Here is a 72089-nt window from a genome sequence, read left to right as displayed (position 1 = left end):
TCATGGCTGGCTCCATAGCTTTCAATGTCACACAATCCTCTTATATGCAGCACATAATTTGGGCTTTTGCCATGTCATGTTGTCCTTATGGTACAGCAGAGACACTTGTTTTCCGAGAAATGAAATAATACTTTTGTTTATACTCCAGGAAATCACTGAAGCAAAATCTTCCAGTCAACACTTGGAACAGATTTTCCAATGGGAGTTGTCCATTTTTACTTAGATAATAACAACTGGGTGTTCCCCTTAGTGTCTAACACAGAGCAGCATGGAATGCGCTTTTATTGGGCAGTATGACTGTTACTGATTTCTTGTAGACTTAACCACATCCCTAGACTAATTATTATATTGCTTGGCAGTCATAACTTACATTATGTTTTGCTGATGAAGGCCTATATCAAATATGGTTGCCCTGATTGCAGGGCCTTGATTGGTGAAGAGAACGCAAAATGTGTTCATTTTGAGTGAAATCTCATTAAGAATAATTTCATCTCAGTTTGGGAATTGTATCTATCAGATAGAATTATGTTACAGAAAATGATCAAGATCCATTTTGTCCTTTTCATGTGTTTAATGTTTTTATTAGTGCTGTCAATTCCATGTGCTGCGATTAAAAGTCCTCACCGGGATTTTGCTCAAGCTTGCTAGATTTTCTAATTAGCAATCCAGGTAAAATTAGTGGAATCAACACAATCCAGGAAGCCTGAGCAAAATCCTGGTGAGGACTTTTAATCGCGGCACCTGGAATTGACAGCACTAGTTTTTATGAATATTAGCGAATCTGTACTGAAAATAATAACTTGAATCTGAGTAAGGAAATATGGCTATGGAAATCACAGTACAGTTAATAACAGTACCATATTCACCCTGGTACCAGGAGCTCAATAAAGTTTTTGCTTATGTCATTGTAAAGTGTGTTTGGGGTTAAGAGAAGGCATTTTTGGGAAGTAGTCATCAGTATTGCATGGCAGTGAGGTATTGCCAGCAGATTCTGATTCATGGTAGCTATGATTTGATGATAAGAGTTATCAAGAGTTGCTTCATTGTGGATGTTGCCAGGTTGGTTGTTGTAAAAATGAATAGTTAGGCAACACGGTGGCTTGGTGATTAGCGTGTTTGCTTCTCAGCACTGGAGTCTTGGGTTTAAGTCCTTATCTGAGTGGAGTTTCCATGTTCTCCCCGTGTCTGCGTGGGTTTCCTCTGGGTTCTCCAGTTTCCTCCCACAGTTCAAAAACATGGAGGTTAGGTAAATTGGCAGTCCCTGACAAATTCTCCCTGAGTGTGTGTGTTGGTCTGTGTCTCCCTTTAAATAAAAAAGCAGTTGTACGATTGTCTGTGCAAGAATGTGTGTGTGCTTGTATGCCCAGTGGTGGATGGTGCTCTGTCACTAGGGTATGTCCTCTCTCCTCTTCCTGCACCCCAATCAGTCTGCTGTGTGCAATTGGCTGCTGCTTCTCACCGGCGTGTGATTGGTTATGTAAGACTTGTACCTGTGTTAAAATTGTAAAGTGACCTTGGTTATCTTGAGAGGCACTATAAATTGAACATTCATCCATTGCATATCACAAATCCAGTCAAAAACAGAATTTATTTCTGCACAAACCATCTAAAAGCTTAGTGTGTTTAAAGCATTTTTAAACTGACTGTCCATTTTGGAAGAGCATTAATTTTCAGAATAATCTGTAGAATACTGGTTCGATCATCAGAAAGCTGTATCTTCTCTAATTGAACATCTTGTTTGTTTGTTTTCAACAAAATATGAACTGAAAAATTGCCAGGCGATGGAAAAGTTATGCATACTACAGGTAACTGAACAACAACAGCAATATAATAACAAAAATTATAAATAATAAAAAATGATACTTTGCCCCCAGGTGTCCTGTCTCTGAACTGCCTTGAATATGATTAAGGTGGTAAAGAATGATGGTGTGTTGCAGTCAGCATGGGCAGTAGTGAGAGGAGAGGGGCTTCCCTGGGCGTCCTCCACCAGACACCCACTCAAATGGATGACGCAGACGAGCACTGCCTCCCCCATAATCTCCCAACAGCACCTTGCAGTGCAATCCCAAGCTGTTCGGCAGCGCTAGCCCTTTCTGCTATTCAGAAAGGGGCTTTGCCTGTGAGATAAGCCGTCACAGTCTGAACATTTGCCAAGTCATTGTGATGCAGGAAGTGGCATGCTAGAGAGAGAGATGGGGAGTGCTCAGAATACATATGAATGAGAGAGGCTCAGAGAGCCAACCTGCCTCACCAGTGGTCTCCAGGCCTGCTTGTTACTCTCTTCTCCAGATTATGTCAGCTAGCACTGACTTCAGCTGCAGCATCAAACTGAAGCTTTTGACTTTTATTTTTCTTACTGCTATTTTCAAATATCCAAGTAACCTTTTAGAATTAATTAATGAGCAGCCTTTATGGCAAAAAGGGATAGGACACATACACTTAGGTACACAGACTTTTACAAAAGTATGTAATGAAAAGAATGTAAGAGTCTTAGAGGTAGGCAAAGTAAATTGGAACACAGTGAGACAATACTATACAAAGTTCACAGCACATTAATTGGCAAAAGTCTAGTTAGTTCAAAAGACTGCTACTTCAAAGACCATGGCAGGAACATAAGCCTAAATGCACTTCTGGTGAGAATGAAAACATCCTGCAGAAAAGTATTAGAAAAGTATAGAAAGTATGGAAACATATCCATATTTCCAAAATGGCGGATTTCCTAAGAAAGTCATAGATGCTTTTAGTCATGTTTGACCTGTTCAGAGAACAGATGCATCTATAAATTATCTATAAACAATTTACTCTTAAGACATCAGAAATTCCTTTCGTAGTCACTTATCATCCTCCAAATGAAACTGTGGATAAATTTCATATGTTTCAAAATATTCCAGGATGATGCAGAGTGTAACGTGACATGCGCATCGTGAATAAGGAAGGGGAAGTTGAGAGAGTGGAGCAGACATTACAGGTGATCCCAGTGACAACGACTGATAACAGAGGGAGACATGGAGGTTTAAATACACTCACATTACTGAGGGGAAAACAAGAGACAGGAGAAACAAGCTAACAGAGGCTAACAATTGGGTGTGACAGCACAGTAACAACAGACGCACACACACAGCAGACCATGCCGAGAGCCTATATATGGGGGGGGGGGGGGGGGGGGGATCTTACTCCATACACAGAGTCTGAATCTCCAACAGATGAGTCTGAAACATCAAAGATTTGCAATCGTTCTTTGTTACATGTAAATTTACTGTCACTAAAATAACATGTGAAAGGATCAATTGTTATCAACCATTTCTCTTCATGCATTGCTGCTGGAGTTCTATATTGTTTCTTCATGAGATGTAATCATCTGTACTTTGGAGAAATTAAGAGAAGTATGGTTGATTCATACATTCACACCAACAGAAATAAGAATTTGTACATGTAAAGCATTTAGGAACTGAAATATCTTGTTTGCATTGTCAGTTGTAGCAATCACAGCAATAAAGTAAGGAAACATAAGAAATTATCTATACTCTTGTACTACATCTGAGATTATTCACTCCTTTACTCATTTCCATGTAGAACACTCTGTAGGTATAAGAGGGACAACAGACAGAATTCAGACAACATTAGCTTGTGCTGAAAAATCCATCCTTGTGACTGAAATGGGACAGAATCAGCAGGCGGTGAGAGTGGTAGTGGCACGTCTTTAATGTCCATAATGCCAGAACCAAAACAAAGGGCACAATAACGCTTCAATCACGTCTCAGAAACACTTGGAGGGGTCAGAAGTCTTAGGCTGGTCGTGGCTCTTTTGGTGATGCACAGCACTGGACAACAGGAAATATAGAGGGAGAGAAGTGAGGAACAGGTGTATGTGCAGATAAGAGGGCGTGTCAGTAGTTGGGGGACTGTGAGCAGGTGTATGTGCAGATAAGAGGGCGTGTCAGTAGTTGGGGGACTGTGAGCAGGTGTATGTGCAGATAAGAGGGCGTGTCAGTAGTTGGGGGACTGTGAGCAGGTGTATGTGCAGATAAGAGGGTGTGTCGGTAGTTGGGGGACTGTGAGCAGGTTTATGTGCAGATAAGAGGGCGTGTCAGTAGTTGGGGGACTGTGAGCAGGTGTATGTGCAGATAAGAGGGCGTGTCAGTAGTTGGGGGACTGTGAGCAGGTGTATGTGCAGATAAGAGGGTGTGTCAGTAGTTGGGGGACTGTGAGCAGGTGTATGTGCAGATAAGAGGGTGTGTCAGTAGTTGGGGGACTGTGAGCAGGTGTATGTGCAGATAAGAGGGCGTGTCAGTAGTTGGGGGACTGTGAGCAGGTGTATGTGCAGATAAGAGGGTGTGTCGGTAGTTGGGGGACTGTGAGCAGGTTTATGTGCAGATAAGAGGGCGTGTCAGTAGTTGGGGGACTGTGAGCAGGTGTATGTGCAGATAAGAGGGTGTGTCGGTAGTTGGGGGACTGTGAGCAGGTGTATGTGCAGATAAGAGGGTGTGTCAGTAGTTGGGGGACTGTGAGCAGGTGTATGTGCAGATAAGAGGGCGTGTCAGTAGTTGGGGGACTGTGAGCAGGTGTATGTGCAGAAAAGAGGGTGTGTCAGTAGTTGGGGGACTGTGAGCAGGTGTATGTGCAGATAAGAGGGCGTGTCAGTAGTTGGGGGACTGTGAGCAGGTGTATGTGCAGATAAGAGGGCGTGTCAGTAGTTGGGGGACTGTGAGCAGGTGTATGTGCAGATAAGAGGGTGTGTCAGTAGTTGGGGTACTGTGAGCAGGTGTATGTGCAGATAAGAGGGCGTGTCGGTAGTTGGGGGACTGTGAGCAGGTGTATGTGCAGATAAGAGGGCGTGTCAGTAGTTGGGGGACTGTGAGCAGGTGTATGTGCAGATAAGAGGGCGTGTCAGTAGTTGGGGGACTGTGAGCAGGTGTATGTGCAGATAAGAGGGTGTGTCGGTAGTTGGGGGACTGTGAGCAGGTGTATGTGCAGATAAGAGGGCGTGTCAGTAGTTGGGGGACTGTGAGCAGGTGTATGTGCAGATAAGAGGGCGTGTCAGTAGTTGGGGGACTGTGAGCAGGTGTATGTGCAGATAAGAGGGTGTGTCAGTAGTTGGGGTACTGTGAGCAGGTGTATGTGCAGATAAGAGGGTGCGTCAGTAGTTGGGGGACTGTGAGCAGGTGTGTCTGAGTGTGCATCTCCCCTGAGGACTGGGACTGGCTCACTGTGGCAGTGACCCTTTGTCATGCTCACTATTCAGTTATACACTAGTGGTACAATCACAACTAAGGCAATTTAGTTTTATAGCATGTGTTATTATCACCTTAAAAATATCTTGCTCTACAGCTCTACAACTCAACATTTTTATCAATAAAAGCTACTGAGTGAAATACTCTAATGCTTATTTCTTGAGCATTTTTAAAAACAGGTTATTATTATGGCTCACAATACATTTTCTGACTCTTACCCTGACTTTACGCTCACCTGAAATAGTGGTGCAAAACCTGTAAACATGTCTGTCATAATAGTAGTTAAATACAGCACTAACGTCTGCTGGAGGAAACCGCTTTGCATTGTAGTACCTTTGCTTATAAGCATTGTACATCAGTTATTCATTTAAATTTTATTTACTACATTGTTTCTTTAATACATTTACAATGATCTTTGGGTAACAATACATTTAGTTGTCACAATTTCATCCTCTAGTGTTGCCAAATCCATTGCATCAGCTTACACGTGTTTATGTCTTGGTTTCAGTTTTGTTCCCAGTTCCACCCTTTGTCCTGTTTCATCTCTTCCCTTTATTGTCCCTAAGTGTTCCTTATTTCTTTGTGATTCCAGTTAAACCCTGTTCCTTCCGTCGCTGTTTGTCGTTTAATGTGAACGTGTCATTGGTTGTATCTTTACATTATGTGCTTCCTGTTTGTACATTTAACTTTGCGTTAAATTTATGTTGTTTCTTTTCATGCACGCCCTTTTTGTTTAGCATTTTGGTTTTGTCTCATATGACTATTCTGGTTTCTTGACCTCTGACTATTTTGTGAATAATTATTACAGATTTGCCCACAATAAATGTTGCTGTACTCAGAATTAGCGTTTATCCTCCTTTCCCTCAATGCTCAATAATGACCAGCCACACATTGAGAGATGTACCGGTATGTGGTTGCACTGTTAGAATGAAATTCTGCCTATCTTGCCAAAAGAAGCCCAATCCCAAAGCTGCTAAGCCGGTAAGGGCAAATCCACTGGTTCTGTGGGAACAAGATTCTCAATATCATTCAAAGAAGTCCCACTCTAATATTTCCCCCACTGGACTTGCTGACTTACTTGGATGTACTTATGACAGGTAACTGCCCAATGTTTGCACTTCTGGGCCACTGCTTTCTCAAAGAGCACAGGAGGTAGCGGCTAGGGAGTGGTCAGAGACTGTATTTAACGATGAGGTTGCCAAAATATAATAGGTTACTACTCCTGCTTTGCCCCGGTATGAAAAGCAAGCTCCAGCTCAAGTTTAGCCAGCTGTGCCCTGCTGCCTGTGCTTCTGACCAACCTGCAGTCCTGGCAACAGTCCTGGTCCTGGTCCCAGGTATCTGGGGTCTTGGTCCTCTAAAGCAGAGGCATCCAACAATTTCTCTGGGGTTTTTTTGTGCCCCTGGATCTTGCTTTCATAGCCAACCAGTCCTCATATGTTCTTGATCTTAAATGGACACTTTGCCTAGCTGAGTCCCCAGGGACTTCTCTGTCTGTGGTTGTCTCTGCAGTTCCAACTCCAGCTCTTTGGTATGGAAGACGATACTACAAGTCCTGTTCTCTGCTCTCCAAAGGATGTTGCCGACACTGCATTATGCTTTTCAGACCCAGAGAGCTTCATGCTTCCAGACCTGCTGGACCAGCGACCTGCCATTGCTGGGCCTCTGGAACTGCCAGACCCACCTCACTAGCCTTCCTGTCTCCCGTGGTCTCCACTGTATGTTACAGCCACCATGTTTGTTTCCTTCTAGGTTTCTGTGTCCTTATCTGCTGCAATGCCAGTGAGTGGCTTTCCCTGTCCCAGTTGCAATTTTGTCGCTGTTTCCCTGTCTACATTTCTCCAGACTCTTGTGGTCCTGTTCTATCGATATATCTATATCTACACTTTTACAGAAGAGATCCTTCATCAGCTGTGCAACCAAAGTACATCTGAAGTAGTAGTAGAAGGAAGCAGTTTATATATGGAAAAAAAGATATTTGAATCATAACATTCACTCCATGGGGTTCTAAAGTTTCATTTTCCTTGAGTTTTCTAATTACATTGCTAAACTAGCAACAAATGGCAATGTAATCAGGCTATGTTAATACATTTACATGTAGCATATCTAGACTCACAAAAACAGTTACAGACTACAATGCCACAGTTATTATCTGAATGGTTATACTCTTGACGAGCATACAATCAATCAATCAATCAATCAAATTTTATTTATATAGCGCTTTTTACAACAGTTGTTGTCACAAAGCAGCTTTACAAGTGCCGAGTCCTAGCCCCCAGTGAGCAAGCCAAAGGCGACAGTGGCAAGGAAAAACTCCCTAGTTTTACCTTTGATAAAACAATCAAATAAACAATTGATAAAACAATTGAGTTTTATCATACCTTTGATAAAACAATACAACACCTGAACATATAAAATACAAGTTAAGACATCTATGACTTCCTTAAGAAAATTAAATGTTTTTTAAATATTCACACATTTTACTACTTTTCTGGAGAAAGTCACTGCAATGTTATCAAGAATGTGTTTATAGTTAAGAGTCTTTAAATGTCATACATAAACTGGGGTATAAGAGATAATTTTAAGAGACAATAGAAACAGCCACATTGTGGAATATCTACAATAGGATTCAATACAGATTCAGAGAGGTCTCCTGCTGCAATTGTATGACTGATTGAATGCATTGAAAGACTGCAATTGTGATGTCGGATCTGTTTTGCCTATAAAAACTAGTATCAAAGCTGCTTGATTGCTTCTTTCTTGTAAAAGTCTTTTCTCCAAATGACAACAGCATATATATATATATATATATATATATATATATATATATATATATATATATATATATATATATATATATATATACTCACTGGTTTTGTCACGGTGACAGCTCCGGACCCCTCCTTGTGGGCATGTCGTTATGTCGTCTGCGTGCAGTTATGTCCATGTTCGTAGTTCCGTGGGTGTGGCTCGTTTGTGAGCGTGTTCGTAGTCTCACCTGTGCCTTGTCTCGTGATCACTGGGGAATGTGTTATTCACCTATTTAATGTGCGTTCGCGCAATGTCTCGTGCTCGTCTTTGTCTACACTGAAAAAAATAAAGCATTGGCTCAAAGTAATAAAATTTAATTAATCAATCACACTAATTTTTTTTCATTGACTCAATCTAAAAAACTAAATTCATTTAGTCAAATAAAATAAAAAATATTTTAAAATAAATATATATAATATAATTTATCCAATTTTATTTTATCTACTTACAGTTTGACAATCGACATCTATACAATTACAAAAATATAAGCAAATAAATTATTCAACAGTGTCTATTCAATCTGTGTTGGAAGGTGAGGGGTTAAGTGGAAGCCTGTGAGCCTGTGTCTCCCCCTATCAGCACTGTGATGTCCGCTGTTCGTTTACAGAGGGCCTGGCAGTTATAATTCAGCTCAATACCAGTTTCAAATGACAGTAAAATTGACCATATCATATCTTCCCTCTTAGTGGGCGGGCTTAACTGTATGATAATTTCCGCCTGCTGTGGCGACGCTAGCTGTCGTTAGCGTACCACCGCTAGCTAGTTTCGATTCATTTCTTTGATGCCCTCGTGCGCGTTGTTTACATATTCCACTTCAGAGGAACACGGAGCTGTGAACCTTATTTTGTTGGAACCTTATTTTGCATAAGAAGTTATCTAGTACAGATATTATTGCTTATTGTGTTTTTAAAGCAGTACTGTCGTCTCAATTTTTTATTTTTTTTTATTGCAGTTAATTAGGAGAGGAAACAAATTTTTTTCGGGGGGGGGGGAGCGGGCCCAGGTTTAATGCTCACGGTTTGCTACTGCTCTCATCAGTCCATAAAATTGTGTTCCAGAACCTTTGTGGCTCATCTCTGTACTTCTGTGCAAATTCCAATCTGGCCTTCCGATTCTTACTGCTAATGAGTGGTTTGCATCTTGTGGTGTGGCCTCTATATGTCTGCTTTCTCAGTCTTCTTCGAACAGTGGATTGTAATACCTTCACCCCTGCACTGTGGAGGTCATTGGTGATGTCATTTACTGATGTTTTTGGGGTTTTCTTCACAGCTCTCACAATATTCCTATCATCAACTACAGTTGCTCTCCTTGCCCAACCTGTGCGACGTCTGTTGCTCAGTACACCAGTAGTTTCTTTCTTTTTCAGGACATTGCACATTGTTGTACTTGCTATGCCCAGTTTGTCCAATGGCTCTGATCAATTTTCCTTCTTTTCTCAGCAAAATGACTTGCTTTTCTCCCTTATACAGCTCTCTGGTCTTCATGTTAATTTATCCTCTTTAATAAGAAATGCAGTCTTTATAGGTTTAGACCCAGGCAAAAAACTTCTAAAAACAAGTCATCCAGAGCTATGTAATGTTTGAACAATCAACCTAAAGGGTAACACAAAACACCTTTCAGTCACCTGTTCCAATACTTTTGTTCACTTGAAAAATTGGTGGGTTCAAACAAAGGGTGTTATGTTTTAAGTTGTTTAACGCATTTAGATGTAAATACCAGAAAATAAAAGCTGCAATTCTGAACTCTTATTTAATACTCATCTTTTGATCTTAAATTTGCCTTGCCGTTCCAATACGTTTGGAGGGGATATATATATATATATATATATATATATATATATATATATATATATATATATATATATATATATATATATTAGGGGTGGGACGCGATTAAAAAAATTAATCGAATTAATCAGAAGCTTTGTAATTAATTAATCGAAATTAATCGCATTTTAATCGCATTTCAGTATTTAACATGAGAAATATTAATTTAAGTTTGAATGATGAATGAATCAATGAACATAATCAAACTTCAACATCTTGTTTATTTTTCCACCAGTCTACTACACAGACCAATATATGAGTGCAGAAAACAGTTCAGAACATTGGAAATTCTGACCAAAAATGTTGTTTAATTTTGGGAGTTTTGCTCAGGATATTGGAAGAATTGAAGTAAATCAGAAGATGTTTTTTAATACCATTTTAGATGGTATACTTTTCTTAAATTTCCCAGGCCTCTGCCACAGGCATCTCCATAGTGCCTAGAAGTGGTCTTCTGCATGTTCAAAGCAAATGACTGGATCTTCCATTCATCATCTATAATATGAGCTGTCACACAAAGATCATTCTTGTTGCTAACAGAGGTCCAGTGATCCCCAGTCAGAGCCACATTTGTGGCGCTCTTCACAATAACCTGTTTTACTTCCCTTTCACAATAACCTGTTTTTTTCCCCTCGTTCTTACGTACGAGGTTAAGAAGTACTTGGCGCTAAGAACGTTTTGGGAAACTCACCCCTGGACGGTAGTTCATAACTTGCATCAGTTGACGCAATGTGCAGCGCTTCTTGTAAGCCTTTATCTTCGACCACAGAGAGCGAACAACACAAATAATATGACGCGTCATGTATAAACGCGTGCGGAGTTGCGCGCTACGGTCACTCGCGAAAGTTTAATCCAGTCTTAATGGTCCAATGAAGGTACTTTAAAAACCAGGACATTTCCTCACTTTAAAAAAAACCGGGACGACCGGGACAAGATGTGAAATGCGGACGTTTAGGTCACCCTATCGTACTAGGAATACATTTAGCAGCTAAGTTATCATTACTGACCTGCGCGTTAAGCTGGGCGTACACTGTGCGATTTTTGGCCCATTTTCAGCCGATTTTTCACTCGTTTCGGCTCAATCGCGTGTCGTGCATCGTATAGTTTACACAGGTAAACGAGGAGCGATTCACACCTCACGACCAACTCCCGATCAGAAATCGCAGCATCGCAAGAATATCAAACATGTTTGAAATTCAAATCGCTCCTCGTGAGAGTATCGCACTGTTGAAGCAGCTCCACGAGCCGACTCTCCGCAACGAGTCGTACAGTTTGAGCTGGAGCTGAGTACACGATTTAAAATATCGTACAGTGTACGCCCAGCTTTAGCTGCAACATGTTTTGCGTTGAGGTGGTAACGAAGGGTAGAAGTGCTCCTGTGATAAGCGAACTCCTTCCTACATAAAGTGTAAATAACACTATTTTTGTTTGAACTTCCATCTGGAAGTTTCTTATATTTAAATTTCCCATCCACCAGCGTAGCCTCTTCAGTCATCTGCATCATGCTCATCTTATCGTGCGTCCATATAATCTGTATGCCTGGAACTCGTGCACTGAGAAACATTCCACGATGCAAAAGTGTATCGTGCGTTAAAATGCGTTAATTTTTTTAGTGCGTTAATTTTCCTGTAATTAATTAATCGAAATTAACGCGTTAAAGTCCCACCACTAATATATATATATATATATATATATATATATATATATATATATATATAGTTCATGCCCTTACCAAAAAGAAGTTTATTCAAGTGTACTATGAGTATACTTATTTTGTACTAAAACTGAGGAAGTATACTTGAAGTTTACTTTTTATAAACTATATTTTAGATACTTAAGAAAAGTATACTGAAGTATACTTGGCTTATACTGAAAAGTATAAACAGAAGTCTAAAACTAAGTACATTCATAGTATAGTCTTAGAATAGTATACTGAAGTATACTTGGCTTATACTGAAAAGTATAAACAGAAGTCTAAAACTAAGTACATTCATAGTTAGTCTTAGAATAGTATACTGAAGTATACTTGGCTTATACTGAAAAGTATAAACAGAAGTCTAAAACTAAGTACATTCATAGTTAGTCTTAGAATAGTATACTGAAGTATACTTGGCTTATACTGAAAAGTATAAACAGAAGTCTAAGACTAAGTACATTCATATTTATACTTGTACTTTACTTTTTACATCTTTTTGCCACAAAGTACTAATACTTACTATATCTTGCTCCAAGTGCATAATAAGATCAAGTCATTGAGTCATGCTTAACTTTTAATTTATATATTAATAGTATAATTCTGGAGTTTAAAATGTTATGTTTATGTTAACATTTTTACAAGCATATGCACAAGTTCTGCTTTACCTGTCACACTACAGCCCCTGACCCCTCCCCTTTGGGCGTGTGTTTATGTTGTCTATGTCTAGTCCTCTGTGGATCTTCATGAGTTTGGTTGTGTCTGAGTGTGTTAATTGGTCTCACCTGTGGCTCGTTTCGTGATCATTATGTGGTTTGTCTATTTAATGTGTGTTCGCGCAGTGTCCGTCGTTGTCTAAAAGCTATGATTCAGTGGATGGGGAGAAGCTAATTCTGTCACTGGCCTACAGCGTCAGAATAATCTCAGCAAAAGGAACTGAATGGTCTTTCACTGTGAGACCGGGGTGGGGGCACATTAAACATCTCATCTCTCCTTCTCCCTCAGATCTGCATCTTCATCGGAGAGACGCTGCTGTTTTTGAATTGGGCGATAAGCTAGAGATATACTACGCGTTCGCGTACGCATCATGGCTGCTTCGCGTATCCTGCATCGGTTTGGCGCGTAGATCTTGCACGTCCTCCAAAAGTTAACGCGGCGTAGCGAACAAGGCTGGAAACATACTTGCTGTTTGCCCATGCGTTTGTGTAGACAACGTTCGAGTACGCGTCGCGTTAACTTTTGTAGGACGTGCAAGACCTACGCGCCAAACCGACGCAGGACACGCGAAGCAGCCATGATGCGTACGCAAACGCGTAGTTAACAGCATGTATATCTCTAGCTTAAGTCTACACGTTTCTGTGTGCGTGTTTGGATGTTTATCGTGTCAATAAACTGAAAGTGACGTCAGTCAAGAGGGATTCTGTGTCTCATCCTTCACCACGACCCCATCGTCACAATAAGCTTACTTTTAGTATAGTTGTAGTACAAAATAAAACCTAAATGTAAACTAGTTGTGTACTCAAAGTTTACTATTCTTACACTTAAAGTATACTTAACAGTGTACTTTCATAAACTAAAAACTAGACTAGAAGTATATAACTAGTAAACTAACAGTATACCTGTAAGTTTACTTTTAGTATAGTTGTAGTACAAAATAAAACCTAAATGTAAACTAGTTGTGTACTCAAAGTTTACTATTCTTACACTTAAAGTATACTTAAAAGTATACTTTTATAAACTAAAAAGTGGGCCAATTTAGTCCCAAGAAGTATTGAATTAGTAAACTTACCAGTATACTATTAGTACATTGATATTAGTATACTTACTACATAAGTATATTTCCCAAGTATACTTTAAGTTTACTTAAAAAATAAACTTTAAGTATACTTTTTTTTGGTAAGGGTGTGTTTTATATGTTTGCCTTATATCATTAACCAAAGTGCTCACAGTTTTTCCAAAAGCTTCTACTGCCTCTTTTCTTGATGATCATGTAATGGGCTACAGGTTTGCCCTCCACTTTAATAAAAATATACCCTATGAACTCACTGCTAATGACTGTAATTGAAAGAAACATTGTGTTATTCAATCAAAATAACTCAGAAGCAACTGAATCCATGATGTGAGTGAAATTTTGTCTAACATTAAAATTGTTAAAAGCATGTTAACGGTAATTGAGAGTGGAAAACATAGCTGGATGTTTGTGGTCTCTGCTTAGTTATTAGGAACATGTCAGGTGAATGGTGTTGAAAGAGGACTTCATACCAAAATGTTTTCATGTAAGAGGTTCCAGTATCTGCACAGCAGTAATGAAACTCTTCTACATAGTGTGGTATGCCTTTTCTGCAGATATAATTCAACATTCCTCATGAGTGGTTTATTGACCAACATTGTGGTATTATTAAGGATACATCATAATGATGTCATCTCATGGGCAGTTCGTTAACAATAGGAAGGTCATATAATTCACCGGAGAGGCTTTTATAGGTCAGTGTTATAGTCTCAAATGGTCTCAAAAAGTCTAGTCCCAAATTAGAGTTCAGAAGGAAGGAAGAGGGGAAATAGGGGAGCAGTTGAGCTGGAGAGATGCTTTGCTTGTTTTGGCAGTGGGTTATTTCCTTTAGCAGCCTGCAGTTTGGTCATGTAGCCTGGTCCCAGGTGTGCTGGGTCTGACCTCACTGATGGATGCGAAAACATTTGTGGATCACCATAATGGGCACCAACACCGTTCAGGTTTGGTGATCTCTCATTATCACCTCTTTACTGGCTTTTTTTTTCTCTGTGTGAAGCTCCTGGTTAACCAATCCCCCAAATTCACCTTGGAAAATGGGAATTCCTCTGTTGAATTATAACGTTGAACAGTGGGTGAACAGTCAACCTTACATCTGCCATGCTTTTCCATTATAAATATATACAAATAAACATAAAATAAGCACCAATGATTATACAAGCAAAAATGATCAAAAAGTAAGAAGTTCTTAAATATTACTTATCAGTCCCTATGGGGGAATAGAGCATGTTCAATGAAAAGCTTCTGTGTAAAGTTCAGTCAAAGGGGTTTGTGATAAGTTCCCCAATATCTCCTGGATATGCTTTTCTACCTTCACAGAAATAAAACATCACCTTTCAGGAAGGACTGAGCTTTTTCTATCCTGATGCCACACACTCTTATCTGTTCCAAGAGATCCTTCTCAATTATCATGAAAGCGTTTTGTTCCAGTCTCAGACCTACAAGGTCATGGAGATCAGGTCCAAGGCAGACATGGAGGGATCTGTGCTTTACTAAAGAACCAGAACTATATGTACTGTACCAGGCATGAATTGGGCCTACTTTGGTGGGTTTCCATTAGTGCAACCACTGCCATGGTTTGTTACCAAAATCAAAAGACGTGTCATGTTGTAGCCCCTGGGGATCACCCCTTCAAATCTTGGTCAGAACCTTGAAGGAAGTCAAACCCATCATGCTTCTGTCAGTGCTTTGAGTGTCCCCATCCTGTGTCCTTCCCATCTGTCCAAAGGACAGGATATTCATTTCCCTTGTCAAACTAAGGAAAGGCCTCAGCTATATCAGCAGAGTCTTATCTGCAGTGAAGGTCTCATTATTGGCTGAATGAACAGGAGGTTCTAGAGCTCAAGAGAACCTCCACACATTGCCCTTTCTTACTCCCATAGCAATGATCCAGTGCTTTTACACAGCACCTAATGCCACTATGTTTCTCTTCGTCTTGCCAGTATGGCACTCTTCATCTTCTGTACGATATCATCATAATGTGTGTGATAAATAGCAGAGCTGTGAAAACACTGTAACAATTCAGTTCTTCAGTTCTCAGCTTTAAACAAACCTCATTTAACCCTCCCAGCTTTCTGTTTAACCTCAAACCAAATATTCAGAATCATTAAGTAGATAATTATTTTAAAATGCTTTTACTTTGAATATGATATTAGGCTTTTTCCGAGCACCATCATCCCCATAGTGGTCACACTGACAGGACATATTGAAATTTATGTTGAAATGGATGCCAAAGTGTTAAATCTGATTTATACGCGGGAACAAAGGTAAGCAGAGAAACAGATCAAAGAGCTGCATAAGCATAAGTATCTCACATGTATCAAGTCTGACCAAGCCATGCTCTCAGACTATCTGCTAGTCCATTCCAAAAATAATCTCTGATTCATCTGAAAATCTGTTTATTCTGAACACAGATACATTGGGAAAGGACTTCCTAAATGTATATGCCAGGTTTCACAGGTTAGATCTAACTGTCTATATGTATAAATAATATTACAGGCTTATAATTTACCACTGCATCATTATAACATGGCATTATTCTATATATAAACATATATTCTAACATACTATGGAGTATACGTAACTCATCTAAAGATATGTCTTTTAAAAGTGGCATGGTTATGTAAATGAATCAGTAAAACCCTTTTCTTTGTTCCAGTACTTTGTTGCATTGACCATTGTCAATAAAACTCCTCCAACTTCAGCTTTGTTCCTAAGTCTCACAGTCACCCCATAGTTTGTAGATGTGAGCCAGCTCATCAGCCTATAGCCCTTCATGAGCTGCATCAGGTGTGTTGTGGGAAAACCTGAGCAAACCAGCGGCAGGTGATGATTTATTGGAAGTGAAATTAATTGATGCTTGAACACATTTATTTCATGATGGGCTGTTATTCCCAAAAGCCTGATTAATTAAATTTAATAAAAAGATTCCTAATTAACATCCATTTTCCTACAGTAGAAATGAGTACCATAGCAACACAGACATGTAGTTACCAGAGGTCAAATGGGTTCAGAGCAGCTTTGCCAGCAGTCCGTCATGTGGCCGTTATTAAGCAAGGGTAATTTGCCATGGTTGGCTGTGTTTTGGCTTGGGAGATACTGACTTTGTTTACTTTTTTATATTCGGGACTTTTCATTTGTCAGCAGGGGCATCTTTCTTTCTCAACACTCCATTAAAAATTTTGTGAAACCAAAAAAAAAGAAAAAAAAAAACGAGTGGGAATATAGGTGTCGTTTGTGGTCTAAAGATAACAATCCTACCAGTGAATAAAAAGCAATTTCTTATGCACGTCATAATTACAAATTTTTTGATGCATTGGTTGCAGAACATTTTAGTGCAAATTATTTTGTAGTGCTATTTTTTTGTAGTTAAAATGCTCTAAGAAAAACATTCCAGAATGTCAGTGCTTTAAATCTGGATATAAACATACTGAAAGACATATCTTTGCAAACAGTAATAGAGCAATTATAAATATTGTTTATATGGTACCTTCTCACAAGATTTCAAAGTACTTTGAAATGGCTATAACAAGGATAAATTGAACAAAAAAAAATAAAAGTTGCAATAATAATCTCTTTGGCTTTGTCCCTTTGTGACATCACCTAACAAACATAATAATATGCAGTTAACTAATATCAGTAATTATGTCATCAGTTTATAATATTAAAATGCGTTTAAGATTACTGCTCTGCTATTGGGTTCCTTTGAGGTGGGACAATGCTGTTTTAAGTTTCTGAGTTGTCTACTGATCCAGTTCTTTTTTAGATGCACTTCTTCTCTTGGCTCAGCTGATTTGTTTATCCATCTTTGCGCGTGTGAGCGTTGCTGTCCTGAGTTCAAAACAAAGATTACATCTCATCACCGCCTTGCTGATAAGAGTCCTCAGAAGCCTTCAGAAGGTACTGTAAGCTTGATGCTTTTCAAAAGGCTGATAATTACTTCCATACCCTGTCTCAGTGTCTGCGCTGTCTATAGGCGACTCACAGCAAACAGGCACAGAGTTAAGGCCATATTACAGACAGAAAAAAACATCAGCAGCCATTTGGAGAACCTTTTCCCGTTGATTCTATCACACACTAAATAAGACCTCCCTCGCTCTGTGCTAGTTAGGCTTTTGTTCTTTAAGATTGAAGATGATTGGTCAAAATTGCACACTTTTAATGTTTGGTGAGCTTGTGTAGGACAGAGCATTTGGGCTATTGTTCTCTGCAGGCTCTGGGTGCTTTCATCCATACTTTTGCGACTTGCAGTGTAGTTCTGGTCAGTGTTTAGAGTTATTTTCCAAAGTTCTACATTAATGTTCTCATAATATTCATAATTTAGTCGTGCTGCATGTGTAAAGGTGGCCAGATTCAGTCTTTTGCTGACAGTGCATTTATATTTCTGCCTAAAGGTAGACTTCTGGTACTGTGCCAGAAGCAAAAGCAGCTGAACTGGATGTTATGGGGGAAGGTCTTGAAACAGTTCATACGCAAGTGGTCACCGCGCATTGTATTTCAGCCTGTACTGTACTGTTGCACTTGTATGTTGGTCTATTACTTCAGAGACGGGCAGACATAACATATGCATACAGGTATGCCTCTGGTTGGTTGGAGAAAGGAAGCAGTGTTTATTTACATGCCTCGGCCAGCTGGAGACCTGGAGATCTGTAGAGCTCAAAACACAGCAGCTATTTCAGAGTGATTCCAGTAGCCTCCCAACAGTAAACCTTTATTCACCCAGGGCTTTTGCTAAACTGTGCATGTGGTATACTCTTAGTATACTTTTACTCAAGACATCAGTTTGAACTAAATTGTGTTTATGCTCAAGTACACGCAAACTTTCTGGTTTGTGAAGGTTCAGCTTTCTGTGAACAACTTTTCATTGTTTTTTGAACATAATTGTGTCTATGGGTTTTACAGTGTCATAATTAAGAAAATGTGCCCATGCACTGATGGTTTTCGTACTTGGTACCTGCAGTAGATCATATGTCAAAACTGCACCAGTCAATACATTAGAGATGTATGTGTTTAATAACAGCTCAGGTCTAGTGCTTGTGGCATGTGGTCTTTTTGCAGCTATTGCTTGCTGGGACCTGTGGACCCCATTTCATCTCAGCTCAGAAAGTTGTTAATTACCTGATTAGCTGGAGCTGAGGTGTTAAAACAGGGAAAGTACAAAAGGTACAGAGTGCATAGGCTCCCCAGGACTGGACCAGAATCAGTGCAGTGGGCACTGTAAGAGAAAAGTGAGGAAATGTGTCCAGTGAAGAACAGGTCTATGCTGGCCACACCTGGCTCTGGGTCCACCTCGCACCTGATCCAACTCATCAGTGAATGTTTAAGCCCTTTGACAGGTCTATTAGGGCAGGTAGAGTACAAACATCATGGACATGAGCTCTTGCAGAACTTGCAACAGAAACCTCTGTGGTGAAGTATTTTATGAACATGGAAGACATCACTGTAGTGATACTTCACCTGAGACGACTGACAACAGAGTACAGTCAAATATCTTAAGCCTGTAAACTGTTTCAGGATTCATTTAAATTCAGTTCAATTTTGCAATTATACTAATTCTCAATGCAGTGCAATGAAAAGCTAAACTTCCTGGTGGTTCACTGATAAATGTAAATGCTGGATTTACAATGTAAATATTACACAAGGTGGTTAATGAGCATGTAATGACCTTAAAATTAGTTTAAATGAATAAAAACTAATGTATTAACAGCATGTGTGCAGAGAGAGGGGTAACCGACAAGCTAAGTATTATACACCTGAAAGAATGTGGAATAGAATTAAATGAAAATAGAATGGAATGGAAATTATTTAGAAAATTATTTAGATATGTGACCTAGGCATATGAATAGATTGAAAACTTGTCTGTGTAAAATACGATTTTTTGAATTTTGAAGGAAATGTCAAAAACCCTTCAGTGACTAAAAAGACTACAATAAAATATGAGAGAGATGTGCTTCAACCACAAAAACAATAGCTCTATAGACACTCTTAGACACAGTTTCTTGGTAAAATACCAAGACATTTTGCACTTATGCAGTATTTTAAGGCTTATTATTTTTAGCTAAAAAGTTTATCCAACTCCTGAAAACTGTAATAATATTGTAATAATTACATAGGTCTTTACACGAAGTGCACAAAATATTTAATTATAAAACTCACATTAGAGGCAGTGTGTGATCTTAAAGCTACAGCCAATGTGTGATCTTAAAGCTATAACCAGGTCCTGTTTCCCCCGCTGTCCTCTGGCCAGAAAGATCAATGCATCTACTAAAGGAGATAGAAACCTGTTTTCCATTCATGGAAGGATGTGACCTCAGAGTTTTTTGGAGTCATTTCCACCTTGCCTACTGCAGTGTAGGCCATTCAGTCATTTCTGACCTCTGCCCCCCCCACATGCATCCGCATGTGATTACATACAGTAATTGAAAAACCTATTTGTGATTGTCATATATTTCCCTGCTTGGTGTGGCGTGCCGCTTGCCCATTCAAGGGCTGCAGCTTCTTCCATTGTTTTTATTGCTTTTCAGTAAAGTGAACCCCCTCTGAACGAGGCCCCAAAACATACTGGCACCACAAGGCGGGACTTGAGGATTTCCACTTGAGGTGCCGAAAAACAGCATCCTGTTTCTGAAGGGTGGAGAGAAATGTTCTCCATTGTGAGAGAACCTCCAACCCGCCCCCAAGACCTTTCTGAGGTAGGAATACACTGGGATTGTGGTTGGTGTTTTTCCCCAGCTGTTCTCATTATCTTTTCCCCATTCTTAATTCCTTTTATTATCGATTTGCAAGCTATTCCATTTTAGACCACAGGTAGTTTTTGTTGAAGTGTGCTTACACTTCTCTACAAAGGTTCTATATTATGTCCACATGTGATTGCCTAGTCTTTGTGTTGAACGAATAAACATTTACATTATAATAAAAAGGGTTCATATTTTACCTTTTTTGTCAGCTTGTTCACTATTGGTCACTGACGTTCAGTAACGTCACTAAACCTATTGAAAACGTCTCTTATTATGAAGTTTGAAACTTTGAACCAGTGTTGTTATTATACAAAAGAGAATGTTTTGTATGTTTATTATAATGGTGAATAAAATTGTACTTCATTTAATTTTTGTTTCTTTTATGAGTCTATGGTGTGTTTAAATAAACTACTGCTTTACAAGTGAATCAAAACAAAAAAGTGATGTTTGACGGCACCAGTATACACAGTATGCTGTAATTACTCTTACATTCTGCCACTGTTGCTGGTTTTCATGCTTTATAGGAAGGTTTTCTTCATTTGAATCTCAGATTGCCAAATTTTTCTTAACAGGCTGAGTACATTTATCAATGTATGCTACTACAGTCCTAGGAAACACAGGTCATCCTATGTTTATTTCATATTCTGCAGCGATAGCATTAAGCAGACCTTTATTAAAATTACATCCTCCATAGAAAGAAAATAGTTGTATGTTTAATTCTGGTCATGTATCATAACATTTCACTTTCATGTCACACACCTGAAAAAAACCCTGCAAAGGTGAGAAGGTGAGAAAAGGTGAGAAATCTTTCCAACCAAGATTTATGACAGCTCTAAACTACTGAAAATGTTAAAATTTGTATTTAATTCAGGAGATAATACTTTTTTCTCATAAAATTTGAATTTTCTTCACTTTTTCTCACATACTTAAATTGCAGTGCATGGTTGGCCTCTTACCTATGAGTTGATATGCATCTGTGTTAGTTTTACCTTTTACACTCATAAATCATCTACAATGAAAAATAAAAGCCCCTTAATTATGAAACATTCTTAATAGTAGCAGATGGAGCCTGTGGCAGTGTAGTCTGCTGACATGCTGAACACCTAATTAGAATGATGACATGTTAACATAAGCAAAAAGAGCTATAAATTGTTTCATAATTTGACCATCTACCATCTACCTACATCTTTCTACATCTCACTTCTTACTATGTCATTTTCTACTTTAATTTACAACTAACCTAACAGCAAATATTTTACCCACACAGCAGCACAGAAATGATGGCATTAAAGCATATCTGAAGGGCTGCTACTAAGTGGATTAATATTTTTGTAAATTTTTTATGAGACTGAAAAGGTCAAACCACATTTTTCACTCCTGTCTGGTTTGGCTAGTATTATAATCAACTCTACACTGTCTGCAGTAATACAAGTCCAAATCCCGGAGCCACCAATTATGTGAAGCTAAAAATAAAAAATAAATTGACATTTAGATTTTAGTAACTATTACTAATGTATTTTGCTTTTAAATAATTCTGCATGCTGTATTTATGGATCAAAATCATTATAAATTTTCTGAATGAACTTTGTATATTATTTCTTAGCACTTCATATCCAAGAAATGTTAAAAACATGCTGAAAATCAAAACACATGTTGCAGTTATGCACTTGTGCAAATAATTCTAAAGCTTGACAATGCTGCACAATAAAGTGCCACATGTTCAATTAACTATCACAGACTCTCTTAGCTGAGCATCAAAGGCATTAGTTTAGCAGTGGTGAGGTCATTATGTAAGTGCAGGGTGTATAATGTACGATGTACCATCTCTCTGTGGGTATGCATATGCATAAGCAGAACAAAATATACATTGTGAAACAATGTTAAATTGTTGTATTTGGATTTGGCAAACGAAAAATAGCTATGGGCTATTAAAATTCTTAAAACATTTAAATGCGATCAAAGCCAGTTTCCTAGTAAGACCCATTTTTTTTTCTTGGCAAAACGAGAACCATTGTACTTTTGAAAAACTGAGCACTTTTGCTCATGTTGTATACAAACAAACGGGCATTACACGCTGGTCCACATATAAAAGGGAGTCCTCGAGTCGAGTTTCCAACAGCGACTGTATAATTTTCCATTGGAGTTCCTCAGGGCGTGTGTGTTTACAGCGGTGTTTCCCAGCCATCACGCAGTGCTACCGTAACACTGTGTTTGTTTTGCTTCTTTTCGGGTTGTAGGAAATAAGTGTGCTCCAAGGCAAGGCTCGCCAAAGGCCTTGATGATGCTTCACCTTACAAAACCACTCCCAGATGGTTTATTGCTTTTATTAATACTCTTTCCTCGTTATTTAATGCTTTATTTCTTAGAATGTATAATGAATGTTCTTTAGGGCACAAAAATGATCGACTGTAGTGAGATGTGGGAAATCTGTAACCTTATAATCACTTTTTGGACAAGATGCTGTTTTTGTGTTAAGTGTTTTGAATTCACTGATAGGATATTCCAGGCACATTCAAAACGTACCATTGCAATGGACACAATGAAATTATGATAACACGTGCAACGAGTGTAAGACTACTCATGGTGCCTCCTAGACAGAAGCCTCTTAGTGTGAAGACTAACAAGTGTTTAGAATAGTCTTCACAATTTAAAAAATGCTTATAGAAATGCTTTCTACTTATAGAGCTGCTGAAGCAGTTTTAAAGCATCATCCAGTGTCAAAGTGAACCACATTCGCCTTTTGGAGCCTGGCCCAGCATGGATGCAGTGTCACGTAGCAAGAACCTGGATGGTCCCATAAACAGGTGATTAGCATCAGGGGAAACAAATAGAGATTGAGCTGATCTGTTGATGCTGATCGGAAGATTGTTGGCATGTGGGGCCAATCGGTGAACAATGGGCCCAGCCGGCCTCTGAAGCAGATGATTGCTGACAGATGGAGTCCAAATAGGAGAAGAAAGCAATCAGGTGGAAGACGGTGATATGGTACCCATCAGGAGGATGCCGTGGTAGCATGATGTCAGAGTGAGTCAGTGGCTCCCCCAGGCTGGCTGAGCTAAAGGCTTCGCCATTGGGGGGTGTGGTGCAGTTCGGCAGCCTACAAAAGAACTTGGGACACTCTAAGTACTGACAGACGACGTTAAACGGCCTTAAACAGCTTTATACCGGAAAACACTGAGTAGGTTGTGCCGTACCTCTGAGAGACCTCTTCTCTAGCAACTATGGCAGATCAATTGAAAATAAACCTTAACAGACAAGAGTGTGAAGGCAGTGGTGTCAATTCACCTCTCATCTTAAAGGTTTTGCGATATCAGATTGTACTGCAAGAAGCAGACTATTCTGTAAATAGCAAAGGTGATGAAGGCCTAATCTCATTTTATGGGAAATGCAACATGAAAGTAAGGAAATTAGTGAATCAAATAGAGCTCTAATCAAAGTTTTATGAGACCCGGCACCTGGAATGTCTCTGAGTGGAAGTCACAGGGAGCTCTTAATCAGGGCAGTCATAATGATTTTAGCACTGAGCTTTATTCCGGCTGTAACCATAGCAGAGTCAGGAGTCATACAGCTGGCAATCATTTCACGGTCATGGGGAGAGACCGGAGACCTACCATATAGACTGGGCTAACAGTAGTCAGCCGTACTAAATTGGCCTAACAGTAGTCCTGATAGGCGCCACTCTTTGCTCCTCCACTGACACAGAATTGTGCTGCCACGCGTTTGGAGGGGGTTGTATTGTTTATGAGCGTTTGTCATGGATCCCGTTGGTTTAAATGCCCAGGAAATGTGTTGAGAATGCAATCTCTCCTTTGATCTTACAAATTACTTAGTACTACCAAGTGCCTGTTGGTGGTGGGGTTTGTATCTGCCTGTGTTGCTTTCAAAATGTTTTGACAGCAGTCTTGACGATCTGCTGTAGCAGTACTTGACGGGAGCTGAAGCGTGACTTCATTCTGTTTCAGGAGAATGAATAACTTTTCCATTTTCTCTCTGTGCATTTTCACATGATGAGTTCTTTAATACAGGGAAAAGGCCTTCATATTATGCTGATGAATATGTTTTTATTTTTCTGGAACATAGTGGATTTTGTCATAAATGACATAAGAACTACATTCTTTTGCTACATTCTATTTTGATTAGTTAGATCATTGTCAAACAGTTGGAGAATTTAGTGTCAGTGTCATGAGAGCTGAAACCCACACTCATTAAAGATTTTCCATGGAGGAAAAAAGGGAATTATGTATCACAAAAATACAGACAGTACTTGTGAGGCCATTGCAGCTTTCTGGTGCATGGTGCTTTGTCAAGGTTGGTCTGTAGCTGAGCAACATCCAAACAGACAAAGCTCATTAGCTGGATGAAGCTGGTTATATGATACCTTTCCCACTTAAGTTACTGTCTTAACCCCCTCATTTTAGCTCAGAATAGAGAGAGCAAGTGCTGCATTTTCATTCATTCATTCACTGTCTCCCCTCCATGACCAAAATGAGCTCCTCTTAAAAATAACACTTAAAATCTGCTTAAAATACATGGCAGTAGAACAGAAACTCTTTGCAGAAAATCATGTGACCATAGAAAAGTTGAAATGGTTTATGGAGGCTTAGACTAATGGAATCTACAAACTTTAGCTTCATTTTATGAGCTATGGGATGGGAAAAAAAGACAATAACATGACGGATAGTTCCCATATTATCCAGCCCCCTTTTAAAATGTTTTTAATTGCTTCCTCTTTGAATGCTGTCTTTGTCTGCCCAGGTGTACCTCTAACAGACATAGAACATAATTTCTCTCAGTCCAATAAAACACCTACGAAGGATAAATTGTAATGAACTCACTTATTTATAAAAATAAAAAAATAAAATAAAAACTTAAAATTTTAATTTATTTACAATTTAATAAAGTTGTGTTAATAGGGTTGTATTGAATTTTATTGGTAAATGCTTTCAGTGAGTTTCACATGACACCTGCACAGGTAAGCATACAGACAGCATGTCCTAGCGAATTTTTTGCCAGACTTGCTTTAGTAGACTAAACACACCTTGGAGAAAGTGTGACATGGGTAGAATAGGCTGGACCTTGTGGGGAGTTTACCCTGCCAAATGAGTTGGGTTAGTGAGGGAAATGTTAGCGTACCTGAACTGTGAGCACTGGAGGGATCTGGGGCCAAGCTGCTCCCACTCTTCAATTAGGCACATATTTAATATGAGCTCTTTATGTTCTGAGAGCAGGAAATGTTAACCCAGTCATTTCCAACAGAACAAACACAGACATTTGCAAGTGTTTATACATATATATTTCATTAAGCAAAGAAAAGTGGATGAAAAAAAAGGTCTCAGATGACCTAATATTTCAGTGATTGTGAAATCAGCTGGGTTTATTTTAAAGTATTCCTCTGTTTTTGTAGTAATTTGTGCTGTTCGTTTCAAAATGTTAGTCTTGGAGTCTCCTTTGTGAGAGCTCAGAGAGGCACTAGATTAGCTTGCTGCACAGAGTAAACACAGACCTGCTCTGATCTAAGAAAAGAACTACGAGGATGATATCTCACTCACACAGAGCATGATGGGGCCACGCAGCTCAACGTGAGCCAACACTACTCAGAGAGCTTCACTCAGAAAAACAACATAAGTAAGGTGGAGTAAGGGGTAATATGGAGTAAGGGGTAAGGGATTAAGGTGTAAGGTGGAGTAATGTGTAAAGGAGTAAGGTGGAGTAAGGGTTAAGGGATTAAGGTGTAAGGTGGAGTAAGGTGTAAAGGAGTAAGGTGGAGTAAGGGGTAAGGGAGTAAGGTGTAAGGTGTAAAGGAGTAAGGTGGAGTAAGGGGTAAGGTGTAAGGTGGAGTAAGGGGTAAGGAGTAAGGTGGAGTAAGGTGTAAAGGAGTAAAATGGAGTAAGGGGTAAGGTGTAAGGTGGAGTAAGGTGTAAGGTGGAGTAAGGTGTAAGGGAGTAAGGTGTAAGGTGGAGTAAGGTGTAAGGGAGTAAGGTGTAAGGTGGAGTAAGGTGTAAGGGAGTAAGGTGTAAGGTGGAGTAAGGGGTAAGGGGTAAGGTGTAAGGTGGAGTAAGGTGTAAGGGAGTAAGGTGTAAGGTGGAGTAAGGTGTAAGGGAGTAAGGTGTAAGGTGGAGTAAGGTGTAAGGGAGTAAGGTGTAAGGTGGAGTAAGGTGTAAGGTGGAGTAAGGTGTAAGGGAGTAAGGTGTAAGGTGGAGTAAGGTGTAAGGGAGTAAGGTGTAAGGTGGAGTAAGGGGTAAGGGAGTAAGGTGTAAGGTGGAGTAAGGTGTAAGGTGGAGTAAGGGGTAAGGGAGTAAGGTGTAAGGTGGAGTAAGGTGTAAGGTGGAGTAAGGTGTAAGGGAGTAAGGTGTAAGGTGGAGTAAGGGGTAAGGGAGTAAGGTGTAAGGTGGAGTAAGGTGTAAGGTGGAGTAAGGTGTAAGGGAGTAAGGTGTAAGGGAGTAAGGTGTAAGGTGGAGTAAGGTGTAAGGGAGTAAGGTGTAAGGTGGAGTAAGGTGTAAGGGAGCAAGGTGTAAGGTGGAGTAAGGTGTAAGGGAGTAAGGTGTAAGGTGGAGTAAGGTGTAAGGGAGTAAGGTGTAAGGAGGAGTAAGGTGTAAGGGAGTAAGGTGTAAGGTGGATTAAGGGGTAAGGGAGCAAGGGAATTGTCCCTCTTGTCTCTTTAAAAATCGCTGCCCTCCTACCTGAGAAATACTGAGACAAGGAGAGACTAACCTTTTTTGCTATTCACCCTGGGCCAGCTACCTCCTGCCTAACCAGCTATGATGAAGGATCAACCCACTGCCCTGGCCCCTCTCACCACGCCAAATTGTCCCTTGCTATGGTTGTATCTCCACGGCCCTGGACAACTATTACTGACCATCAAGAAACCTAGGAATAAGATTACATAGGGAACACCTGTATATAAATACACACAACGATGAGAATTACTTATCATTCCCATAACTTCTTTGTTTATGTATCTATCTAATTATTGTTGTCATGGTGACTGGCATCAGCCAGAAGAGGATGGGTTCCCTCCTGAGTCTTGGTTCCTCTCAAGGTTTCTTCCTCATGCTCACCCTTGTAAAACCTTACCTGGTCTGATGAGTCTCTCTCTGATTTCTGCTGGATCATTCAGATGGTTGGGTCAGAATTTGGCATCAACAACATGAAAGCATGGCTCCATCCTGCCTTGTATCAACGGTTCAGGCTGTTGGTGGTGGTGCAATGGTTTGGGGGATATTTTCCTGGCACACTTTGGGCCCATTAGTACTAATTGAGCACCATGTCAACACCACAGCCTACCTGAATATGGTTGCTGACCATGTCCATCCCTTTATGACCACAGTGTACCCATCTTCTGATGTTACTTCCAGCAGGATAGCGCACCATGTCATAAAGCACAAATCATCAGTTCACTGTACTCAAATGGCCTCCACAGCCACCAGATCTCAATCCAGTAGAGCACCTTTGAGATATGGTGGAACGGGAGATTCGTATCATGGGTGTGTAGCCGACAAATCTGCAGCAACTGCGTGATGCTATCATGTCAATATGGACCAGACTCTCTGAGGAATGTTTACAGTACCTTGTTGAATCTATGCCACAAAGCATTAAGTCAGTTCTGAAGGCAAAAAGGGGCCAACCCTATAAAAGTGTACCTAATGAAGTGGCCGGAATTGTAATGTAGAACACCTTCCCAGATAACCGGTAGACATTAGGCTATAGCTGATCTATTCCTGTATCCGGTTTTTTTTGTTGTACCATTTTCATGAGTAGCAACAAAATAATGGTCACAGTATCCAATTTCAATCAGAAATTCCACTTTGCATATTTATGACAATCATCCAATGATGTTCCTTGACTCAAATCCTGTAGTCCAGAACCCTTACTGTTGTGTTTGTGTAATGAAAGCTGAGTTTATGCACAGAGCACATGGCCTGGGTGTGTACTCTGCAGGCCAACCTGAGAGTCACAGAGCACATGCCGCATTTATTGAGAGGCTTTTTAGGTGGTCCAGCGGAAAGTCCACAACCTCAGCCCTCTTGGGGTCTGCTCAATGTTCACATTTTCCCCCAGTAAAGGCTAATGTTATTTCTTTCCCCCGACCACCCGACCACCCCCCTCAAAATGAGCTACACTGTGACTTTCAGCTCTCTCGTGTGATTATACAAGGTGCCGCTCAGTTACTGAAGTAATACAAATGTCTGTCACAGCTAGGCGTAAAGAAACAGTGCTTACCTACATTGTGTTAAAATGAGTATTTTTATCAGTAAAAATATACTACTTAATCATTTTTCCATTAATCTTTTCAGCTATCAAGGAATCTTTAAATAGTCCCTGATGACCCAAAACCCTCAAATAAGTCTAAATGGACCAGATAAGGTGCGTATCTGAGCAAGCGGGAGCAGTGAACGTTTCTCATGCAACCTGAGACACAAGGGCTGCCCAGAAAGGTTTTCATTTCCTCTGTCATCCCTTCACATTCAGGCAGCTTTGAAGTCGAAATTTATATCATTGAGATGTTTTCTTTTCTCTCTTTTTTTAAAGTTAGTGAAATGGAAAAGGTGCAGCTTTTTGATGTTGATGTTTCTGGACACTGGATTTCGACCCTCTTGCAGAATCTCATCGTTTGGCATGTTGTTGGATTACAGCTGAGTGTCAGCCTTAGAACTGGGTCATATGATCAAAAAGCAAAGAAGTAAATAAAATTTATTTAAATAAGGGAATTTGTCTGTATTGTCTGTATTGGAAATCCTTGTATACATGAAACAGGCACAAATGGGTTAACCATTCATTCACATACCCCACACTGTTAGACCCATTAAATCAGATTCAGTCCAAATCCTTTCAGGACATTTAGGCAGCTTATCAAAGAGTTTTACTGCTTGACATGGGGATAAACTGCATTACAGTTCATACAAATGCAGATCCTCAATGGGTTTCCAAGCACCTAGTGCTAAAAGCTTGTGGTTTCTGGTCTGGTTCCCAGTTCATATCTTTTATAGTGCAGGACAGGTTGCACTCTGCTGTGCTCGGAACAGTTTGCACTCTAAAGAGATGCTTGTAGATATGCTACCTCCCTCAGTGAAGCAAATGTGTCACATTTGTTTAGCGAACCAGTAAATGTAACATTGTACTTGCACTGATGACATCAAACCTTCATTCTGTCTATCATAAAGATTGACACACATATATTTCCAAAAGATGTTATATTTATTTACAAGTGATGAATGTCATAATGTACAAAAATGTATCACTTTGTTATTATTAGACATTTAAAGAATCACTGTGAAGTGGGGCTGAGACACATGTCTGTTCGTCTTGTTTAGCTAAACTATGGCTTGATTTTATAGCTGATGATCGCAGCAGTCAGTTGACTGTTTGCAGTCTAAAACCACTCTGTGGACAGTGCCCACTGAGAGTGTAATTTAGTTTCAACCGAATCTGTTTCCGCAACATGAAGTCCAATAAGATTTACATCTGGATGATGTGTTCTGGAAATTGCTGTGGTGTTGCTCTGTCATTGGTCTTTTCTGTCACATAAAGGCATTATGTCTTGTTTATGTTTTAATTTAAATTTTACATTCTCTGTTACTCTGATTAGAATGATTAAGGGGAATTGTTTCCCCTGGCGATGCTGTGCTTTACCAATGTGAACTCATCTACCAAATTCTCACCAATGCTCAAGCGTTTGTCATGCAATATACATTTTTGCAATCCATTAAAACGAATGTTTGGACAGACACAGGAGATAAAATGGTGTTAAGCCTTGTTGAAGAACCTTCTTTACCTCAGTTTGGAATGGCCAGAGAACTTACAGAATGATGACATTTAAACTGCTTTACAGACATTTTTTATTTATTTTTTTGCTAACGTTTTGACCAATTCATAATCATAAAGACGTCACATGATCAGTAGACAGGTATACCTGTACAATTGTACCTCACTAATGCTGATCAGCTTGTGCTGATTTCGTCACATTAAGAACATGCTTCTTTCAATGACCTCTGAACCCCAGTAAATATTTGACTGGCTCACTCTTATTGTCTGTGTGTCTCTGACCACTGCTCAAGCTCTCTGGATGTGCTTGAAGAGGGAAGTTTGTGGGCTCGGTTGGTGGCCAGCTAAAAGCTGAATATGAGAGTTTATATGTTTCCAAGTCGTGCTGAAGAACTGCTGAATCCCTTCAATAAATCATCTTAATTAATGTCTTTTGATGTGTAATTTATCGGTCTCACAATGTGTTAAGTAATCACTACTACCTGTAGTGAAACTGAGAGCTGGTATCCTTTGATGTAGCCATGCTGTGCTACATTGCATGGCTGGCTGTTGTGGATGGATAGCGTTGAGATGTCAAGCTTATGGTGGAGCAGGGGGGAAGGTGTGTCATTGTCCACTATCTCCTCCTGGTTGCAACATCTGAAAGGACCTGTGAGAAAATAAGAACCTGAGTACCTGACTCATATTCTAAGGAAATAGAGAAGTAAAGCAAATTTTTAAACCAATGTATCTGCAAGGCGTTTCAGTGAAGCACCTTACATGAAGACGGAGGAAACAAGTAGACGTGAGCTTCAGGACACTCCACCCCTGCTCACAATAAGAAGCATGCAGAGATTCAAGCGTCTTTGGCTCCTGTTATTTTTGCATCCATTTCTTCCTTTCTTTGTTTTCAGAGCCAGTCAAATATTGTCATGGTGACAAAAATGACATCTAACATCTTCTTTATTCATATTCCAAGCAATGTCATTAGCAAATGTCCAATTATTTTTGCCTTTTGCCAGACAATGCTAAGATTCTGAGTGCTTCGTTCAGGTCATAGAGGAGCTCTTCTCGTTGTACTGATAGGAGCAGTGTTGCTGCTGCCTGAATGCAGATAGCTTTACCTGCAGGTTTCTGATGTGTTTCTCTGTGTCCTCTGTCCTCCACTCACACTTTTCCAGATACTTATGCAAAGGTATCTAAAAACTTACAATTTTGGGCAAAATTGTAGGGGCTATTTATAGACAATATTGGGGCAAATATATCCTGAACCGTTGAAACTTCTGATTTTGCACAGGCTCATTTATAAATGTACAATATCCCCCATCACCCACTGCCCTTCCTTACATAGTTCCAGAGTTAAATAGTTCCTTCTATGTACAGAAGGCCATACAGAAGAGCATGCTGGTTCTTTCAGTCTGTGAAGTTTGTCATTGGCCTGTGGGATAAATGAGCAGATGACGTCTCAGGAGTGACTGCCAACATATGCACAACTGGGACTGCACACAAAGGGATACATTACTTCCCAAGAAAGCCATGTGCACAAATATGAGACCTGTAATGCAATGCCACTAACTTCACACAAGCAATTCACATCTATTATTCATTTCCTATTTTGTATTTTCATTTAGCTTTAACACTGTTTTACCCTCTATGCCATTTATAGATCAATCCTCTGCTTCCTGTGAAATGAGATTTGATGCCAGATGTGGTTTTATTGGAGATGATGTTTCAACATGGACTTTTCTTTAATCTCTTACTAAACCAGAGCATGTTTTCAAAACTAACCTCCTCACCCCAGGCTTAAACAGCAGTAAAAAATACAAAACAGTGCTGAATTGAATCCAGATGAGCCCATAGTGCATTTGATTATAAATCTTGCATGTACAATAATACATCTAATGGATCTTGGAATTTTTACACATTGTTTTGTCTGTAGGCCAGCGATGAAGGCTGGCACACTCTACTGTTCACATACTGAGTAGAACAACGTTCAGCCTTGTAGGCCATCATGCTCTTTCAGTGAGCATCTCAGTCCTCTCAAGACGCTGAGACATTCTGCTGTCTTACAGGCCTGTCAAGCCACCAGTGCATTCTATTACCTTACAGACAGATCCCTAATAGAAAAAAAAACAATATTTTGGGGGCACTTCATAAGAAAACAGACAGAAAATGATGCATGTAATTTGATCATCAACCCAGCCACCCTTGCAGTCACTCTAGTCATGGTGTTTTGTCTTTGGTGTTTTGTCTTGTATTAGGTTGTATTAGGTTTAAAGGAAACCTCTCGTTGTTTGTTGGTAGGCGTTTACTGCTCCAGTGTACTCATGTATGCATCTCTCCTCCACCCCTTTGTAATTGTTTTTCAAAGGCAGCTGTTTTGAGGGCTCTCTGTCTCTGTCTCCCATGCCTGGATCTGTCAGTGTTAGATGTGTACCCATTCACTGGTCACTTGGCTTGCATGTAAACAGGGAGTGAATGTGACGCAGTTTTCAATATCTGTGCATTTTCTGTGTTTATTTGTTGAGTATTTATTGTAGCATAAAACGTTTGAACATGTTTAATCTGTATGTGTGCTTGTCAGGTATGCTTGTTTAACAGAATACTGGAAATGCCAAGCTCAATTTGAATCTTTTTTAAGCAAGCTAAAACACGGTGTGCTCTGCACAGCTTTGGCAATAAATAACATGTTTCACACTTACTGTAAAAGTCTTTGTATATAGACAATGATGCTGGCAGTTGTTACTACAGTTTAGAAAGCATGGGGAGTACACAGTGCTCATTTAAGTGGGTACACATCATGCCTCAGTTACACAAGGCAGATGTCCATGAAAGGTTTAAACAGATCAGACCTGGAAGACTAGGCTGTGAGAACAGATCAAGGCTTGTACTGTACTGAAAGAGTGCTACGTCACAATCCTAAAGAAACCATAAGGTCTCACTGACAGCTATGCAGGTATTAAAATGCATCTCATACTTATTTTGCTCAATATATCATAAGCACTTCAGTAAATCATTCAAAATTTATTTATATAGCGCTTTTTACAACAGCTGTTGTCACAAAGCAGCTTTACAAGTGTCCGAGTCCAAGCCCCCAGTGAGCAAGCCAAGGGTGACAGTGGCAAGGAAAAACTCCCTAAGAGCATGAGGAAGAAACCTTGAGAGGAACCAAGACTCAGGGGGGGAACCCATCCTCCTCTGGCCGACACCGGTCACCATAACAGCAATTAAAGAGATACAAAAAAAAAAAAGTTGGGAAGGATAAATAAATCTCATCTTTGCATGTATTTATATACATGAGTTCTCTATGTAATTCCTATTCAGTCCTAAACTTCTTGAGGGTTGGTAATAATTCCAGGGCTGAATGTCTCCTGAGATCCACATATCAATGTTTCAATGGTTATTTTTTAATTATTATTATTTCTTACTGATAATAAACTGTCAGTACACTTATATACACTGTTCTCAGGCATCTAATTGGCTGCAAGTTTTGGTGAACTCATTCACACCGCTGTCAGGTGACTGAGCGGTTACTTGCTGTTTTCTTTATAAACTATTTCTCAGGCGTGTGTAGGCCTTTATGTCGCATTACAGTGCGTACAGTAACAAAGCACATGTGCAAGGATGTGATACAGCTGCATGAGAGCATAAAGTGACTGAGTCATCACAGCTTAGCACAGACTTTCTGCTGATAGTGTGATGTCATACATGTCGCTTTCAAATTCTGCAAAGCGCCGGGTTATGATTTGTTCCCTGTCCCTCCCACAGAGTTTTCCAGGGAGCTTCCTGTACATTTTTATCAACTTCCTCAAAAGCTTTGCTCAAACGTTTCCCAGGAAAGGGGATGGATAAGCGTTGGAGAGGGAAGCGGCCGGACCTACAGGCAGGATCAATCTAAGACCCATGAATCCCAGAGAAGGGCCTATGCTCAGTACAAAACATCTAAGTCAAATCTGCAACTATTTTAAATAAACTACGATTATTTATTCTATAGATAAAAGGGCCTCATTGTATTAGCTGTATAAGGATAGTGTGTGTTTGTATCCAGGCCTGGTGGACCTGAAGATAAGCTGTTTTCCTAGAAAAGCTTTAAAAGTGGTATATTTGTTGGTGCAATAGTAGCAGCATGTCTGTGCGCTGAGGGATGAAATCGTTACAGCACCTTGTCTGGGGTGAGGGAGTCAAGCACCACTTAGAAACCCTGACGAAAGCAGACATCAGGATGACCCTATTACTGCAAAAGCATTAGGAACCTCCAGAACACTTCAATTAGCTACTGTAACTTACACACAATCCCCCTCGTCTTGTACATGCACTACTGTAATAACAGTTTGCCCTTCTTAACGCCTGGAAAAGGTAAAATGATGTATCCCGACACAGGAACCTTGCTCAGCACAAAGAGGAAAGTGTGTGTGTGTTGGGGGGGTGGGTGGGTAGTGTTGCTTGATTTGCTAAAGAAAACTTATTCTGCAGGTCATACATGTTGAGACAAATGGTTGACTCACTGATTGTGTCTGAACTGCATGATGGCGCCCTGGTGGGCAGGGCTGGTTGCAGAGGAAGGGAGGGCCACAGAACTGCCTTTGATGCCCTCTTATCTCGGTGGGAGAGGTGTCTCTAAAGGCAAGCTGTAGCTGACAGAGGAAGGTGCCTTATCACATCCATTTACTCTTTTTTTTGTTTGCTGAGGCTCCATCCAGGAAGTCTTTCCCGAAATAAGAGTCCTGCATCAGTCTTGGTGATCTACAGAAGAGGAACTTTAAAATGAACTAAAATTAAATTTAGTTTTTTTTTTTTTTTTTTATGAACTGAACCTTCATGGCATTTGTACTGCCATCACACTGACTAGTAGCTCGCTCTGCCGTGACTCCACACAGAGGCGAAGAATGAAAACCGTGATGCCGTAGATTTGCTGCAGTGTCGACATCTCCATGCCCTTCTGGAGATGAATGATATGAGGCTACTGGTTGAAGCTATTTTACGCACACAGGCATGACGTATTCTTTGGGAGTGATGTCATTAGTTGGGGAGAGAACAATTAGCAAGGGCAATTAACCTTTAAAGAGACACCAATCTGCAGGGTGAAAAATTGTCCAACCAATGATATAAATCTCATACACTGTTCTTCAGACTCACTCAAGATAAGCTGGTTGAAGTGACAGCAAGGGTGATACTGGGTGAGTCACAAGTAAAAAACTCAACAAACTACTGAAACCACAAGACAAATTAAGTTTAGTCTCTTTTGAGTTGCTTTAATTTGAAGAGAGAGCATTATTTCTCAGGAGATTTAAATACTTGCTTTTACCTAAAGTAAATCCACTTCACAAACGAAATCCAGGGCAAATGAATTAGCTAGACCATCAGCTAGATATGTATTAGCTAAAATCTATAATAATAATAATAATTATTATTATTATTATTATCTTCATCATCTGGCATGTGAATTAGTATGAGGTTATTTGCATGGTTAAATGAAAATGTAAGATTGCTAGACATTGTGTTAAATGTTCTTTTGTTTTTTTTATGCATGTTACTCATTCCAAGTAATAAATGAATGTAATTGTTTCTGAATCACTGTAAAGTTTGAAAAAAAAACATATTAATACTTATTCTGTTTCTATCCCTATTAAATGTTTTTTTTTTCTTTCCTATTTGGGCAGTTTCACTATTTCAGGCTACCCATTGTGATATTTTAATGTCTCAGACTGAAGCTTAAGGTTGATGAGTTTATCTCTGTTTAGCATTGGTGGTTCCCCAGACACTGGCCATTCATCACTCCCACGCACTGCCACAGCATAGACAGGCACAAGGGTGTGACAGCCCCAGGGCCAGGACCTCCGGCAGGGCTGCCTACAGCTGCTGTGTGTGGCCTTTGTGATAACACACACTGGTTCTCAGTCTTTTTGTCCCTCCACAACAGCCATCTCCAGTCAGCATCCACCTCTCTTCGCCCAGGAGAGCAAGTGTTAGTGAACCATGCGTTTTGTGCTCCAGTGATCTTTAATCGATATTGTATTGCTGTTTGATAACAATGTCAGTGAGGAAAAGGATAATAATCACACTCCTCTTTGTCTGAAGTAGATTTTGAAGAGATGGGGAAAGTGACTCAGTGATGGAGAATTCTAGGACTTTTGATTTACATTATATGCCTGCAGATAACTATGTTCAACTTCAAGACTAAGCTTAAGATCCACATGCTCTCATCAACCCTGTGGGTTAAATAAAGCTGAATTTACTAAATGCTTTACATATAGAGGCATAAAGAATGGTCTAGGGACCAAAAAATGGCCTTTTCACATACAGTATATTGCCAAAAGTATTCGCTCACCTTCCTTGACTCACATATTAGCTTAAGTGATATCCCACTCCTAATACATAGGGTTCAATATGACGTTGGTCCACCCTTTGCAGCTAGAACAGCTTCAACTTTTCTGGGAAGGCTGTCCAAAAGGTTTTGGAGTGTGTTTATGGGGATTTTTGACCATTCTTCCAGAAGTGCATTTGTGAGGTCACATACTGATGTTGGGTGAGAGGGCCTGGCTCTCAGTTCATCCACACCAGACTCTGCCATCCATGTCTTTATGGACCTTGCTTTGTGCACTGGTGCACAGTCATGTTGGAAGAGGATGGGGCCAGCTCCAAACCGTTCCCATAAAATTGGTAGCATGGAATTGTCCAAAATGTCTTGGTATACTGAAGCATTCAGAGTTCCTTTCACTGGAACTAAGGGGCCAAGCCCAGCTCCTGAAAAACAACCTCACACCATAAACCCCCCTCCACCAAACTTTACACTTAGCACAATGCAGTCAGACAAGTATCGTTCTCCTGGCCGCTAAAACTAGACTCATCCATCAGATTGCCAGATGGAGAAGCACGATTCATCACTCCAGAGAATGCGCCTCCACTGCTCTAGAGTCCAGTTGAGAAAGTTGCTTCCTAGATTTGGTGTGTAATGTGTCACACATGAAAAAGAAAACCCACGGCTTCACCACACTTACCATTTCACTAATAATACTAAGAAGAAGAAGAATATTTGCTGCCAGATTAATAATTTTCTATAAGGTATGTTCACAGTTATAGATATAACTATAAAGCAAATGTGCATTTAATAAGAAGTAAGTGTAAGTATATTGATTTTGAGCAATCAATTCTGTTGCAGAGGTAAACGTTGGAGTAGAGTAGAACACCTATGTCCTATAAAGTGCAGTGCACTTGATGTATTGACAACAAGGGAAATGTGAGCAGATCATGGCAAGAACTTTGCTCTAGCTCACTGTCACAGAAGTGATCAGAAGAAGGACCCTTCAACCCAGAAGACTCCAGTACTAGAGAGATATGCTTAGACCCCACCCAGGTGTTAAACCAGGCCCTATTCAGCCATTGTGGCTTCACTATGTAAACTGTATCATTCAGGTTTGTTGCAGAAGGCAAGGCCAATTTAAATAGTGATCGTTCTTGTGTTGTATTTCTAAGGTACATAACAGAAATTTGTCTGATTTTATTGCATTTCACTGTATTGTATTTTCACCTCCATATTGCTGTGGTTCAAGTTTAGCTTATACAACTGTGGTCTGTCAAAACACTAAGAGGTGCCAAAATGGTTGCCTGACTGAGCACATTCATTTAAACATACAATTCTTATCTCCCTATAATATCAACAGCTTTCAACTCTTGCCACAGTGTTTGGTTTTGATCCAATTGACATGAAATCATTCCTGTATTATGCCAATGTTACCAGCCTAGAACACTGATCAAGAGGTTCAGGTTTACAGCATAATCTTGGGATTTAACATTAGGCTTTTATTGCCTTAAAGGATTTTATTGTGTGAAACAATGTATGACATATATAGAGCCATACATATTTACCTGTAAGGATTAGAGAACAGAACCTTAGTCTTCCAACAGCCAGCTAATAGTTCTCCTTGCCAGATCCAGTGGGGAACCGTCAGGGCCCTCTACGCCCTCTCAGAGGGCCTAAAATATTCTTAAACCATAAATATATATAATATAATTTATCCAATTTTATTTTATCTACTTACAGTTTTTCAATCGACATCTAAACAATTACAAATATATAAGCAAATAAATTATTCACCCGTGTCTATTCAATCTGTGTTGGAAGGTGAGGGGTTAAGTGGAAGCCTGTGAGCCTGTGTCTCCCCCTTTCAGGACTGTGATGCCCGCTGTTCGTTTGCAGAGGGCCTGGCAGTTATAATTCAGCGCAATACCAGTTTCAAATGACAGCAAAATTGACCAACAATATCTTCCCTCTTAGTGGGCTCAAGTTTTGGATTCATGTCAGAGTGTGAGAGTTGTTGACGGGGGGTGGCGAACGAGAGTTGTTGAGCGGGGGGGGCTGGCTAACGTAAGTTGTTGGGGGGGGGGGGGGGGGGTTGGGGGCGAACGTGAGTTGTTGAGCGTGGTTTGTATATCGCGATCGATCGCCAGTGGAGGGCGACATAGATATGGATTGGAGGTAAATAAACTAGATTGTTTTTTTCTCGCCGTGTGAAATCGGAAGTGTGGCGTGTGAGCGTGTGAAGACGGTCAAATGCGTGTGTCACACGCTCAATGCGTGAGACTTGAGAGCCCTGCCGCCCGCTGTGGCAACGCTAGCGTACCACCGCTAGCTAGTTTCGATTCAGTCCTTTGATGCCCTTGTGTGCGTTGTTTACATATTCCGCTCCCGAGGAACACGGAGCTGTGAACCTTATTTTGTTGAAACCTTTTTTTGCTTAAGAACTTATCTAGTACATATGTTATTGTTTATTGCGTTTTTAAAGCTGTACTGTCGTCTGGATTTTTAATCTGTTTTTTAAATGCAGTGGGGGGGGGGGGGGGGGGGGTCACAGTTCACTACTGGCCAGATCTGATGTACTATGAGTAGATTAGTTCAGTAAGGTCTTAATATAATCTTGTTAAATGTCTGCTCTCTGATAAGTTATCATAAGGCTCTTGAAATCTGGTGATAAATTGAGTGCCTATTTTATGTTGAGATTGAAAGTAAAATTCCCTAGGTTACATGCCCTAAATCAGGGGCGTCCAAACTACAGCCTGCGGGCCAACTGCGGCCCAATGTCCAGTTTTCATTGGCCCGCAGCAAATTATGAAAATACAATTGAATTTGACCCGCACAAGAGGCTTGAGCTCAACTCTCTGTTACATTTCTCAGTTTCAACACTAGAAATAGCCAGTCATGGAAACGGTGCTTCTCCACTAAACAAAATTCGTACACCAGTGACGAACGAATACAGAGAAAGTCTTGCAAATGGCAGCTAGCCTGCAAGCTCGACAACAGTTTTTTTTTACATACTAACAAAATACAGGAAAACGCCACAACAGCAAGCTATGAAGTCGCTAAACTTATAGCCCAGGACAGCAAACCGTTCTTAGACGGTGATTTAGAAGTAGTGCTTCATTAGTCACAGAAATAATGTGCCCGGAAAAAGTGCGTAAGCATAGCAGCATTTTATATTTCACCAGGAGATGGCAGTAGACTCCAAAAAAGATATTTTACATTTTACCAGTAGATGGCAGTGTAAACTATACTATACTATACTATACTATACTATACTATACTATATACTGTATTATACTATACTATTGTGGCAGATGGCAGTGTATGCTATACTCTACCCCCTCCTCCCGAAATGCTAGGCTGAATGGTTGGACATCCTTCCCTCTCCCCAGAATGCCAGGCTGAATGTTCTGTCCCCACACATGTTCACCTCTCCAAATCTGGCCCTCACTGCAAAACGTTTGGACACCCCTGCCCTAAAGGATCCCTGCCCCCAACAGACACAATTGCAAACATTGTACTAAATGGGCACAGGCAAAAAAGGGCAGAAAGTGGAAGTAGTCAAGCAAGGAATGTGACAGTAATATCTGCCCCAAGAGTGGTTTCAGTCACTACTGTCTTTCCAGGGAACAAACCCTCAAATATGACTTCTAGCTATGTGACCTCAAGCTCAGCAAGGAATCCCATTTGCAGCCTTAAGATGAAGTGGGGTCTGCAGTCTGAAATGTCAGTGCAAAGCATTATAACACCTGGTTGAATTTGGTCTATAACTGGAAGTCATTCACTAGACTGGGGAAAGAAATTAATTAATTACCATTAAACATCTTCTAACAGTGTATAATGACCCTCAGATTCTGGTAAGTTGGTAATAAGCTTGGGTAGTGATCTAGTAAGATGGCATCAATGATCCATCCAGGCATTATCTTTACCACTTCATCCCACTAGTCTGGGTCACAGGGGGGTCTGGAGCCAGCATCATTGGGCTAAGGCAGTGTACACCACAGACAGGTTGCCAGTCTACCACATGACCAACACGCATGCACACAGATGACCAATCAACCCAACATGTCTTTGGACTGGAGTACTTGGTGAAAACCCATGCACAAGGAGAACATGCAAGCTCCACACAGAATGACAAGGAGACAGGGAATCGAACCCCAACCCGCTTGCTGCTTAGGATGGTAGTCTCATCTTCCGTGCATCAGCTTTGTAACCTGAACTAATGAGAAACTGAAATCTAGAGGAGAAAACGGCCCATCCGTATCGATGGTAGTCTTCCTTTGGCCTTGATACACTCTAGATTTTTGCTGTCAGTAGGGACCAGGAAAGGCTCACCTGAACCCTCTAGCTAACAGAGTGAGCTTTGCTGCTAGGGATAATTTCTTTACTTTGGAGAAATATAGCTTCTACTCATACTTCAGATGAGTCAACCCCTACACTAAACTTTCATTGGTCTGGTTTGTTTGTTGGGTTTGGAGGTTTATTTTTGTCTGAACCATGCTAAGCTTACCTCATTTTGGAATATCTTTTGATTGTTGAGGGTGGTGTGAAGTGAAGTGAATGTTAGAGCCTTGTTTGGTAATTTAAAAAGATATAATGAATTAAAATGTTTGAAAGAATGAAGAGCTTTGCCTTTAGCACTGTCCATCTTCACTCCTGTACAGGTGGTCACGTATGCTACAGCCTCTGAGTCCTCTCTCCAGGCCTGTGTGTGACTACGTGTGTACGTTTGTCTTAGTGTATGTGTGTGTGTTCATCTGTGTTATTCACATCACCTGTCTCATCACGTCGACGAGAAGACCTGCACTTGTGTCTTGTTATTGTCAGTGTATTTAGGAATGTGTGTTGTCTGCATACTTAGTCGCTGTCGTAGTTTATCCACGTTTGTCTGACCCAGTCTTGTCAGTGTTCATCTCAGAAGATTATTAAATAAAAGTTGTGTGTTAACCTGCTCTTGCCTCGTCATCCTGCCTCAAACTTTGCACATCACAACATACTCTAGGAAAGAAACAGTCCTGATCAAATAGGCATTTCTAAGCTTTGGTCTATAGTTTGTTCTCATGTAGGCTGTCATTCAGCAAGGCTATAAACACCCCAACTCCCAGAATGCACAGCACAGGCTTACTCAATCCGCATCCTCTGATTTCTGAGCACACCTGCACCTCATTTCACACAGTATAAATTACCCAGCATCCCTAGATTCATTGCCAAACTGCCATGTAGTACAGCATACCAAACGTTTTCCTCTGATTGGCATTATTTGTTACTGTTACGACCTGTTTTTATATTGTTACCAGGAACCGATCAGGAACCGATCGTGCTCAAAATAACCAACAATAACCATTAAATACAAAAAACAAAACTGCAAACAAAAGAGCCTCGATTTCCCTACTCACCCAAGCCACATTTGTCAATATACTGTATATATATATATATATATATATATATATATATATATACAATAATTACAATAAACGAGTTATATACAACTATGTACAATTAACCAAGCAACCAATCCAAAATGGGGCAAACCAGAATCCTTATCCAAAAACCATAAAAAATCAGTACACACTAATTCAATCGAATTTACAGAACACCCACAAAATCACACCAACACACTATTGCTTGCTCTCACTCTCGCTCTCTCTCTCTCTAATCTCCCGCGTCTCCCTCGTCGTCCTGCCGGGTCTGTGCGGTTTTTATCCCCGCGTTGGGGTGCACGTCACGTCCAGTCCACGTCACGTCCAGTCCACCAATCGACGAAGTATCCGGAGGCAAGGCCTGGCGAAGTAGTTAGTGACGAGAATGGGTGGCAGAATCCTGAAGACGACAGCAGAGCCGACGGAAACAACAACAACAACAACAACAACAACAACAACAACAACACCACCACGCAGGGGCGTAAGAATATATTTTGATTTACTCTTATGTGCCATTGCCTTAATATTCTGATTGTTAGTATTTAATCTGGACTATTAGTCATTCTGTTCTTGGATCATGTCTCGGTACTTTTGCTCTCCTTGCATTATTCTCTGGACATCTCTAGTCTCGTTCCAGAATTAAAGACATTTTTCTATAGCTTGGCTGGTAGGCGGGGCCAGCCACACAGGGGAGCCACCCACTCCACTTCACTTCACCTCCCATTCACTCCCACAGTCTAACTCCCACAAAACTCTAACTTTGTTATGTCACATGCCGTTTGCTTGCTGTGCTCCTTTGTTTTCTTATTGTTTAATTTAATGTGCCATATTTTGTCAACTGTGATTTTTCACCGCAATCGAAATTTGTCCTCTGCATTTACCCATCTGTGCAATTAGAACACACACAAACACACACACTAGTGATTACTAGGGGGCTGTGGATCACACGTGCCCAGAGAGGTGGGCAGCCCTAGCCCGGCGCCCAGGGAGCAGTTGGTGTTAGGTGCCTTGATCAAGGGCACTTCAGTCATGGCCTCAGGTCTGGGAATCAAACCCACGACCCTCCGGTCACAAGACCAGTTCCCTACCACCAGACCATGACTGCCCATCGATTGTATTGTGCTGTGTAATGGATATTAAAGAAACAACGGCACCATGTCCCATGTCTGCTGCTGCATCTGTCACCCCGTCACAGCGTCATTATGCTGCAACCGTCACATAGGCAAAAACAGAACCATCCTGATTATTTAATCTTTCTGTGGAGGGAAGGGGAGCTGACTAAAATGTCATCCGTATAGATAATAAAGAACTGGACTTCATTAACTAAAGCATGATAAAAAAGCAACAAGGTCGTACGGTATATCTAAATGCTTAAAGTGGCCCAGAGTGGTACTAAATGCAGTATACGTCTAGTTTAAAACTGCTCCAAGGCCAGTGGACCCCAAGGGAGAGGGTAATGGAACTTAACAGCCATTCAGCTATAATCAATAATTGATCATCAATAAATGCTCTAAAACCACTGTCCTTCTTCTCGACAAAAAATAAACCTGCAGATAATGGAAAGTGGGTACAAGGATAAAGTCTTTTGAAGGTCTTCATCTTTATTATCATCCAAAGACTTAGGTATTGATAGACCTAAATGTGGGGGGAAAGCATACCCTAACGAGTTACGAGGTTGTCCTAGTACATTAATATAATTAATATAATCATCTCTCATCACTCTCCTTGACCTCAAATTAAAAAAAAAACACCTTAAACAAAGAGACAAATAAATTATAATTGGCATTATCATCTCCACCGTTCAGCTGTAACAATCTAAAACAGCAGTAGATAAAACAGTAGATCAGTAGAAACAGTAGAGCAGTAGATAAAACAGTAGAGCAGTAGAAACAGTAGAGCAGTAGATAAAACAGTAGAGCAGTAGAAACAGTAGAGCAGTAGAAACAGTAGAGCAGTAGATAAAACAGTAGAGCAGTAGAAACAGAAGAGCAGTAGAAACGGTAGAGCAGTAGAAACAGTAGAGCAGTAGATAAAACAGTAGAGCAGTAGAAACAGTAGAGCAGTAGAAACTATATTAATACAAAGTAAGATAAACAAACAGGCAAAAACCTATGAACTCTTGAGTTGGCTCAAGACACTTGACAAACACAACAAGGAGAAATGGAACATAAATAAAGGGGTAAACACAGAAGAAGTGGAGGGGTGTGGTGATGGATGAGGAAGTCACATACCCAGGTTCATTTTTGGTTGTTTCATAGGATGCTGAGTATTGTTATAACTTGCATAACTGGCACCAAATGAATGAAATAACAACCATAAAACTGTCTTACCATCATAATTATCCAAACCCTTCCGTCTACTCACCCCCTAAAACTACCTACGCTGCTCTAACCTGCACCAAAACACAAGTACAGGAAGTGGTTTCCATCCCTTTCCTAATGTGTCTGAACATCAAACAACTATATGTTGTGAGATGCGTGACGTACCCAACTTGCCTTCCCAGAACCCATCGTAATCAGGATATTACCAAATAGGTGCGTGTCAAGAGCCAAGCCAAAATAACGTTCATTCACAGTAGAACTCACTGGGTGTTTGGACTCTAGCCAAGGACAACAATGTACAAGACTGGCAATATCAAAACACAAATGCTGTGGTTAATAGCAGAGCCCACAAAATCTCCACTCACTTCAGGGTCTCAAATTGATAGATACTCAAATGTTTGGACTCATGTCTTTCTTTCTGAGATGCAGGGAATCTACCAAACCTGAGATGTTTGTTGCTTTTTGCTATGTTGCTTAACTGCTCATTATACATTAGCTGTTAAGTTATAACTTAGTTGATCGCCAATTTATAGATTGTTTACTCATTAACTATATACTAAAAACCACTAATTTCACAGTTAATGAACAGATATGTGTTTTTACTCATTTAGAAAGTAACATAATTACCTAGTAGTTACACATTAGTTCCATTAAATATATGTTAATTATCATCTGATTTAATTTTCACCATTATGGAAATGCTTACCTCCTCATATTCAACTACATCAACATTAATTACTCTTTATTTCCTACTATTGAATTAATAATTATTCCTTAAATAATTTTACTTAACCGTTATTTATGCCTTACTTATCGTTACTTAACCATTAATTTCTGATTTATGTGTCCCCCCAAGCAAAGTGTCGATCTTTATCACAAAATAAATTCATGATTAAGAAAGTAATTACTGCTACTCTATATTCATTGCTATTTACTGATTTTTCTTGCATGCTCAATTGAAAGAAATATGCATTCTTAATAGTGCTGTCAATTCCAGGTGCCGCGATTAAAAGTCCTCACCAGGATTTTGCTCAAGCTTGCTAGATTTTCTAATTAGCAATCCAGGTAAAATTAGTGGAATCAACACAATCCAGGAAGCCTGAGCAAAATCCTGGTGAGGACCTGGAATTGACAGCACTAATTCTTAATGATTATATTTATTCTAAATGAGTGCATATAATACACCAAACAGGGATAATTCAAATTTTATAAAAAAAAAACCCCATTATTCACGGTAGTGCAGGAGTAGCCTTGAAAACAGCCAACAGAGACATCATTGGGGTAATATTCTATCTTACTAGTTTACTGTTAAAGTAGTAAGTGATGACTGCTGTGGGCTTGCACACAGATTTATAAAGTGAAAGTATGTTAATGTGTTTAACCCTTCGCTAACCTTTCCTGATGGGCCTCTTTGAAAATAAGTATGTTTTGTTAATATTACTGTATTTGAATTATTTGCATTTATTTGCATTACAGTATTGATGAATGTGTGGAAACAAAGTGATTAGATTCCAAAGACTGTATAGTACTATAGTTCAGAAATACTCTACCATGAATAACAAAATCAGATGTTAATTAATAGATAATTAACAGGACTAATGCATAAGTACTAGAACGTTTTCATGTTGCTTCGTTATGTGAGTAAATGCACATACCAGTTCATTGGTGACAGTTAGTACACAACAGCATACTTAATTCCTCATTTCTATATACTTAATCATTTATTACATAACAGTACAAACCTGAAGTTGTCTGAGAAGGCAACATTTTTCCAGTCCTCCAGTGCTCAATTACATTAATTGAATATCTGTGCATACTGGAATCTCTATGCAAACTGGAAACAATTTTGATGACCTTTGTTAACATTGGCACCTTAATTAGGCATATGCTTTGCAGGCCCAGGCATAACAGCGTTTACTCAGTGGTGATCTCTGATACTTTAGCTGTTCCTGCTGATTAACTGGTCCACCATGGCACACTGATTGCTCTTTACAACTCTCTGGAGTCATTGTTGCCTTCTGGCATCAATGGTTGTAGAGCAGCGCTGTTATGCCATTGTGTACGAGATGTCCGTGCTCTCCGTTGGCCCCTCCTACTCATTTGGCCCCGCCTACTCATCCCACCTTCTGTATAATTGTCACCTGTTCCCGGTTTTTTTCCTCGTTAACTCCTTTGTACTTATACCCCATGTTTAGTTCAGTACCTTGCTGGTTATTGTTTGAACACATCCCATGTTTTCCAGCCTATTTGCCTGTCTGCCTCCTTACTGGTCAGTACTGAAACTATTGTTAGTTACATGTGTGTTTTGTCTCTGTTCTAGGCTATTCCCAAAGTCATTTTGGTCTCTGTACTTAAACTATGGTTAATTTACATGTATGTTTGGTCTCATGTCCAAGCTTTCCCCAAAGTCATGTTGATCTCTGCGATGTCCACACATAGTATGTTTTCATGTTCCCCGTCTTGGATTCTGAGGAGAAGGGGTCAGAGAAATTTGTGGATAGTGACTTTGGGCCTAGGCATCAGGCCCTTAAGGCTAACCAAGCCGACACCATCAGATATGTGGGGTGGGGGGGTAAGAGTCTAAGGGACCATGCAGGGGTTGTTCCTTTGTCATCTCCAGACCTGCAGCCAGCACCTGCAGCACTGCACGGCATTTAAATAACTTTTCCTTCTGCTCAATTATGTTAAAGTAACAATACATGTATTTGAGTTCAGTTCTAGGCTGTTCTATTTGCCTCTAGTTGTGTAACCCGTCCTTTTTGATAAACTGTGGGCCGTTTTTGCTAGCATCTAACACTACACAATCCAATATCACAAGAAACATTAATGACAAACATTTAGGCCTCTATTAACTTAATCACCTCAACACCCACAATGGCCAGTTTTCTGAAATCAAGGATCATGTACATTATAAATACAGAGCACTGTAGTCTTTGGTCCCCATTATTGAATGCCGGTGAGGTCCCATCCAGCAGGTGCCACAATTGGTTTTTATTTCAACAACTCTGCTCAAACATGTGTTTGCCATTATAGGGGTTCAGTTCAGACTCATGTAATTGCTCATTACAATAATGGCAGATGAAGAGATGGTGATGCACATGGCTCGGCAGAGAAAGGTGGGCGGGAAAACAGCAAGTGGGGATCACCCACCACATCTCTCTCCATGTAAGAGTGCACGTACTCAGCAAACATGAGACATCGATTACTTTCTTATGACACATTTAGAACTGCAAAAATCCAGCCGCATGGCATAATTCTGTTCTTCCCCCGATTTTTGTCATTGATGTTTCATTGGATTAGTCATGTATTTTGAGAGAGTGACATTTCACACCCCTGAATCACTGCTAACTAAGTGAGGAGGAACTCGTGATGTGAAATCTGTATTGTGAGAACTGAGCCATTATTGTTGCTCTACATCCTCACTAGTTTCCTTAATCTCAGATTGTTGTATATGAAAATGATTATAAATCAGTGAAAATGATGACACTGGACCTTATATGAGTACAAATAACAAGACAAGAACAGTAAATTCTAAAGTTAAGAAAAGTTATTTCCCAATTTCAGTGGAAAATGCACTCCCACATTCTGGAAGAGCCTTTGGTTTTAATCAACAAGTAACAAGATACAGAAAACGTAATAGTGATATTGTAATTGTTAAATAAATAGTGAAACATAAGTTATACAGTAAAAAATAATTAAATTAAATGTTTAATTAAATTTAATGTTTAAATGAATTAAATGTGGATTCTGTATAGATTTTCCCCTTCAGTAAGAGAGACAGGTGGAATGAGACACCAAAGTACACACCTACAAATCAGTCACTCGGCACTCGGCTTTGCTCCCTGTTGTCTTTTCCAGGCTTTCCAGGTTTAGACCATGAGTCAAATGAGTGAAAATGAACCTTGAGGCAAAGAGGTGCACCTGACCGAGAGCTCTTCAGGATTCGGATGCAGCGCTAACATGCCCTCTACCATCATGTCCTAATGCGTTTTTTTTTTTTTAAACAGGATATAGGATGTACGCTGGAAATCTAGATCATCTAATGAGGGATATCCTTGTCTGGAAAACCTTGATATGATTGTTACAGTTCTCCAATGGAAAAGACACTGTTGACTCTAAAACACACCATCACATCTCAGGAGATGTCTGAACTGTTTGAAAGCAGGGTGGGACAGTGTGTCTGATGTGCTGATTCTGATATCTGATATTAATTCAGGGCTGTGAAACCATGGCTACACCTCCAGCTGTGGTGGTGGTTTCCGAGGCAAATATTTATGTGGGCAGGTCTTTCAGGTATAATGAAGGGGGAAGGGTGTGGAAAGAAAGCTTCGGGTTACCGTGCTGAAGAGTGGCGTCGGTCTCTCAGATCTCGGCCAGAGGAAAAAACCTTTTGTCAGCCTCCAACCGGCAGTGCAGATGTTCAGTGAGAGCTGGGATCTAAAGCACTCTGTCAGGTGCATGTGGAGGGAGCCGGTCTCTGACGGGGTCACTTCCTACGAAAGTTGAAAAGTCATGATGGTCAAGTCCATTTGCCCATGATTCGTAATGAAGATATAATGAAAGATACATTTAGAAGAAAGTGTCAGTAAAACACGCCTGCCTACTAGCCTTGGCTTTGGACTGAGTGTCTTAGTTATTGTGAAAGACCCCAAAGGTTTGTATTAGGAGAACATGAATATGAACCTCTTCTAGCAGAAGAATATGAACCTTTATATAAGCTCTCTTATGACCATGCCCTCATTATGCCACACTTCAGGATAACTGTTTTCTTAAGATGAAATATTAACAGACATTGGCAATAGATTAGATTAGGTCCAATCCACTACTCTTATTGAAGAACTGAATTACCTGAACATGCCTGGTGAATTGTGTGTGTGTGTGTGTGTGTGTGTGTGTGTGTGTGTGTGTGTGTGTGTGTGTGTGTGTGTGTGTGTGTGTGTGTGTGTGTGTGTGTGTGTGTGTGTGTGTGTGTGTGACACTGCTCGCACAGCTTTTGAAGAACTTCTGTCTGATGGAAAGTTTTTTTTTTTCTTTTTTACTTCACTACAATTTATACTTTCTCTCTCTCTCTCTCATATATATATATATATATATATATATATATATATATATATATACTAAAGAGAATTTTGAATTTCACAGAGTTCTCCAGCTTAGTTCTTGGTGTTTGTTTAATTGGTGCATTAATCTTTATTTGAATTCTTTTTGGTGTATGTCTGTTTTTTGCTTTCTTGACATCACACAAAACATTGCCACGAACAGCGAACAGTTAAAACTCCTTAATTCCAGTTATTTTTCATCATCCTCAGCATTTAATAGCTTTTGTTTCTTCTTTTTCTTCTAGTTTTATCTTAGAGGCTTCACAAGCATCAAAAGCAGTGTGTGTAGCCTGTGGACTCCAAGATGAAACATCCCAGCATACAGTTAGGGATAGTCTGTCACGCTCACATTATATGCAATTAATTTAGAAGGAATGCTTAAAACATTTAAAACACTTCACATAAAAATTTACTTTGTTTTTTGGATAAATCATACAAAGTAATCATCAAACACATTTAAACATTTTCACAACAGTTTCTCTAGCAGTGATGAGTCTGATATGCAGCAACCCAGTGTCCAGGAGTCTCAGATAACCAGCATTTTAAACATGTCCGACAATGTCTAGTACTGTACCACGATTTAGGATTCGTTTTGCAGATAACCACTTTAACACTTTAGTATCGTTGATTTATCTAGTTTTAGTGCCAAATGTGATCTGTAAGGTATGCAGGTATAGCCTTGTGAAAGATTTCAATTTCTTCTCTCTACTACAACTTTAACTATAGATATTAAGACTATTAGAGGGGACAGTTATAATCCCTTTAATACCTTTGGAAATATGAACCTCGGGGTTTGAAGTGACTGGTATTGTGGTTACTATGTGGAGGTGTGGCAGTAGGACAGAGGCAATGTATTCCTGGAAACAGAGCAGTGGGTGACTGAACGAAATCACAGCCGAGATTCCTGACAGAGATATCAGACAGAGATAGACATTAAGAGTCTGATCTCCCTGACCCCTGGCTGAGCTCTGCTGGTCTCATTTGTGCTGATCCAGAAGAGAGTTGAGCTCCAGAAAACGAAATGAGACCACACCACACAGAACGATTATGAGGTCGAGTTGCTGTATTACCCTGGCAAACATGCTGGATCTTAAACACTGCGAGCACTGAGAAAAGTTCCTGCAGGAAAGTCCTTCCTAAATGGATTTAAAAAGAGGATTAGGGAATGCTACCCAGTATTTTAGGTGGTGTTTCACTTTAGTAAAAGCAGCAAATCCCAGAGGAAGAAAGGGATGCCTCCTGGTCAAAATCCTGTCAGCATATTACAAAAAAGATGGAAAGTATTAGACTCTGAATGAATACCCCCATTTCTCAAATTCAATTATGACATGAATATCTTTTCCATGAGTTCCTAACATGTGTCTCTTGACCTGCCCAATTAGCATGGTCTCTTATGGACTTGGCCTTAGACATACTCCTCCAGTAAAATCACTTTCTGAGTCAGTACATTTATCTGATTGTTACTGAATCTGTCTGTCTACATCACATATGGAATATGTGTGGTACATTGAGCCATTATGAAAATATGGTACATGGTTTATTATCAAGAAAACATTTAAATATTTATGGTTGTAAATATGTATATATTATCAACAATGATACATTTGAATCCTGCAACTGAATACTAGTACTGGACATATGACGTGAGTTTTTGGTAAAATTACAGCGATTGAAGAATAATACTGTTGTATTTGGCTCATTATTGTAAACCAAATCATTTGTACTATCTTACAAGAGCAGGCTTCAATGCTCACAGGCCAGAGCTTTGGGATCCAGGTTCCAGTTTCTGCGGTTGTAATAGCAGTAGAAAACTGGAACTGTGTGAAAGCTCATATGTTCTCAGGGGCAATATTTGTGGGCTTGCATACACCCAGGTCCTATGCGTGTAAGTGACATACACATAACAATGCGAAAGCCCGTCATATACTTGCACACTTCTTTGTGACTGTGGGAGCACACCATAAGAGGCTTTGTGTGCTGGCCCGGAGGCCCTCAGCCACCTACAACAGGGGACCTGTAGAGCAGTGGGTCTTATCCAACTGGTCTAACATTTATGCGGTGTGGAAATTTTACAATTCACTCCACACAAAAAAAAAAAAACTCATACTTTGTAGATTTTCTAGAGAATTTTACGACAAAGTTAAACTGTAACTGTTTAACTTTCATATGAAATTCATATGAAGCTTGAACTGTCAAATTCCAAACTATAGCTCTATCATTGGGGCGAAATCCCAGTGTTTGCACACCCGCAATGTTGCCTCACCAGGAAGGGGCAATTCTTGATGCCCTGTGCCCAATGTTTCTTTGTTGGGGATCCCCCTGCTGGATTTCTCCTAGTTCACAGGTCAAGGTAGTGAAGAGGTGGGGCGCTGGTGCTGTCATCCTGTCACTGCGTGTGGTCACTCAAGCCTGTCGACAGTTTAGTGGATGGATGCCAACGTCTCAGGATGCTCCCAAGTCTGTGTTTCCTTCTGGTTCTGCACTTTTAGCTGGGCTGTAATAATTTAATGCTGGAGTTGCTGCCAAACTCCAGAAATGTAAAAATTTCCTCTGCCCCACATATGATCCCATATAGAGCTAATTGTTCCTCTTTTCTCTTTTCAAGCGGTTGCCCTCCTACCTGAGAGAAATACTGAGATAAGGAGAGATGAGCCTTCCCTGTTATCCACCCTGGGCTTGCCACCTCCTGCCTAACCAGCTATGGATGAAGGATCCCCCCCCACCGAGTCTTGGTTCCTCTCAAGGTTTCTTCTTCATGCTCTTAGGGAGTTTTTCCCTGTCATTGTCACCCTTGGCTTGCTCACTGGGGGACTGGGACTCGGACACTTGTAAAGCTGCTTTGTGACAACTGCTGTAAAATGCACTATATAAATTAATTTTGATTGATTGAAGGTAAGTATGTTGTGTGTTCTCCTTGGTGCCAGCATTATTTTAAAGGGTGTGTTTCAGATCTGTGCTTTTAGAATGAGAAATAATATAGGTAGCCAATTTTAGAACACAGCTCATTTATGAAGGAACTGCAGTAACTGAAACAGACTGTTTTATTCTAAGCGATAAAGAGGCATTGGAAAACACGAAATAATTGCTACTCTTTTTGCACCCAGTGGCACAAGAGATGTGTTTATATCTGATTAAAGGAATGCTGAATGAAATTGTGCTGGGGGGCAAGTTGGCAGAGAGCTGGCAGTGTTTACAGTTCAGGGTGCTGGTTTCTTTGATTTAAAAGGGGGGGGGGGGGCAGCCTAAGTTCAACCACTGTAGCACTACTGCTCATGGCCTTCCCAAACCTGCTGCTGATAGTATTAGCCATCCATGCCCTGCTGCCTGCATTTCCAGCCTCACTTGCTTAGTTCCTTGCATGCTGCACCAGAGGTCATCAATCCCACATCCTGCATGTTGGAGGTTCTGGCACCTAGACATGGAGTAAGCATGGCTGCCTTTAATTACATGCACATGCTAGATCCTGGACCCACCTGCTGCCTTTGCAGGCTTCCCAAAGTGCTTTACAACCCACTGTTCTTTGATCTGCTGGACCTGCCTTCTGCCTTTCCAGATAATCCCTGTCATGGACAGTGTCCCGTTTCCAGCTCCTGTTACAATATAATTCAGTATTGTCAGAAACTTGTGAAATTTGTCCAGCATACTACAGCAGCTCCTCACACAAATTCACACACTCACGAGAACACCTTTCAACATGCCACACAACAAGATACACACAAACACCATTTTTGCAACAGCAATTCACGTACACATCCCACGGTATACGTTTACACATTGTTAAAACTACAACATGTTTATATCTTCCACTTTTTTTTTTTTTTTACATTTTTCAGCACATTACACATTCCAAAATTACAAGTTGTTCCAACCTGTTTCTGTCCTTGGTCCAAGCACGGCTACAGTCCTGGTTCTCTGCTTGCTCCTGATGTGCTTTGACCTTCAGCCACTGCTCCAGTTCCTGCACCTGTCCTGCTCCAGAGAGCAGGTCTAACTCTTGTTCCTGCCCTTGACACAGTGAAGGCTCTCTAACAAACATCTTCCATGTCCCAACCCAGCTCCTGGTCTAGCTCCTCTCCTGACCTCTGACCCAGTTCCTGCTCCTACTCCCAACATGGCCTTTGGTCTGGTCTATATGGGTTCTGATCCAGTTCTACATCCTGGTCTTAGCTCCAACACTCTCAGGTGCCTGGCTCCTGTACCAAGTTCTGATATGTTGCCAGTTTTTCTGCTGGCAGAATCCACCCAACACCAGGCCTTGTTTGGTTTTGAGTTTTCCCAATATTTGTTTTAACCTTTTTGAGTTTTCTTTCCCCAGTGACCTTGTGTACTGAAAAAAATAAAGCATTGGCTCAATGTAATAAAATTTAATTAATCAATCACACGAATTTTTTTTCATTGAATCAATCCAAAAATCTAAATTCATTTAGTCATGAATTAAGTTTTTTGGATTGAGTCAATGAAAAAAAATTTGTGTGATTGTTTAATTCAATTTTATTACATTGAGCCAATGCTTTATTTTTTTCAGTGTATATGTACCCATCACCTTCCCATCTTCATGGAATCATTTCCATTTCCGTTTTGCTCTTAGTGGTTTTGTTCTAGTCTTTGTTCAAGTCAACATGTATGGCTGTGTGTACCAGCCTGTAATCACCATGTTTGTGTCAATCCTCTCATCTCTCACCTAGATCCATACAAGTGATTGTAATTCCCATTATATTTGACTGGAGGTAGGGTGTAATTATTCAACTCCATATGCGTTGCTTTATCTGTTTTGTATTTAGTAAATAAAAATGCTCATTTAATTATTTCTTATTTTGTTATTAAGATAAAGAAATAGATTAATTTAACACATCAGTAACAAGTGATCTTATTCAAAAGTTGGATTTAAATGAAATTATTATTATTATTATTATTATTTAATAATAATATAATTTAACAGTTTTTGTTACGATTATATATATATATAAATATATTGGTATGTATATTGGAATTGCAGTTCTGTTCTTCCAGTCTGCTAATCTAGTCTAATATAAAAGCATTTTCTTATCGGTTATCACGTTTTCATTTTCATGTTATGAATACATTGTTGTTAATTATGAATGATCAATTAAAAACCAACAAGTATGTTTACTAATGAAGTAAAGGAGTTTTTAAAATGATGTTTTTAGTGGATGCTGTTTTCAAATATTCAAAATAGCTCATATCCTGTGAATATTACAGTGTTACCCAAAAGAGAGTGGAAAACACCCTGTGAAAACATGGAGTGCGGAAGCAGAAAGGAAACGCTTTGAGTTAATGATCGATGAGGTAGCTTTCTTTGACTTCAAAGCCCTTGAGGACTGCTGGTGAGGGTGCTATTTTCCCCCATGTAACCTTGGGCAGCATATGACCTGACCTGGTCGTCATCAGTAGGCACTGGGGAGGTTCTCCCTGCTGCTGCCTTTAAACAGCCTGACAATACTACTTTCACTTCATCCAGCCTTTCACTGCCCCCCCCTCCCCCCTCCCATTCTTCAGGATTTTCTTGGCATCTGATTTTATTGGTCTCTGTTCTAAGGTAGGTTCCCAGTTGCTTCTCTCCTGACTTGGTACTGTCACGGACTGCAGATTAGGAAAGGGGGGAGGGGGGGGGGGGGGGGGGGGCATGGTGGTCTTTTTTGGAGGAGTGTGCGGTGAATTTCTATGGTCACTTTGCCCAGACTTCACCCCCACTGTGTTTGGCACTTGGATTTTGTGTGTTGCCTGAGTGATGTGCCATATTGTGGTGCGCTCATGCAGTGACTAATGTAATTTAGCTTCCTCTGAGGGCCCTCAGAAAAGGTGCGGGAAAATGCCCCTCTGTGCCCTCTGAGGCAGGCAATACAAACCCCACCCCTGCAATCGGAAGTCAACTGTTTTCACTTTTAAGTTTTAAGAAACATTATCTAGATTCTAAGCCTTTTTTCATTATTTTGTCATTAATAATTATTATTAATAATTATCATTATTTAATCATTATCTTTTTTATTTTTACTTAAGCCTTTATTTATCTATTTATTTGCACCACCAGAGCAATCTTTAATCTTATTCTTCTAAGAAAACGTTTAGTAAAATCAACAAATAAATGTAGTGGAACGGGGGGATCCCCCCAGTGGACACACTTGATATTTGTAAGAAGGAAGTATAATTTTTTTTAACATGATTCATAACCCAAACTTAAACTGGCAGTGTAGATCCAAAACTAGAACTAAGAAAAAAAACAGTCCCACATAGACAGTGATGAAATAACAAGATACAAGTGATTAAAATGATTAAGCAAATTACATTTTTATTTCAAATTTAATTAATTTATAGAGATAATGGTTTGTGAAGGAAATTACAAAACAAAATACATATCCTAATTGCTGTTTGCATAAGTATTCAACTACTGGGCTTCATAAGCTTGAAGTTTAAACAACGGAAATATATTGTCCTAACAGAGGTCACAGTTGTGTTACCTGTCAATCAAAGATCAATCACCTCTTTGGGTGAAATAATTCAAGTGCCAATGGTCAAAGGGGCCATAGGCAAATGGCACTCTGAGGAAAATATAGATAAAGTTATAAATAGTTATATTATGCACAAGACTGGAAGAGGCTTTAGACATATGTGTTTGTATATTAGTGTGGGCACTGTAGGATCAATTGAAATGAAATGGAAGCTGCCATGATCAACCCAGGCACTGCCTAGACAAAGCCAGCACCTCGAATATCAGCATCAGAACAGTAAGGGGTCTTGTGAGAGAAGCCACACATGAAGATTAGCAAGCACTCAAATGGAGCTGCGTAGTGGTTGAGAACAACACCACTGTACAAGACACACCATTACTGAAGAAAAAACATCAAAACACATCTGGAGTTTGATTAAATAAATGATTACTCCTCTATTCATTAAATTCTCTGTAAAGCCCTTTGTAAGAAAGTGTTACTTTTTTCTAAATTGTATGTTGTATGAGCTAAAATGTAATGATTTAGATCTCTGTATTTACATGCTGTGTATGTTAGTAATATTTATAAGCACCTGAGCATTCTGTGTAAGAAACATGTACAGATCATATTTTCCTAACTTTATTATTGGTATATTGGTTATTTCATATATCAAAATATGTGGTCAATTGAGAAGTGTTCAAAAGTTATTCGGCTTAAAAGCATTTCTCGTACAAATCAAGCTGCAAGGAAAATCTAAAGGATTTTGTCCTTTAATATATTTGTGTTCAATCAACGTTTTATCTAACAGTGAAAAATATGCCTGTGTGTTTCAGCTTTTTGAAATGAACTCAGATTTGCCTTGTGTGATATGTTCTGTCTCTGTCTCTGCAAGACTCTGTGACTGAGGCAGGTTGATGCAGACCACCACAGCTGCACATGCAGAGATGCTTGTTGCAGTCCTGTCAGGGAGAGACTGGTCTGTCTGTCTGCCTCACCAGTCTCACCACATCGTCTGTGACTGAAGCGACTCTGACAGCCAAGACGGATTCCTCCATTACAATAACTGCCATTGGCATCCAACAAGGCAGTTCAATTCAGGCTTTCAGGTTTAGTTTTCAAAGAACTTTACAATGACACCTGTGGTGCTCACATGGTATGGCTGATCCAAACATCCAAATGCCATAAAGATGGTTCCTATGATATACAATTTACATTCTGTAAAATCACACTGTTAATTGTTGATTTGTAAACATGAGGAAGATTAACTTTCCTGACAATTCAACCATATTATACTATTACCTTTAAATGATACCTAATATGTTTCCTAGAAATTACACATTATAACCCAATTTACCTTTAAATGATACCTAATATGTTTCCTAGAAATTACACATTATAACTCAACAGTAAATTTCTTTGAATGAAATGTGATGTGTGACAGTCACAGACTACAAAATGCTAATCTTTAGCTTCTTTTCCCACACACTTCCTGAGGGCACATACATCACTTGGTAGATGACCAGCAAGCTGTACATGTGACATACATTCTGTTATTATTGGTCTGAGTGCTTTGTGCTGAAATATAAAAAATACAGGACTTTAGACCAATGTATCAGTTTACCGTACTTAGTGCCAAGGCTTTTATTTTATTTCCTCTCTTGTCTTGTGAAACAAGTTCAGCGTGTTTAATTAATTAATTAATTGTTCTGGCACCCCAGGTATTCAAAAGCAAAGAGAGACACCAGAAGGACTGTAAAACAGCCTAAATCTATACCTGCCCCCTCCCACACACAGAAAGAGCTTTAGGAATATATGTCTAAAAATAAGTGTAATGGTGAATTTCTCACCTTCAAGCACTTGGAGTATTCCTAATGTTTTGGAAGCCGACCCCAAAGGCAATGAAGTGAAGTCCTCTTCCTTGTGTGGGCATTTACATGTTGATGATTTTATTGGGTCTGACATTCTGGGGAATGACATTGCCCAGAAAGCAAAGTCCACATCCTGTGGGGTGGCACGTCACGTGTGCTTATTGGTATTTTAACAGACATTGACAAATGATGTCATGTCACTACTACTCCGAATATTAGTTCAGTAATCTGTATCAAGTATCATCTGTATCATGATTTTCAATGCCATGCTAGTAAATGTGTCCTCTCTAAGCATATATTACTGCTTCATCATTACATTGGGTAATTTTAAGATATTTAAGAGGTTAACTGCATAAATATAAATGCTGATACCTAAAAAAGAGACCCAATCTTACTTTTCACAGAGAGAATTTGAGTATTTGACTATTTGACTTCTCCTCTGTCTCTGATCCCATGTGACTCCTTCTCCTCCCTCTCTCTCCATGTCACTCCCTCCTCCATCTCTCTCTCCATGTCACTCCCTCTCCTCCCTCTGTCTCCCTCTCTCTTCCTCTCTCTTTCACTCCTTCTCATTCTCCCTCTCTTTATCCTGCTCTCTGTCATACTCTTTCACTCTCTCCTTTATGTCTCTCTCCCTCTTTTTCTCTTTCAGTCCTCCTCACTGTCTCCCTTTCTTTCTCCTCTCCTTTTCTTCCTCTGTTACCTCTCTTTCTCCCACTATCTTACCCTCACCTTTAAGTTTCCCCAGCTCACTATGGCTCCTCCTTGGTTTGAGGACTCCAATAAAAAGCATCCACTTGCTTCCACTTGAAAGGCCCAAAAAATCACATAAACTGACTTGCAGATCTTTTATATTTTTTCATTAAACATTTGAATCTTTCCTAAGTATTTCTTAAATATTTATTTTGACTGTGAACACTTGTATGCTGAAAATGGGCAGAGCTCTCTTACCGAGTACACAAAGCAGAGGAAAGACTCCAGTACTGGTTTACTTGATGGCAGACCCGTTGGCACTGCTGTTTCTCAGTCATATGAAAGAACGTTTTGCAAGTTCACTGATTTCTAAATAATTCCACGAGTATATTTAATGAAGCAAATCCAAGTGTGGATCCCGTGTCCTTGTTCTGGAGATGTTGTTTGTAGTCACAGTGATTTCAAACCATTTTTATGACGTTTGATAGCAAGTGAAGGCAGGCCTGATGACGACAGCTCTTGAATTACTTTTCAGACATGGAGCAAAAGCAGCATCTCCACCACGCCATGCTGATCACGCTGAAGTAAATCATTATCACCTCTAATCAAGCCTTCATTTAACCTGTCTAAAGCAGATTAAACAGATCACATACACTCATCCATGCCTTCTGGCTGAGGACAATTTACAATGAGACGTTTGTGTCGGTGATCTGGAAAACTCTGCTGTGAGTGAGTGAATGAAGGGCTGGAAGAGTTCTACTCAGGCATCATGGGAAAACAAACATGAGAGGGCATCATGGATGGGAATGTGAGTAGCTGCCTAACCTCACCTGCTCTGTCCCACATCCTCCTCATAAAATGGACTATAATGACAATAAAGAGATTTTATTATGATTTAAGCTGTTCCAACACACCTAAATTTCATTTGCATATATATCGGTGGATCTTGGTACAGGGTTTGTTTTTGGTTTAAAAACTATTGCTACGCTTTGAAAATATTGAAGTTATTTTCTGAACAAGTGTTCTTAGGTAATCACACTTACCTGATGACTAAACCATGCATGTTAGATTCGGCTGACAGGTGCAATATGTTCAATTGGAGATGGAGGATGTCCAGTCCAGAGCAGCAAGCCTTTCGCTCCATAAACAAGATCACAAGCTCAGCAGTCATTGCCATGTGATGAGTTTCTCGAGCACAAGTGGAAAATTAGCACTTCTAAATGAAAAAGAGACCACACATGAGCTATTAAGGCATTAAACCCTCCCCCTAAAACTTTATTGGGCTATTTTTTGCTCCAAGTTCTCATGCCCATCCTAGGTTGGCCCCCTAAAATTAGAGTTATGGTAGTTTGTTCAAATGGGGCTCCCATTGTAAAGGCTCGGCTGGGGTGTGTACAGGGTGGAGGACCAGATCCTGGGGACGGTCCAATGCTTTGGGTTTCCCACTGCTCGAGCAACACAGGTCCTCAGGGGGACTCGCCTATTGTGCCCTGAATCTCTACATTGTACCATAGCTGAACAAACCCCCTGCCCAGTGTTCCAGCCCTGCTTTATATAAACGCAATTTTTTTCCCCTGAATTATTGCAGTTCAGTTCAGAGTTAGGCCCTTTACTCTAAGATTTATTGGCAAGGTCTTTGGTTTGAGTGCAGCTGTTCTGAGCTGGAAGAACTACTGTGGATGCACCAACAGTTGCACCTCTGTCTTGGGAAATGAACTGGGATCTGGTGTCTGCTGTGCACTTTTTTGCAGCAGGGGATTTATGTCTCACTGTGGCCTCCTTCCGGTTGTTTTCTCTCAGGGACATGCCCAGCTTCTCACTCATGACAGACAGACTGCTAATAGAGAGCCATAATTAGCCAATGAACCCCGTCAGCCAGAGTATCATGGCAGAATCTGTCATTAGCGCTACATTCTCTTTCTGAACCCAGGTCAGTGCCTAGAGCATCAGGCTCACACATCACTGACTTCAGAGCTCAACACTCTCAATGTCAAATCTATGCATGTTAAAAATCCCATAGATACAGGTCTTTCCTAAACTGCTGTGGAATAGTAAGCAGTACAGTCTTAGAACCACTACTTAAGACTTAATACTACTTAAGAGTAAGAAATTGATCTGGATGGCAATATCAGATCTTCCTTCCTACACAATAGCTTTGAATGATATCCCAGAATGAAGAGTTAAAAGCCCATCCACTAGATGGAAGACCAAGGCAAATTATGGATACTTCACAAAGATTATTTTTGAATAGAAGTACCTCAGTAAGAATATAAAGCTATTTCAATTAAACTATTATTCAATTCAATTATTATTACCCCAGTAACAGCATGGCTGCATTCTTTATGAAGCAGTGACAATTTTGTTTAGTTATTCAGAGAGCAGGAATCATCATTTACAATGTTACTACTAATCCATGGGAGTCTCCAAATTATTAATTCTTCAATTAATTTGCATATGTAAAGTGAATGTTCACAAAATGTATCAGTAAAAATATATTTAGAAGAAATAAACAAAAGTAAATCAAAACAAAATATAATTTAAATTGTTGTGAAGTATTTGAAAAAAAGCTTTTAATAGATCCATGAAATACCTACTGCCATGAACAGGTTGTTGTCCATCACTGCATACAACCAACCCAACATTCTAGCAAAAAATTCTCAGTCCAAATAATAATCAAACAAAGATAGAGAAAATTAGAAAACAATCTGAGGAAATATTTGTGTAAGAGATGAATACAAGCTACTAGCACACTAGCTTTGCCAGATGAGTTATTACTGGAAATAAGTGGGAATGGAATTAGGTATATATCCAAACATTTTCTGACTAGGTATGAAAGCAGAGAAAATAAATAGCAACCCTGTAAACCCTGATTAGATTCTGAATAAACCTTACCAGAAAAATTACAAAAACATTGTGTTTCATGTTGTAAAAGGGAAAAGCCCTTTTGTTTTGGATGCTAAAGTGTGTGTGTGTGTGTGTGTGTGTGTGTGTGTGTGTGTGTGTGTGTGTGTGTGTGTGTGTGTGTGATTGTTAAACCCATTCAGCTTGCAGCAAGCACCAGAAGAATCTGTCTTTATTACAAGGACACATGTAGAAATTTCAATTCTACTTTACTGCACTTTTGCCTCATTTTGTCCTTCACCATATGCCCCTATGTAGGATGGATTATGACACCAACTGAGACGTCCACAGATTGAAGCTCATTAGTCATACAGTATACAGTCAATAAGAAGCTTGCAAGCCACCTAGAGCTAAATAGTTTACAGACCCAAATAATCTAGAGCTTTGGCATCATCCTACTATTTATGTTCTACTCAATAAAAGCACCTCTTCCCCAACAGATCTTTTCCCCCATAGAGTTTTGGTTATTTAAATGTATTCATAAGGTCACGTATCTATATATACATATACATTGCCTATATATTTGTGTATATATGCTACACACAAAAAATAAGTAGGTGGAGATGGGCATTGGTTATTTAGTAATATTTACATTTTCAGCATTGAGGAGTCACTCTTATCCAGACCAGAAGTGGTTTGTCATACACTAATAGAATGTATCCTTGTGAGTACAGTAAGGTAGAGTGATACACTTAAACTAGAATATAGTTTAATCCAGGAATCAATACTGAAATTGAGGAGAAATGTAAATTACCAAAAGCACTAAATCAAACAACAGTAACTTCACTACCAAATAATGTGTACAAGATATGTTTAGTTTATCAGTAGTATAAATCGTCCTTAGGTTGGAGATTAGTGGCCTTTTAAATACTCAACAGTCATATCGCAGAACAAAGAGGACCACAACACCCAGAATCCCATTCGTCATCTGCCTCGTTCCTTCTCCCTTCTGGTACCTGTACGTCCATGGAGACACATGGCCAAAGATTTTGTGATGGACCTGCCTAAGTCACAGGGTTATATAACTATTTTGACCATTATGGACAGTTTCTCTCACGGGGTCCATGTTTGCCCACCACTTATCAGACTGCAGAAGCCTTGTTCATACATGTCTTAATGAATTTTGGGCTGCTGGGGGAGATCGTGGTCCTTTTGGATTGGAGTCTTCAATTCACCTCTTCAGGTGTGTCCACCTTGAGAGACTAGGTGTAGCGGTCAGTCTTACTTCAGGATAGTCAGATTAGCCTTTTAATTTTGTCAAAATTATTATTTTTTAATGTATAGCACTTTGTGTCAACTGTTGTTGTTTGAAAGTGCTCTATAAATAAAGATGATGATGATGATGATGATGATGATGATGATGATGATGATGACCCCCAATCTAACGGGCAGTGCAAGAGAGTTCATCAGGAATTGGGGAAATACCTATGCGTATTCTGCTACAATAATCCCAACGACTTTCCTTTCCTGGGCAGAGATGGCCCAGCACTCACTCACTACAGCTTTTGCACCCTTTGTATGTTTGAATGTTGCTTAGGTTATCAGCCTAACTTGGCGCCCTGGACCACTGAGAGTTCTGACGTGCCGGCAGTGGGGGACTGGACAAGGCGGACCGTCGGAGAGGACCTAACCCAGAGTATGCAGTAGGAGACTGGTCACCAACAAAGTGTGTAACAAAGGTATATTGGTCCGTTCACCAAATATATAAATGTATATGTAACGCATATGCAACCTATTGCCTACTTCCTCACTACCTGACATCCAGTTCGTTCCACGTATCCCTTCTCAAACCTGTTGTTCCAGGTCCCCTGGATGAGGCTACTCCCGAGACCACTCCTCACACGTTTATGCCGAGATGGAGGTCCGATCAATTCTACCTGGTGGATTGGGAGGGGTACAGCCCAAAAGAGCAGCATTGGCAGGGCTCTCAAATCTCACGCATTTGACCGTCTTCACACGCTCACACGCCACACCTCCGATTTCACACGGCGAGAAAAAAAATCTAGTTTATTTACCTCCGATCCATATCTATGTCGCCCTCCACTGGCGATCGATCGCGATATACAACGTATACAACCCCCCCCCCCCCCCCCCGTTATTAACGAATTAACGTTCGCCACACCCCGTCAACAACTCTCACACTCTGGCATGAATCCAAAACTTGAGAGCCCTGAGCATTGGGATCCCATACACAAAGTCCTGGATAAGGGTCTCCGTGTGGACTTACATCGGCAATTCCCACATCGCCCAGCCCCTCACCCCAGGGGGCGTCCTCATGCATCTCTGTGACTGTCTCCAGAGGGTGCCGAGCTGTCCTTGATCCTCACCCGTGGCAGACACCTCAGTGGAGGATACTGTCATACAGCAGAACCAATAGGACCACAGCAGCCAGAATTTGTCATCTGCCTCGTTCCTCCTCCTCTCACTACTAACGGGCACACCTGTTTTCAATTTAGTCTCTCCCATATATACTCCACCCTTCCATAATCTCTTCGTGAAATATTACCAAAACTCCTAATAGTAAGCATACTGAGTGCATAACCACTTGGGTAGCTTTCTGTGAGAGAAAGTGCCGAATACTTTGAAAATAAAAAAATATTGATCTGTATGACAAAGGTCAGGTTTGAAGCATGAGGCAAGAACAATAACTGGTTGTTCAATGTTATGATGCAGTTTCAGACAGTAAGACCAGGGAGTGCTCAAAAGAAATGGAGAGGCCATGGTGAGGATATGGAGTTCCTGGGATGTGCAGCTGCTCAGTCTTCCTGGAGAGGAGTTTTAGGTGGTAGACTGTTATCCATGAAGCAATGTCAGATGAGCATGAGAAGTGTCAGCAGCATAGCAGTGGTTGGAGAAGCCGTGAGAAGATCACCAAGAGTAACTCGTACAAACAGATCGCATAGATAGCATTTACATCTGGGAGAGTAAGCACGTCTCATACTATGTGATTATGTATGATTAGTGCTGATCTGAAGACATTTAGAAATGCTGACAGACTGTGGTTCCGTTGCTGTAAGCTCATTTAGACCCATTCTCAGCCATCTCTTTTTTATTTGGTAAAGACGGTCACTGAGGTTTTTCAGCCAATTATCGGAGGTAATGAGGTAGGAAGTGGCATACACCTTGATTTCAAAACAAGGTCATTAGGACTCTCAAACTCCACCTGCCTTTGTTTGTACCTACCCAGCGTCTGACATGACATCGGCAGGGTTTTGCATCCAAAAATGGTCATGCTTTGAACATTGTGTTCTTCTGAACTCTAGTGTTGAGGTCTTTATGTCCCAATTCCTGCATTTCACAAACCACTCTTTCCTGGTGTCCCAGGGCTACAAGCATAATCCAAGAAAAAAAAAGAAAACAGTCAATCAAAAGTTATACATGACCTCATTCTAATCTTTTGTAAGCCAACTTCTTATTTTTTCATGTTAAACAGGAGAAAGGCAGAGCAGAGGAATAGCTCCTGAGTAGTTTTTGTCTCTTATGATGTATTATCTCTGTATGTCACTGTATATTTGTACATTGAGTTTGTAATGTGGGTATAACCACCATGTCAAGTACCAGACTGAATTCTGGGAGATGGGTTCTCTAATGCACTTTGCCTGGTCCCCATAAACGGGAATGGTCTTACATTTGCATCAGCTGCCTATGCTCAGATTTCCGTCTGGATGATTGTCTTCATCATGTCCCACTCGAGAACATCTTTGTCTCAAGCACCATAATGCCAGCTCCTGTATATACATGTTTTTTCCCGACACTCCTAAATGAGAACCCCTGGGACACAAAATTAAATCATATGAGCCAGACATTAGTGCACAAATGTCAGCAAATACCTTTGTCATGATCCGATTGTGTCCACCGGTGCAACTTGTGTGTGGTGCGACCCTGACCTCAACAGAGATGTTTTCAGTGGGGAGACAGATACAAACACAAAGAGTCTGCGTCAGTTCACCCAGGGCTCCCGTTCCTGATTGCCTAGAATAAGTGACCTTTCAAGACGTCAGCCACAGCTCGATACATGCCTCAGACCCTGCTGCATATTTGGATAAAAGGCTCAAGAGGGAGTCCATTTTGTCACTACTTCTTCTTTGGGGATTTTATTTAGGGCATCCCTAAAAGGGCAAGCCTCAAGCTGTTGGGGGGAATGTGCGGGAAGACCGGGGGGATGTGGCCCTAGTCCCAGCCAGCACGATCGGTACCGTGTGGGGCTGCACAATACCCACACAGCAGGCCTGCACACAGCACTCTGAGCCACTCGAAGAAGCCACAATGAATGTTCACCCCTATCTTTGCCTCTGCTAATCCATTATCCCCCCCCACCCACTTTCTCACACTTTCTTTTCACTTTTTTTGATCAGAATATGAATGAGAGAAAAGAGGGAAAGGTTTGCTTGTGTGATAAAGAATGGGCAAAGATCTTGAAGACATCATGGGAGCACAGTGGATGAAAAACTATAGTTAATATTGATCAGAATATCTTGGAGGTATGGAACCATTAAGCAGTTATATTTTGAGGAGTGAGACCTTGAGCTGCAGTTCAGGGTGAATTGAGCTCCGTCTTTGAAACTTTGAAATCTCTTTTTATCTGCAAGAGAGTTGGGTGCAGGCACCATGCCGAAGCAGGGAAGAGAAGACAATGTGGTGGGAGAAAGCTTTGTCATGAAGATCAGAAGGAATGTTGGGAATATATACTGGAAGCTAGTTAGGAGGGAGGAGTTTCAGGCACAGTCTTTTGTTCCAAACTTCAGTTATTAACCAACTCCACAGTAACAATGTAGATGAGATCAGAGATCGGTGCAGGTCTTCCTGAAATATGGCCTCTTCCTGTTTTCCTTACCAGTGCTCCTTGTTGGACCTGCGTACTGAATAATGTCTATGTCTGGATTTAGAACGACAGGGAGGTGTTACATTCAGGTCTGTGATGACTGTACTGTATGATAACCACACGTGAGGAACAGGACTTTTAGCCGTTTAAAATCACTTGTCTAATTTCAATAGTACATGCAGTCCCTCATTAACATTCCCAGGGAAAGAAACTCACTTACCAAAAGGTGAATGATGTAATAGGCTGTGGACCACCCCTCCTCCTCCAGTCCAGGCTGTGACCAATCACCAGAAGAGATCAATCAACCCAGCAGAAAAGAGCAGTCTATGCCTGCTGGAGTTGGGTAGCCCTGAATAGAGCAATGGGCTTCCTTCCACACCTCTCCACGTCAGCAAGAACCCATTACAAACAGACACACATGGCCCTTTACACCCACATCACATCAAGAAGCCCCAGGGCAACACCCACTGCAAGCCCACCACTTTTCAGCAAATGTTGACAATAAACACGAAACATCTCCTCTGGACTTTGTAGCAACATATTCAAAGTCTGTAGACTTGTTCTACCTTTTACCAATCATTGACAACTAATAGCTGGTGAGAGCAAACAGGATGACAGGGTTTTTTTATTCACGGTTTAGCTTCCCTTAAAATGATATACTTTAGCTTTTTATTCGAAATTTCCTGACAGGTGGAGAGATAAGAGCCCAGAGCTTTTATTTGAAAGGTTTTTGGGCTCAGCTCAACTCTCAGAAGATTTTATTAAATCACCTTGAGGAAAAAGGTTTGACAGAGCAGTGTAATTAATTTTTAAAGGAGTGTCCACTGACTGGATTCCAGCTCTCACAACCCAAGAACGAGGCTTTGAATTGACACTGCACATAGTTAGCCAGCTGCCCCGTAGCTGTCCGTCAGAGAGAAAAAAATGACACTTGTATAGGTTGTATTAATGATTCTTTTCCTACTCATAAGCACTTTATCAGTCAGTCACGCAAATAAAGGTATGACATCCACATAATGGATTTTATATGAGCTTCCTGAAAGTCACGAAAGGTCAGTTTTTGAATATTTGCTTTACAATAAGCCAAAGTCAAATGAGACCTGTTAATAAGCAACAGTGCAGATTGAGAAGGAATGCCATGCTGATTTAGAGCCGCGGGGTTAATATAGCTGTACTTAGCAGTACAGTGAAGCTTACACTCAACCATGTATAAAGCATGCCTGTATAAGAAAGCACAGGGCAGACCTGAAACCAGAAACATTTTTATTAAACGGCTACATTTCCTCGTCATCTTTTCCCCATTTTCCTTCTTTTTGGGGCTTTGTAATAATGCTCTTTTCCTGTGGTTTTGTGGCTTTGAATAAAGTTATAATATTGCATTAGGAACATAATTATCCTGTTTTAGAAAGGGAAAATGTTGGGTTTCATCCTGACCACCTTGGCAACTTTTTAAAACCAAAATCTGTTATCACTGTGTGGTCTCTGCTGAGACTCACAAACATCCTGATTTGAAAGATCACCTTGGTACCCTACAGTAAGTGAAAGAAATATGTAGGCAAACACGTTAGATCAAGAGCGCTACATTTGAACAAATATCACATGTCCTTGTACTTCAAAAGGTTGTGTGAAACTTTAACACAAAGGTCAGCATTCTTATCTGTTCATGTTGACCCCATAATCCTTTAAATGTGATTTGCATGCAGTATTCAGCTAATTTAACCAAATCTACATGCGCTGAATAATTTTATTTCTCTTCCCATTGCAGTGCATGCAGGGCTGTGCAGACCTGGGCACTGTTTTTAGATTATAAATTCTTCCTCTTACAGAACTAGATGCAGAAGAGCCAAAGTGTTTGGATTAGTAGATTAGTGGCCGTTCTGCACATGAGTGCACACAGCAGCAGGCCATCGATCGGCCCTCTGCAGTAAGAAAGAAGAAGCACAATTACTTTTAAAGGGTTCAAATCTCTTTTTAAAGGGAGTCTATTTCATTTGCATCTAAGAAGTGCTCCATTTGTTTCGGTCTGCTATAAACCTCATCTTAATGTATGTGCACCACATGGGAATGGTTGGTAATGTGATTTCCAAGGGACAAAATAACTTTCCAAAAGATTTGTTTTCCAGTTCCTTAATTGCACCCCCTCTCCCTGCTCTCTCTCTCTCTCTCTCTCTCTCTCTCTCTCTCTATCTCTCTCTATCTATCTCTCCTTGTCTCTCTCTCTATTTGGTACTTTGTGTAATGTGGATCTAAAATGAAAACCAACGAATCAATACCAAAAACCATCCCATTTGATCAAACTATTTTCCTCGATCTATAACCCCTTAGAGGCACAATTTGCCTGATCTTATTGCTCTGGGCACGTTCATCTGAACATCCGTTTTTCCTCAATAAAACAAAAAAAGAAGGTTGAAGTCATTTGACCATATGTCTGGGTGTGTAGGAAGAACATCCATGGCCTAGTCTCCAAAACCATAACCAAAAACACAGGAATGTACTAACTTACATCAGGTAAACGAATCACGTCTAATTGACTACTTCACTTTTGCAAAAGTCATATAGAGAAAAAAAGGATTTCTATAGCGTTCAGCTTCTGCTCAGCTTCTGTTGGTGTGTATTTCAGTCTAATTGTACAGTAAACATTTGTGAACTGTGTGTGTGTGTGTGTGTGTGTGTGTGTGTGTGTGTGTGTGTGTGTGTGTGTGTGTGTGTGTGTGTGTGTGTGTGTGTGCATAGATGTACACATGTAAGTGAATTAATGGCTTCAATTCACAGTTATACATCATAATTTAGGATTTAATATAAAGTGTTCTGAACTGTGTCTGCTTCTGAGGCAGTGGGTGTATTTATAGTGAATTTCTATGACCATAGTGGTGTGGCTTCATACTAGACTGTGACTATTATTATTATTATTATTATTATTATTATTACTGTTACTAGTGTGGTTTACTATCATTTGCTATTTATTTTTGTGTACATGTGGGTTAATGATTAAGCATGATTATATTCAAATCAAGCACAGACTGTTTGCTGATAATCTAGCATATATATTATCATAAACTACCATATACTATCTCTGGCAGCTGTAAGTACATGTTGACTCTTGTGAAATCAAGTAAACTAACTTGGAAAATATAATTCATGTTGACATCTGAGTGTATGTACTGAGGAAAGAAAACCTTACCAAATGACAACAAAGGAATTGTCAGCAAAGCAACCAGTAAAAGCCAGTAGTGTGTCAGGCCTGTGTTCTCCAGACAGCAGACAGCAGTCTGTCTTCTCCAGACAGCAGGCCTCAGCCTGGTCTCAGCAAGCCACAAAGTATTTCTGTGTGTTTCATCTAAGGTGAGCATGACCCACAACACTTCAATCTTACTTATCCAGCTCTGAGAAGAGTACAGTGCGGTAAGGTGAACCAAAGGTTGAACTACAGTGAAAACATCTCTGGTTACCTCCAGCTCTGCTGACATGCTTCTCACCAACTTTTACAACTGAAACGTTTCAAGTTGTGAATGAAAAATGGCGATACACTATGTATGACCCAAAAGGGCTGTGAGAGATTTCACATGGAATTACAAACCACATAAAAATATGAAAACATTTGGGCAGTGGGGGCCAAAATTCCCCAGTTAGTGTAGTACTGAAGAGGTAATGTTCAAATCTAACAGTAGGTTGCTATTTTTTTTTCAGTCATTAAGGGCAATTATAATTTGTTTCTGTAAAATTCACTTACCTCCAACAATAATGAGTCTACAGCACTATTTGAGATAGAACTATTTGTGCGGCTTTTTCTTGTTTCCTGCCATTAAAGCCATTCATAACTCCAAGTGCTTGAAGCCGTGTCTGCTCTGAGTAACCTGGCGACGAGCGATAAAGCGTTCCGTACGTTTGCTGACAGCCTCGTCTCTTCTCCTCCCAAGCTGCAATTATGAAATCGCTGCGCACAATAGAAAACGACGCATCCCACAGCACAACAGGGCTTATGAGAGTCTACAGGCCAATTAGTCGCTTGTTTTCATATACGCTGAATTAGTTTTTCGGGGATTAAAATCAAAGAGTCCCGTTGCTGATGTTCACACCACCACAGACCGGTGTGTAGGCTTTTACTGGACTTCCCAAGAGTTCTAGACACTTTACAACGTACATTTTACACTTCAAAAAAGGACATCTTCTGCTTCTCAGTAAAAAAATAATAAAAAAAAAACTTCTGTTTGATTTGTATTGTATGCGCTTCCCAAGGACATTGCATAGAGCTGATATGTGGAGTCATACCCATGACCAGAAGTGTATGACTTAAGGTTACAAAACAATGTATCAATATGAGCATCTATCTTTGTTTGTATTTGCATATGCATGAGCAGGGCGTATGCTTGCTTAGTCGTCTGTGATCATCCTCTTTACCCTGGAGCTGAGATTTTTCCATCTGTTCTCCCTTGCTGTTGTGGAATTCTTCGACTAATTGTATTACACCATCACAACAGCATACATTTGCACATCCATAAAACCTATGGATCGAGAATAATTAGCCTGCAGCCTTCTGCGCATAAAAGATTTGAATCCAGTACATAATTGCCGTACCGCAAACTCACTCATAAAGCCAAGGAACATTAGTCCAGTTAGTGGCAACTGCAATGCCATTAAATGGCACAGCAAACAGGAACAATATGAATAAATTGTGCAATATGGTTTGGGGTGGTATTACTGCACATATGTAGCAGCTGGGTATTTGGTATTTCACTCTGACAGAAATTATCCAGTACAACTTATTCAGTATTCAGTAAATTCAGTGGAATTTTAGTTCCAGTTTAGCATGTGCAAAATAACATATTTGTAGGTCTAACTTTAAATTTCTTGTCACAAGAATATGCCATAAGCTACTGCAATCATTCTAATATCGGTCCCAAACCTGTTACTAACATCATGTAGACTGCCACACTGACTGCTAAAAAGCTTACTTTTGCAGTGTACACTAACTAATTAACATAAGCAGTGTACGCTAATAAGATGACATGATGCTCCTTTCATGGGAATGACAGCATGTTTTGCATTTCTGCGGCAGCACATATCATCTTTATGGCTTTATGGCCACCAATCTGCGAATGTCTTTTGCCAGGCAAAAAGCAACTTGAAGCGAAGCGTCCCGACGGATCCTTACCCCAGCACGAGATGGTTTTGCCATCAGTTCCTTGTGCAAAGCAATGTCTGCCATCTTCTGGAGCACCTGAGAAAGGCGCGTCAAGGCTTTTCAGCGGCGTCTCGTCTTCGGCACGCGACGAGACAGAGGGCTCTTCCTGGACCAGTTCCAGTGCTGTGACCTTTGGGGTCACGGCCCTGTCATGGAGTTGTTTGCTGCCACTGTGGAAGAGCCGTCGGGATGTGGTGTGTGAGCAGCACAGTGTCTACGCTTGGTGGGAGGGAAACTTGGCTGGGTGTCTGAAGAGCCCAGACGCCAGCCGCGTGCCATCCAGAGTCGCAAAGTCAAGACCACAATTGCATTCATGACGGCAGCTGTTGAGGGTGCTCTTAGAGCGTGAGGAGGTGGTGAAAGTATTTGTTTAGATCATGGTTTAAAATATTTTGTGAGGTGACAGGACTGAAGGCCATTTAAAAGTTGCTGTTGTTTCATTGCTGCTGTTGTACTTATAAAGGGTCTGTGAAAACAGTAAAAGAAAAAGACACAATAGCCTCATTCATTTGTTATTGGTCCTTAGAATAGAGCACTATTTCGCAGACGATAACTATTCAGTATCAGTAAGCTCACTGCAGAGGAAAGGAATAAATATCTCGTTCATATACCATTATGAAGCAGCTAAGAGGTCGGTGTTGCTCTGATCAATGGAAGTGCATTTCAGTTCTTACGAGGCCTCATCCACTACAAATTCTGCTGTCCTGTGGGTCTCCTGGTAAGCGGCCATCTTGTCCTCTCGCTAATCCCCAGGCGATGCCACCCAGTCGGCCGAACAAGCCCTAAAACCTCAGCGTTTGTGTGAACAGGCTCCATTTTGAATGACGATCCAGAAAACATCTTGCTAATAACAGGCCTCTCTGACAGTTCAGTAGAACACAGCGAGCAGTTCAAAGAGCACTCGAGAGAGACCCCGCCCTCGGCCTGCCCTTTTTTTTCTTTCCTGCAGGTTTTGTGAAAACACAGAGCATCATTTATTTACTACCTCTTGTGGTTTTATTATCAGGGTCATGCGGCCCAGCGAGTGTTTATCTTGGAGGTCATTCCACTGGGCATGAACTTGTTTGGGGAACAGGAAGGAAAGGAGGTGAAATATCAGACACTGGAGCTACATCAGTAATGTATAGCCTTTGGCCTGCCCTGCTAGGCTCGTGAGTTTGAGGTGAGCATCGCGATCCAAGATGCTCGGACTGCCTCCTTTGAAATAATATTTGAGT

The 72089-nt window shown here is 40.3% G+C and overlaps 2 long non-coding RNA genes across 2 annotated transcripts; both read right to left on the bottom strand.

Annotated features, from left to right (window-relative positions):
- Window positions 1-29992: 29992 nt before the first annotated feature.
- Window positions 29993-59279, bottom strand: LOC143528488 (uncharacterized). Its single transcript, XR_013134472.1, has 3 exons — window positions 59011-59279; window positions 48199-48354; window positions 29993-30492 (listed from the first exon to the last, which is right to left on the bottom strand). It is a non-coding gene; the product is annotated as an uncharacterized LOC143528488 (long non-coding RNA).
- Window positions 55395-58589, bottom strand: LOC143528487 (uncharacterized). Its single transcript, XR_013134471.1, has 3 exons — window positions 58226-58589; window positions 57254-57407; window positions 55395-56981 (listed from the first exon to the last, which is right to left on the bottom strand). It is a non-coding gene; the product is annotated as an uncharacterized LOC143528487 (long non-coding RNA).
- Window positions 59280-72089: the final 12810 nt, after the last annotated feature.

This window comes from Brachyhypopomus gauderio, chromosome 12, assembly GCF_052324685.1.
Source record: "Brachyhypopomus gauderio isolate BG-103 chromosome 12, BGAUD_0.2, whole genome shotgun sequence".
Taxonomy (NCBI): Eukaryota; Metazoa; Chordata; class Actinopteri; order Gymnotiformes; family Hypopomidae; genus Brachyhypopomus; species Brachyhypopomus gauderio.
The sequence above is the reverse complement of the archived record's forward strand: the minus strand, read 5'-3'. Positions and strand labels throughout refer to the sequence as shown.